This window comes from Prionailurus viverrinus, chromosome D3, assembly GCF_022837055.1.
Source record: "Prionailurus viverrinus isolate Anna chromosome D3, UM_Priviv_1.0, whole genome shotgun sequence".
NCBI classification, from domain to species: Eukaryota; Metazoa; Chordata; class Mammalia; order Carnivora; family Felidae; genus Prionailurus; species Prionailurus viverrinus.
The window spans coordinates 21,819,512-21,891,600 of record NC_062572.1 but is presented as its reverse complement, the minus strand read 5'-3'; the positions used below and the strand labels follow the sequence as shown (position 1 = coordinate 21,891,600).

The window sequence follows — 72,089 nt, the reverse complement described above, 5'->3', positions numbered from 1 at the left end:
GCACAGGATGATATTACCAAGGTCACCTGGACCGGGAAGTTCCCATCAAAGAACTCACATATGAGTGGTAGAGAGGTGGAGATAAGGGGGACTGTGTCCCTGAGGTCACAAGCCTTGTAGTTCTGGATTGGAATAAAAAAGTTCACTGTAAAGGTTCCCCCTCCCTGCCTGAGGGTGTCACTAAGGGAGTGACAGCCCAGCCCTGAGAGCAGAGGGAGATTATATGTCACATTCTTATGGGCCTTGGCCTTGTGAGAGCAGCACTGAGACTGCTTTCCCAGAATCAATGTACCAAACAGTATCAGCTGCAGATTGGAGCCCAGAGACGGTTGGGGACTGTGCTGCCCGCGGGGACAGAGACTCAACCTGGGATGCTTGGTCATTGGCCTTGTTCCAGGAGAGCCCTCCTGCCCCCACACCACAGCCATCCCACAGTCCCCTGTGTCCCCAGGTGTCCACTGTGATGACTTTCAGTGGAAAAGGCTAAAGCCTGGAACATAAGCGACAAGAGGAGAATGTTTCTCTGGAGGATCTACTGTCCAGATAGTTCTTGGGAAACAGATTCTGGGCCATAAGAAAAATGATTCTATATTCTGAAGTTTGCAGGAAGTCTCTGGAAGAGAATCACACCTCCTGAGAGGCTGAGGGAGCCCTGCTGTCATCTAGTTTTTAATAGATCACCTTTTATCACAACCAATTTTTTGTGACAATTACGACAACCAAGGTGTCAAGGTGACCAGGCAGGAGGCAGGGTGGGAGAGATAGCACCCCCTCCTGTCCAGGGTGAAGGTGAGTGGGAGGGTTTTTGGAATAGGAAAGAAACTGCATTTTCTCTTTCCCTTTCCTTGCTGATTTCTTCACTTCCTTATACCCCTTGTCCCTCCTCACTTACATCAAGTCATGGGTCACCATTATCACCGTGCTCCATCCCTCATCACCCACCAAGGATGAGTCTCCTCACCTCACCAGCCCCCTCCCCACGCCCATGGAATCCACCAGGATGCTTCTTCTCCCCCTCAATCTGCCAGCTGACTGTGGCTGCAGGTGCACATGGCCATGCTGACGGCTCCCACCATGGATTTATGAAACTCCCTCCGGGGTGTCCCTAGTTCAGACACTCCATGACCTTTCATTTCTCACATTCCTTTCTGTAATCCATTGTTATGTCTTGCCCCGTCTTCAATACATAGTCAGCTTGCCCTCAACTTCCTTGAAGTTAGAAAGTATCTTCTATCCAGACTCCAAACTAAAACATAGAAGACAGAAATGAGATCACCAGCTAAAAAGGTTAACATGTTTATGGTTAGTTTCTTATTGAAGACAAAAGTAAACATTCGCCAGTTTTTTCAAATGTGCTTTCATATACTTCAAGGAATTTTAAAATTTCCTTTAAAATACAAATTGCACACATCTCAACATGTTTACTCAGCACTTTTACTTTTTTTGGTAATCTTATTAGGACGATTTTCATTATTTTTAACTTATGAAAAACTAAATGAATATAGAAAAAAAATAGTACACATAAAAAAGAGAACAGAAGAATTAACTTAAAAGAAGTCCAAATGTAAACAGTAATTGCTTAAATAATTAAAGACATGAGTAAAAAAAAAATGAGGATTTAAAAAAGTAAAACTCTTATTTAAAATTTTATTAAAATAATACGCTTTATTTTACATACTTCTGATGATTTTACTGAATTGTTTTTTTCAGTAAAATATTTTTAAATTTAAATGCCCTGAGCCTTTTATATAACATATTTCATTTCTCAAATAAAAACCTGATTCTTTCTTATTACACTTTACTTCTGTTTTTAGTTACATTCTTTTTGTATTCGTAAGAAGTTGAAGAGAAATATGAAGTGTATTGGTCGTAGCACTTAGCTCTGATAACTTTTCCTTTTATGTCAATGTTAGATATTAGATAAAGTATGAAATAAAATAATTTATTTTTTACATCTGCATCAACCATTTTAGGAGGTATTCTTTTGTAATTATTTTTTATATTAAAAATATGGAAAATTCTGGTGCTCAGGTAATATCCAACAAAGAAATTGGAAATACCCATGACAGCTGTTGAAAACACACCAACAATTAAGAAGACAGAGGAAACTACACAAAATTCACACCTTCCGTAAAGCATGAGCTGGACCAAGTTGCAACTTCGCACAACCCGGAAGTGAAAATCAGCAAAGAAATAAGCGCTCAGACTGGAAACCCTGGCGGCTTCACTCCCGTGCGCACACTACAAGTCAGGAGCATCAGTGGGAAGAAAAGTGAGTTCCAGAAACAGCTGTAGGAGACAGAAGGGGAAGGCGACTAGTGGCCTGAACCAGCATGAGAGGAGAAAGTCCCTTGAATGTGAAGACACAGGCCAGCATGTGGGGAGACTTGAGCCCTGACCACGGGGCATGCATCCAGGAAGAGCAAGAGGGAGACGGGAGGTCTCAGTTGCAGAGCTGTGGGCACAGGGGGTGAGAAAGTCAGGAAGGGACTCTGGAAATACCTCAGTCAGGGGAAATGAGGGGCAAGAACATTTGGCATCCGCCAGGCACGAGGGAATAGGAACCAGGGAAAGGAGACACAGCCTGCATCCTCTCCAAGGGTAAAGCAAAAATGCATGAGACCAAAACCAGAAAAACAGTCTCATTAACACACAGTATTACTTTTCATAACAGAATAAAGCAACTACTGGCTAAATTGTTGAACAAAAAGAAGTATGTACAAATATAGAACATAAATCATGGAAGGGGTGAATTGATATTGGAAGATAAAAACTGAAAAAGAATGATATCCTTAATTATTGTATAAACCACTAAGGAAAAGTAAGTGATTACTGTTGTGACAGCCGATGCCATTAAAACTGGAACCATACAGATAGATCGGCATGGTCGGTGCACAAGGGTGACAAGCAACCAAGTGAAGCAATCCATGTATTTACAGATGGTGGTGTTGATGTTCCCGCAACAATGCACACATTCTTATCGCCAGCGAATGAAGTGCTTACAGTGGCACCTGTTCTGTGATTCAGCACCTGTGAAATGTGTGCAAGAGGGAAGTCACTGCAGACAGGAAGGAACCGGTGGTGACGAAGGGGTGAGTGCAGAGAGGGGCAATGGCGTGACTGCTAGTGGATCAGCGCTTTTTCTGCAGGTGATGGAAATGTCGATTCGATCATGATGATGTTTGCACAACTCCGTAAATATACTACAGACTGCTGGGTTGTATACTTGAAATGAGTGAACTCGGTGACATGCAAATTATCTTACTAGATTTGTTTTATTTTTAGGAAAAAGAACTTGAGGTGAGAGGCAGGGTGAGTTAAGCCCGGGTGGTGGTGTGTGTAAAGGCTGGAGGAAACACCTGAACATGTGGAATCCCAATGCCAAGCAGCCAGGTCCAAATCCAGATCTACTGACGTCAGGTACCCTAAAGGTGCCCATCCTGCCATTCACCACCTGACCACCCTGCCTGCCCTCCAGGCCCCTCTCCATCTTGTGCAGCAGCTCCCCGGGGGAATCCAGCTTTCTCCCCAGTGCACCCCCATCCTGCACCATAACCAGGGCATCCGGGAGGCCAACCCCTAGGTCCCTACCTACTCCCTACCCAACATCTGTCCTGGCATTCCTCCTGTGAATCCCTTGGCACCTGGCATGGAAAACAGATGGAAAAGAAGACATGGAAGAAAATGAAGAAAGGTCTTATAGATATACAAATACAACAAGCATGGTAAGCATTCCTCCTCCACCTCCTCCTCCTCCTCCTTCTCTTCTGACCGAGTACAGGGCCTGGACCCTTCCCTCAAGCCTTTCTGGTTCTGCTCTCCCACCAAGCTTTAGATGCGAACTTATACTGGAGAAAATAAGCCCCGTCCCTTCCCCCTTCACCCCCAATCTGAGCCTTACTCTGCTATGCAGCCCTACTGGCCGGGAAAATTGGATTAGAATGACCATGGGCCAGCAAAGACTGTCTTCTCACTACATGGATGGACGTTTCAGCCGATGAGTTTAGTAGAACTATTTTTGGTAGATGATGAGACTTTGGAGCTAAATACTGAAGACGAGTATAAGATCTGTCAAATGCGATTTTTTAAAACATTTTTTGTAATATTTGTGGTGTCATGGGAGGTGTTGTGGAGATTTAATTATAGAAAAGAGAAACTCTACCATTGTAGTGATGGTTGGCAAACGTTGGTGATTTACTGGCAAATACATTTCCCAGCAGGCCTTTATTGAGCCTACTAACTGGAAGGCTGCTGGGAGGTGGAGTCCATTGGGTTGATAAGCTCTGCCTGCCCTTTTGGAACCTAATCTCACTGGAGTCTTGGGCCCTTCTCTTTCACCAGCTCTCATTTAATCCAAATAAAGCTCTTTATCCAAGGAAGAAAGGAAGGGAGGAAAGAAGGAAAGAGGAAAGGGAGAGAGATAGAGAAAGAGAGAGAAGAAAAGAAAGAAAGAAAGAAAGAAAGAAAGAAAGGGAGACAAGAAAGGAAGAAAAAACAAATGAGAGGCAACTACTCCCACTGACCCTTTAAATTTCCTCTGTGCTCAGAGTCAGACCCTCAGACCCTCCAAGGTCTCCAAGGCCTCCCTGTCTGTCCCTCACCGGCAGTCCTGGGGGTGACAGAGACAGCTTTCTGTCTCAGGTCCCCATGGGCCTGCAGCAGTAAGTCAGAACTGATGCTTCTGCCCCATGTTGCACTAACAATATGGCTCATCCTCAGGCTGCAGGCCTGAGAAGATCGTAGAGGCCTTGTTCCCAGAGTGGGAGCCAGAGAACCGAGCTGAGATCTCCGAGGGCCCATTTGTTCTGAGCACCACAGTTGTGGTAACGCTGAGAGAAATCTCTTGGAAGCAGCCCACATAATTTGCTCCAACACTGTTGCTAATTCCCGTACAGGTGAGGGTCACCTTCTGCCCCTGAAACCCTGACAGGGAGGCCTCCTGTGTCGGGGCACACTGTGCCCATGACCCTGCAACAGAGCAGTGGAGACACGGACAGGCAGGTCCTGAGGGAATGCCTCCACCTTGTTCTTCAAAAGATGGGAAGAAGGAGGCCAGCACACCCCAGCCCATAATCACTCGCCTTGCTTTCCACAGCCAGTCACCTAAGCGGAGAACGAGGGGGGTGAGGAGGAGAGGGGTCCAGGTCAAGGTGGGGACAGCCCAGGCTGTGCCCCTGACGGAGCCCACCAGTGAGAGAATTGCACAAAGCGTCTCTCATCCCCTCCCCACTTTGGAGAGCAGAGAGGAATCCTTCATGCAAATCACTCCCCTCCTGGGTCCTGAAACCTACTCACTGAATATGGTGACAGCTGAGTGTGGGGTGGGGCTGGGGAGCCAATCGTGGGCCCCAATGAGCATAGAGCAGAGGGTACAAGGCAGGGTTCCAGGACTGGGTGCCCAGCTGAGCCACCCCCCAGCCATCCCTGCACCTCCCCCAATGCACAGGGACAGACCTTCAGCGCCCCCTGCTGTCTCAGAGTTCAGACTCACTTAGGACTGGGAGAAGGAACTGGAGTTGAGCAGAGAGAGGGACCCTCTGGACTTGAGCCTGCCTGGCACCCCACCCACCCGTACACAGGGGCGGGGGCTTCTAATCCCCCAAGTGCTACCTCCTGTGTGGCAGGCACCACCACACCTCAGTCCTTACTTCAGAGCTGTGGCTTCCTCAGCATGAATCACTCTGTGCGCCCCCACCACTTAGATAGTTGTGTTGTTGGGATGTCAGGTGAGTGACCCCCTCAGGCAAGTTGTGTCCTGCACTGAGGGATAAGAAGGGCAGAGGGCAGGCTCACCACCCCACAGGCTGTATCAGGAAGGCCTGAGGACATCCCATCTCTTTGTCATGTCAGGTCACTTCCCACCCAGGCAAGCCAGTCCCCATAATCCTCTGCACCTGCCCCCATCCTCACACTTCATGGGGCAGGGTCCGTTAACAAAAATGCACATGAGATTCCTCAAGGACAGACTGTAATTAGAAACAAGGGGCATGTGCCTCTCACGTTGCCTTTTCCCAAGAGCACTCATAGGCGATGGTCAACAACACAGTCATCCCTAGATGCAGCCAGGGAGACCCAGCGGTGAGGAGAGACACTGGAGGTGACTGGGTCACCTGAACCAGATGGGGCCCCCATCCAGACGGGTTTGCCCATTTGGGAACCTGCTGAAGCTTGGGAATTTTAAGGACAGAGCTCATCCCATGACCCAGAAGATCCTGGTGCTCTAAACCCTCCTTTCTCATTGTGCAATGTATTATAATTACTCACACCAGATCCCTTTCTAGTCCTTCTCTGTGTCACACAAGGTTCTACTCCTACTTTAAATATTCACACAGTTATTTTCCCCAGTGGTTTATCTAATCCATCTCTGCACTGTTCATGACAATACATCTAGGATATATCTCCTGGGATTTATATCACATATATATATATGTATATATATACATATATATATATATACACACACATATATATGTATACATATATATACATATATATATATACACACACATATATATGTATACATATATATAAATATATATATGTATATATATATAACACAAACTACGTATAAATAATACGTAAGATACAGTTATACACACACACACTTCTAGTCATCGACTCTCGGTTAACATAGAACCGTGTGCTCTAGTCCTATGAATATTTAATGCTTCCCATTGAATACCTCCCATGAAACATCTCCTCCTTGTCTGTCATAGTGAGTCAGATGAAAACCCAACAGGCTCCATGACCTTGACAGTTTTGTTTGTCCTTTCAGCACTGAGTGTCTGCAGCGTACCGGTACTTAGCTGGTGCCCAGGAAAGGTTTTTGAATTAAAAAGAATACATCAGTGAATAAAAAAAGAAAAAATGCACATATCCACATTCTTTACCTTATTGCCAAAACTAGTATCTCTCCTTTCATTTGAATCATCATAATCCATCCACATTTTTAAGCACAGAGATGGAGGTCATCTTAGACAAGCACGTAGACCTCACACACAGCCTCCAGGTAATTCCTAAATCCAGGGATCTCCCAATAAATATAACGCTAAAATGTCCACACTACCCAAAGCACTCTGTAAATTCAATGCAATCCCCATAAAAAAATCCAATGATGTTTTGCACAGAAATAAAAAAAAACCCAAATTTTGTATAGAACCAGAAAAGACCCCAAATTGCCAAAGCAATCTTGAGAAGGAACAAACCTCGAGACACCATACTTCGCACTTTCAAATTATATTACAAAGCTGTAGTCATGAAAACCAACGTGGTATTGTTCTCGAGACACACATAGGCTGATGCCATAGAATAAAAAGACCAGAAAGTCATTCCAGTTCCTCTTGACCACCAGGGAAGACATAGGCTGAAAACGGTCCTTTGCAAGGTCTCCAGAACAGAGCTACCATGGATTTGGGAAGGGTTTCAGAAAGAATGTACGTGAATCCTAGAGAAGATGCCCCAAATGGGATCCTTAGGATCTCACTGATATTTCCTGATGCACTTTGGGAGAGAAAACTGGAATCACTCAGACGTCTGACAATGAGCACATTGACATAGATGCCGGGACAGAGTGTGAATCAACACAATCCATCTGGGTAAGAAGCACATCTAAGAACGATCTCACCAGGGTCAGGTCCCATCTGCCAAAGTTCCCCATGGGAGCTGCCCTCTGCTCTCTGCTGCTTCCTGCATTGGCACGGGTGCCTGGAGCCCTGTCTCCGCTGTTGTATCCAGTTAACTCCTTCCTCTATTGGTACACATTTACTGTTAGAGGAATGTGTGTAGAGACACCTCCTCAGGCCTGACCCATTAAGAGTCAAGGGAGCCATGGACAGGCTCACCCCCAGGAGTCTGAGTAGAACAGAGAGTCTGCCCTGAGGTGATGGTGGCCACGTGAGGAGACCTTGTCTAAAGCTTAGGCAGAGGAGAGTGGCTAGAGCAGTGGGGAGGCAGAAGTGGCCTCTGATGGGCTCTGCTCACTTCATAAACTGGCATGTCTGTGTCTGGACGCTAGGGGGCACTCAAGGCCTGTTTCTGAGGGGTCACGGTAGATCAGAGCTGTGAATTGCCACCTGCCACTGCTCAGGCCTCACATCTGTGACCTCGCCACCCCTGCCCTGAAGTTGCCCCTACCCTGCCCATCCCCTGACATCCTCAGACAGAGGCACCTAAAGAAGTCAGTGAGGAGTCAGAAAACAGGGGGGTCGCATTTGCATGGTTGGGCCCTCCCCCTCTCAACACATCAAGAGGTGAAGGGAGAGGTGAAGGGAGGCTCTGCTCAGCTGTGAGGCAACAGAAGGCAGGATCGGTGCTGACCTCCGCCATGGCCTGGTCCCCTCTCCTCCTCACCCTCCTCGCTCACTGCACAGGTGACTTGATGTGGGGACACGGGAAGGGGTCCTGGAAGCACAAGTGTGGGCCTGATTCCTCCTCTTGTCTCTAGACCCCAGGAATATCCTCTCTGTTGTTTCTCTTTCCAGGGATTTGGGCTCAGTCGGGGCCGAATCAACCATCCTCGGTGTCTGGGGCCCTGGGCCAGAGGGTCACTATCTCCTGCACTGGAGTTGGTAGTTACGTGTACTGGTACCAACAAATCCCAGGAATGGCCCCCAAAACCATCATCTATGATAATAGCTACCGACCCTCCGGGGTCCCTGATCGATTCTCCGGCTCCAAGTCTGGCAGCACAGGCACCCTGACCATCACTGGGCTCCAGGCCGAGGACGAGGCTGATTATTACTGCTCATCAAGGTACAGCAGTGGCAGTGCTTACACAGTGGTCCAGGCCTGTGGGGAAGTGAGACAAAAACCTAGTTACTCATCTGTAAAGAGGGAAACACATCAGCAGTTCCCTTTTCAGCTCAGCCTGTGATTCTGCTCATTCCGTGGCTGATGACCTGGACGCAGGTCCATGCAAGGGCACCTCCCGTGAGTGAGGTTCCTCCTGTCCTTTCTGTCCTCAAAGTCATGCTCAGAAAACCTTTCCGACACAGAGTCTCAATGGAAGACAAATCTCTTGTTTTATCAGCTGAGGTATTTTACTTCTAGGCCAGATCATATCAATTTTTCCTTCTGATATAAAAATAAATGAAGCATTTTTATTTTTCCTATGAACTCTACCCATGTGGTGCCTGAAGAATAAGTCAGCCTTATTTGCATCTGGTACTATTATCTCCATGGCACTGGCTAATCTCTTCTTCTTATCTATTATTTGTGAAAAAATGCCAATTTAAAATTATAAAATTATGAGGATAAGTTTCATAAATTTTGTCCATAGGAAAAACCCTGCACTTCAATGTTTATAACAACTGATTCCTAATCACTAAAGCCTGAAAGCACCCTAAACTTGGCACATGGATATTTATTCTAGGTTTAAAATAATCACCCAAACCAGGAACCAACTAAGAGGTCACCCAGGAGGTGCCACTTTTATAAATAATTTGATAATTATATCCAACATTGGAAGAAGCAAAACTCTGCAAACATCTGAAGGTCGCGGGGGTGCTAAACGCTGAAAAAGAATGAATCATGTGAACAGAGGAAAACACTCTGAGCCACAGAATTATTCTATATGATACTAATGGCCCTTAAATGACACTCTGTCATTGTCTGTCATTGTCTCCCAAACAAACGCAAGCAAATCAGCGCACAATCATCACACATACCCGTGTGCGCACACACACAAGGACAGGGTTTGTCTAGGAGCTCATGAGCCAACTTAAAGGGCCCCCATGAGGCAAAACTAGAAAGATTTCAACCACAGGAACATAAAAGGATTGGGTTGTAACTCAGTGTCTACACATATGTTTGCCATCCATATTGTTAACTGATGGTATAAATATATGGAATCACATGAGACACACTCCCGTGCAGAGATTTCATGGAACAGGTGTAAACCCTTGGCTTGAATGACGTCAAGCATAACCCCCACTCAGTAAGTATGCACAAAGGCACCAACAAGAGGGACAGTCTGGAGAAGTGTCACAGTAAGAGAAGCTTAAGGACAATTCACAACTCAATGTCGCAAAGAATCATAAACTGGATCTTACAACAGAAAAGGACATTAGGGAAAAACTAAGAAAATCTGAATAAACTGTGGATATTAATTGTTACGTGTTGAATTGTGTCGCCAACAATTCATGTGATTAAAAGTTCTAAAAACTCCCATATTTCGGGATGAGACCTTATTTGGAAATGAGACTGTTGCAGATGTAATTACCAGGGTGAGACCAGTAAAGTGTAACTGCATGTGTTCTAGGCTTTCTCTGTCTTTGTTTTTCCTCTGACTCAGCCTGCAATGATGCTGAAAGGAATCTCACTATTTTAGATAAAAAAGCCTATGAACCCATCCTACCTTGTCCAGAGAACCCTGGTATTACCGGAAAAAATCTAGACATTTTGTTGTCTTTTCATTGTTAACCTATGGAACCTTTACCAAATAAAGATAATAGAGTTGAATGTGAGTGGGATTCCCTTTCCTGAATTCCCCTTAATGGATTAGCCAAGAACAAATTTCTAAGAAGATAGATTCCCTTGTACTGTATAATGGTTTATATCAATGTTCATCCTGAGAACACTTACAAAACTGGACCGATAGAGAGGCAAACAGGTCATGAGTATACCAGAGAAGAAAATAAATTCCAGACTAAGTATAAAGGCCTGGTCAAAACCCAGATTGGTAATTAAGTACAGTGGATACCTCTCTGCGGAGAACAGGTAGTGTTTTGACAAACAGAGACTTCAGATGCCCCAGAGCCTGTACCATGGAGGTGATGGGATATAACAGGAGATTCTCATAATACAGCAACAAGAGCAAAAAGTATTCAAAGTTCAAGGATAATCCCCATGGACTTTTTATCACATATGAACCGGGAGTGAACCTGGGAAATACGAGGCCTTGAAATTGGTTTCGATTGGAGACTGGTAGGGGTGACTGGATGGCTCAGTCGGTTAAGCTTCACACTTTGGCTCAGGTCATGATCTCGTGGTTCGTGAGCCAAAGCCCTGCCTGGGTCTCTGTGCCACAGAATCAGAGCCTGGAGCTTGCTTTTGATTCTGCATCTCCCGCTCTCTCTCTGTACCTCCCTGCTCTCTCTCTCTCTCTCTCTCTCTCTGTCTCCCTTGTTTCTTTCTCTCTGTCCTCTCTCTCTCTTAAAAAAAAATAAACATTAAAACAAATTTAGATCGGAGATTGGTAGTGATGCCAGGCCCCTGCAGCAAGCAAACCCAATGTCAGGGAACACTAATATGTCCAGGAACATAAACATTGTAAAATAAGCCCTATGTTGACCAGCCTGGACATTGTTAGTGACCTGAAGAAAATTAATGTCTCCATCCCAAGCACCCGGAAGAGGATCTACTCATGCTCCTTTCCTGAGTAGTGAAAGCTCAAATATCCATCTGCAAAGGTCAGAGTGTCCTCTAGGGATGCTGTGTGTTGTCAGAGCAGCTGGGTGACCAGGACCGGGGTCAGCGGTGGCCTGTTTCACTGGCACGGAGAGGACTGGGCTGTGAGGCAGGCCAGCAGGAAAATACCCAAACAGGTATTTTCCCGAAGAGCTTACTACCCGACAGAGCTCAGTCCATAACCCAGAAGTTCCTGGTGCTCTAAGCCCTCCTTTCTCAGTGTGCAAGTTATTATAATTACTCACACCAGATCCTTCTCTAGTCCTTCTCTGTGTCACACAAGGGTCTCCTCATATGTAAATATTCACACAATTATATTTCCCAGTGGTTTATCTAATCCATCTCTGCACTATTCATGACAATACAACTAGGATATATCTCCTGGAATTTGTATCATATATATATATATATATATACACACACACATATATATATATGTATATATATACATATATATGTATATATATAAATGTATGAAACACAAACTACATATATATAAAACATAAGATACAGTTATATACACACATACACACTTCTAGTCATCGACTCTTGTTTAACATAGAACCATGTGTCTAGCGTGTAAATATTTAATCCTTCCCATTGAATACCTCACAAGAAACATCTCCTCCTTGTCTGTCATAGTGAGTCACATGAAAACCCAACATGCCCCATGACCTTGACAGTTTGTTTGTCCTTGCAACACTGAGTGTCTGCAGCTTACCGATACTTCGCTGGTGCTCAGGAAAGGTTTTTGATTTTTAAAGAATACATCAGTGAAAAAGAGGAAAAATGCACATATCCACATTCTTTACCTTATTGCCAAAACTAGTATCTCTTCTATCATTTGAATCATGATAATCCATCCACATTTTTAAGCACAGAGATGGAGGTCATCTTAGACAAACACGTAGACCTCACACACAGCCTCCAGGTAATTCCTAAACCCAGGGATCTCCACAATAAATATAATGCTAAAATGTCCACACTACCCAAAGCACTCTATAAATTCAATGCAATCCCATCGGAGGTCGCAAGATGGCGGCACAGGAGGACGCTGGGCTCACCGCGTGTCCTGCTGATCACTTAGATTCCACCTACACCTGCCTAAATAACCCAGAAAACCGCCAGAGGATTAGCAGAAAGGAGTCTCCGGAGCCAAGTGCAGACGAGAGGCCCACGGAAGAGGGTAGGAAGGGTGGGGAGGCGGTGCTTGCTCCACGGACTGGCGGGAGGGAGCCGGGGCAGAGGGGCAGCCTGCCAGCCAAGCAGAGCCCCTGAGTCTGGCTGGCAAAAGAGGGGGGGCCGGAAAGACTGTGTTCCGACAGCAAGCGCGACTTAGCGTCTGGGAGGTCATAAGTTAACAGCTCTGCTTGGAAAGCGGGAAGGCTGGAGGACAAAGGGAGGGAGAGCTGCTGAGTCCCCGGACGACAGAGCTCAGTTTGGTGGGGGAACAAAGGCGCTCGCCAGCGCCATCTCCCTCACCCATCCCCCAGCCAAAATCCCAAAGGGAACCAGTTCCTGCCAGGCAACTTGCTCGCTCCGTGCAAACACCCAACTCTGTGCTTCTGCGGAGTCAAACCTCCGGTAGTGGATCTGACTCCCTCCTGCTGCCACAGGGCCCCTCCTGAAGTGGATCACCTAAGGAGAAGCGAGCTAAGCCTGCCTCTCCTGCCCCCGTGCACCTTGCCTACCCACCCCGGCTAATACGCCAGATCCACAGCATCACAAGCCTGGCAGTGTGCAAGTAGCTCAGACGGGCCACGCCACCCCACAGTGAATCCCGCCCCTAGGAGAGGGGAAGAGAAGGCACACACCAGTCTGATTGTGGCCCCAGTGGTGGGCTGGAGGCAGACATCAGGTCTGACTGCGGCCCCGTCCACCAACTCCGTTTATACACCACAGCACAGGGGAAGTGCCCTGCAGGTCCTCACCACGCCAGGGACTATCCAAAATGACCAAACGGAAGAATTCCCCTCAGAAGAATCTCCAGGAAATAACAACAGCTAATGAGCTGATCAAAAAGGATTTAAATAATATAACAGAAAGTGAATTTAGAATAATAGTCATAAAATTAATCGCTGGGCTTGAAAACAGTATAGAGGACAGCAGAGAATCTCTTGCTACAGAGATCAAGGGACTAAGGAACAGTCACGAGGAGCTGAAAAACGCTTTAAACGAAATGCAAAACAAAATGGAAACCACCACGGCTCGGATTGAAGAGGCAGAGGAGAGAATAGGTGAACTAGAAGATAAAGTTATGGAAAAAGAGGAAGCTGAGAAAAAGAGAGATAAAAAAATCCAGGAGTATGAGGGGAAAATTAGAGAACTAAGTGATACACTAAAAAGAAATAATATACACATAATTGGTATCCCAGAGGAGGAAGAGAGAGGGAAAGGTGCTGAAGGGGTACTTGAAGAAATCATAGCTGAGAACTTCCCTGAACTGGGGAAGGAAAAAGGCATTGAAATCCAAGAGGCACAGAGAACTCCCTTCAGACGTAACTTGAATCGATCTTCTGCACGACATATCATAGTGAAACTGGCAAAATACAAGGATAAAGAGAAAATTCTGAAAGCAGCAAGGGGTAAACGTGCCCTCACATATAAAGGGAGACCTATAAGACTCGTGACTGATCTCTCTTTTGAAACTTAGCAGGCCAGAAAGGATTGGCACGAGATTTTCAGGGTGCTAGACAGAAAAAATATGCAGCCGAGAATCCTTTATCCAGCAAGTCTGTCATTTAGAATAGAAGGAGAGATAAAGGTCTTCCCAAACAAACAAAAACTGAAGGAATTTGTCACCATTAAACCAGCCCTACAAGAGATCCTAAGGGGGACCCTGTGAGACAAAGTCCCAGAGACATCACTACAAGCATAAAACATACAGACATCACAATGACTCTAAACCCGTATCTTTCTATAATAATACTGAATGTAAATGGATTAAATGCACCAACCAAAAGACATAGGGTATCAGGATGGATAAAAAAACAAGACCCATCTATTTGCTGTCTACAAGAGACTGATTTTAGATCTGAGGACACCTTTAGATTGAGAGTGAGGGGATGGAGAACTATTTATCATGCTACTGGAGGCCAAAAGAAAGCTGGAGTAGCCATAGTTATATCAGAGAAACTAGACTTTAAATTAAAAGCTGTAACAAGAGATGAAGAAGGACATTATATAATAGTTACAGGGTCTATCCACCAGGAAGAGCTAACAATTATAAATGTCTATGCGCCAAATGCCGGAGCCCCCAAATATATAAAACAATTACTCATAAACATAAGCAACCTAATTGATAAGAATGTGGTCATTGCAGGGGACTTTAACACTCCACTTACACAAATGGATAGATCATCTAGACACATGGTCAATAAAGAAACCAGGGCCCTGAAAGATACATTGGATCAGATGGACTTGACAGATATATTTAGAACTCTGCATCCCAAAGCAACAGAATATACTTTCTTCTCGAGTGCACGTGGAACATTCTCCAAGGTAGATCATATGCTGGATCACAAAACAGCCCTTCATAAGTTTACAAGAATTGAAATTATACCATGCATACTTTCAGACCACAGTGCCATGAAGCTTGAAATCAACCACAGGAGAAAGTCTGGAAAACCTCAAAAAACATGGAGGTTAAAGAATACCTTACTAAAGAATGAGTGGGTCAACCAGGCAATTAGAGAAGAAATTAAAAAATACATGGAAACAAACGAAAATGAAAATACAACAATCCAGACGCTTTGGGATGCAGCAAAGGCAGTCCTGAGAGGAAAATACATCACAATCCAGGCCTATCTCAAGAAACAAGAAAAATCCCAAATACAAAATCTAACAGCACACCTAAAGGAACTAGAAGCAGAACAGCAAAGGCAGCCTAAACCCAGAAGAAGAAGAGAAATAATAAAGATCAGAGCAGAAATAAACAATATAGAATCTAAAAAAACTGTAGAGCAGATCAACGAAACCAAAAGTTGGTTTTTTGAAAAAATAAACAAAATTGACAAACCTCTAGCCACGCTTCACAAAAAGAAAAGGGAGATGACCCAAATAGATAAAATCATGAATCTAAATGGAATTATTACAACCAATCCCTCAGAGATACAAACAATTATCAGGGAATACTATGAAAAATTATATGCCAACAAATTGGACAACCTGGAAGAAATGGACAAATTCCTAAACACCCACACACTTCCAAAACTCAATCAGGAGGAAATAGAAAGCTTGAACAGACCCAAAACCAGCGAAGAAATTGAATCGGTTATCAAAAATCTCCCAACAAATAAGAGTCCAGGACCAGATGGCTTCCCAGGGGAGTTCTACCAGACGTTTAAAGCAGAAATAATACCTATCCTTCTCAAGCTATTCCAAGAAATAGAAAGGGAAGGAAAACTTCCAGACTCATTCTATGAAGCCAGCATTACTTTGATTCCCAAACCCGACAGAGATCCAATAAAAAAAGAGAACTACAGGCCAATATCCCTGATGAATATGGATGCAAAAATTCTCAATAATATACTAGCAAATCGAATTCAACGGCATATAAAAAGAATTCTTCACCATGATCAAGTGGGATTCATTCCTGGGATGCAGGGCTGGTTCAACATTCGCAAATCAATCAATGTGATACATCACATTAATAAAAAAAAAGAGAAGAACCATATGATCCTGTCAATCGATGCAGAAAAGGCCTTTGAAAAAATCCAGCACCCTTCCTTAATAAAAACCCTTGAGAAAGTCGGGATAGAAGGAACATACTTACACATCATAAAAGCCATTTATGAAAAGCCCACAGCTAACATCATCCTCAATGGGGAAAAACTGAGAGCTTTTTCCCTGAGATCAGGAACACGACAGGAATGCCCACTCTCACCGCTGTTGTTTAACATAGTGCTGGAAGTTCTAGCATCAGCAATCAGGCAACAAAAGGAAATCAAAGGCATCAAAATTGACAAAGATGAAGTCAAGCTTTCGCTTTTTGCAGATGACATGATATTATACATGGAAAATCCGATAGACTCCACCAAAAGTCTGCTAGAACTGATACATGAATTCAGCAAAGTTGCAGGATACAAAATCAATGTACAGAAATCAGTTGCATTCTTATACACTAACAATGAAGCAACAGAAAGACAAATAAAGAAACGGATCCCATTCACAATTGCACCAAGAAGCATAAAATACCTGGGAATAAATCTAACCAAAGATGTGAAAGATCTGTATGCTGAAAACTATAGAAAGATTATGAAGGTAGTTGAAGAAGATATAAAGAAATGGAAAGACATTCCCTGCTCATGGATTGGAAGAATAAATATTGTCAAAATGTCAATACTACCCAAAGCTATCTACACATTCAATGCAATCCCAATCAAAATTGCACCAGCATTCTTCTCGAAACTAGAACAAGCAATCCTAAAATTCATATGGAACCACAAAAGGCACCAAATAGCCAAAGTAATTTTGAAGAAGAAGACCAAAGCAGGAGGCATCACAATCCCAGACTTTAGCCTCTACTACAAAGCTGTCATCATCAAGACAGCATGGTATTGGCACAAAAACAGACACATAGACCAATGGAATAGAATAGAAACCCCAGATCTAGACCCACAAACGTATGGCCAACTCATCTTTGACAAAGCAGGAAAGAACATCCAATGGAAAAAAGACAGTCTCTTTAACAAATGGTGCTGGGAGAACTGGACAGTAACATGCAGAAGGTTGAAAGTAGACCACTTTCTCACACCATTCACAAAAATAAATTCAAAATGGATAAAGGACCTGAATGTGAGACAGGAAACCATCAAAACCCTAGAGGAGAAAGCAGGAAAAGACCTCTCTGACCTCAGCTGTAGCAATCTCTTACTAGACACATCCACAAAGGCAAGAGAATTAAAAGCAAAAATGAATTACTGGGACCTTATGAAGATAAAAAGCTTATGCACAGTAAAGGAAACAACCAACAAAACGAAAAGGCAACCAACGGAATGGGAAAAGGTATTTGCAAATGATATATCGGACAAAGGGCTAGTATCCAAAATCTATAAAGAGCTCACCAAACTCCACACCCAAAAAACAAATAACCCAGTGAAGAAATGGGCACAAAACATGAATAGACACTTCTCTAAAGAAGACATCCAGATGGCCAACAGGCACATGAAAAGATGTTCAACGTCGCTCCTTATCAGGGAAATACAAATCAAAACCACACTCAGATATCACCTCACGCCAGTCAGAGTGGCCAAAATGAACAAATCAGGAGACTATAGATGCTGGAGAGGATGTGGAGAAACGGGAACCCTCTTGCACTATTGGTGGGAATGCAAATTGGTGCAGCCGCTCTGGAAAACAGTGTGGAGGTTCCTCAGAAAATTAAAAATAGACCTACCCTATGACCCAGCAATAGCACTGCTAGGAATTTACCTAAGGGATACAGGAGTACTGATGCATAGGGGCACTTGTACCCCAATGTTTATAGCAGCACTCTCAGCAATAGCCAAATTGTGGAAAGAGCCTAAATGTCCATCAACTGATGAATGGATACAGAAATTGTGGTTTATATACACAATGGAATACTACGTGGCAATGAGAAAGAATGAAATATGGCCCTTTGTAGCAACGTGGATGGAACTGGAAAGTGTGATGCTAAGTGAAATAAGCCATACAGAGAAAGACAGATACCATATGGTTTCACTCTTATGTGATCTTGAGAAACTTAACAGAAACCCATGGGGGAGGGGAAGGGAAAAAAAAAGAGGTTAGAGTGGGAGAGAGCCAAAGCATAAGAGACTGTTAAAAACTGAGAACAAACTGAGGGTTGATGGGGGGTGGGAGGGAGGGGAGGGTGGGTAATGGGTATTGAGGAGGGCACCTTTTGGGACGAGCACTGGGTGTTGTATGGAAACCAATTTGACAATAAATTTCATATATTGAAAAAAAAAAAAATAAATAAATTCAATGCAATCCCCATAAAAATTCCAATGAAGTTTTGCACAGAGATAAAAAAAAACAACACCTGAATTTTGTATAGAACCAGTAAAGACCCCAAATTGCCAAAGCAATCTTGAGAAGGAACAAACTTCGAGACACCATACTTCGCACTTTCAAATTATATTACAAAGCTGTAGTCATGAAAACCAATGTGGTATTGTTCTCAGGAGACACATAGATTCATGCCATAGAATAAAAAGACCAGAAAGTCATTCCAGTTCCTCTTGACCACCAGGGAAGACATAGGCTGAAAACGGTCCTTTGCAAGGTCTCCGGAACAGAGCTACCATGGATTTGGGAAGGATTTCAGAAAGAATATACATGAATCCTAGAGAAGATGCCCCAAATGGGATCCTTAGGATCTCACTGATATTTCCTGATGCACTTTGGGAGAGAAAACTGGAATCACTCAGACGTCTGGCAATGAGCACATTGACATAGAGGCCGGGATAGAGTGTGAATCAACACACTCCATCTGAGTAAGGAGCACATGTAAAGAACGATCTCATGAGGGTCAGTTCCCATCTGCCAAAATTCCCCATGGGAGCTGCCCTCTGCTCTCTGCTGCTTCCTGCATTGGCATGGGTGCCTGGAGCCCTGCGTCCGCTGTCATATCCAGTTAACTCCTTCCCCTATGGGTACACATTTACTATTAGAGGAATGTGTGTAGACACCTCCTCAGGCCTGACCCGTAAACAGTCAAGGGAGCCATGGACAGGCTCACCCCCAGGATTTTGAGTAGAACAGAGAGTCTGCCCTGAGGTGATGGGGGGCAACATTAGGAGACCTTGTCTAAAGCTTAGGTAGGGGAGAGTGGCTAGAGCAGTGGGAGGCAGAAGTGGTCTCTGATAGGCTCTGCTCACGTCATACAATAGCATGTCTGTGTCTGGACGCTAAGGAGCACTCAAGGCCTGTTTCTGAGGGGTCACGGTAGATCAGAGATGAGAACTGCCCCCTCCACTGCCTGTGCCTTCTGCTCAGGGCTCACATCTGTGACCTTACCACCCCTGCCCTGAAATTGCCCCCACCCTGTCCATCCCCCTGACATCCTCAGACAGAGGCACCTAAAGAAGTCAGTGAGGAGTCAGAAAACATGGGGGTCGCATTTGCATGGTTGGGCCCTCCCCCTCTCAACACATCAAGAGGTGAAGGGAGAAGTGAAGGGAGGCTCTGCTCAGCTGTGAGGCAACAGAAGGCAGGATCGGTGCTGACCTCCGCCATGGCCTGGTCCCCTCTCCTCCTCACCCTCCTCGCTCACTGCACAGGTGACTTGATGTGGGGACACGGGAAGGGGTCCTGGAAGCACAAGTTTGGGCCTGATTCCTCCTCTTGTCTCTAGACCCCAGGAATAGCCTCTCTGTTGTTTCTCTTTCCAGGGATTTGGGCTCAGTCGGGGCCGAATCAACCATCCTCGGTGTCTGGGGCCCTGGGCCAGAGGGTCACTATCTCCTGCACTGGAGTTGGTAGTTACGTGTACTGGTACCAACAAATCCCAGGAATGGCCCCCAAGACCATCATCTATAATAATAACAACCGACCTTCAGGGGTCCCTGATCGATTCTCCGGCTCCAAGTCCGGCAGCACAGACAGGCACCCTGACCATCACTGGGCTCCAGGCCGAAGATGAGGCTGATTATTACTGCTCATCGTGGTACAGCAGTGGCAGTGCTTACACAGTGCTCCAGGCCTGTGGGGAAGTGAGACAAAAAACTAGTTACTCATCTGTAAAGAGGGAAGCACATCAGCAGTTCCCTCTTCAGCTCAGCCTGTGATTCTGCTCATTCCGTGGCTGATGACTTGGGCACAGGTCCATGCAAGGGCACCTCCCGTGAGTGAGGTTCCTCCTGTCCTTTCTGTCCTCAAAGTCATGCTCAGAAAACCCTTCCGACACAAAGAGTCTTCATGAAAGTGAAATCTCTTGTTTTATCAGCTGAGGTATTTTACTTCTAGGCCAGATCATATCAATTTTTCCTCCTGATATTAAAATAAATGAAGCATTTTCATTTTTCCTCTGAACTCTAACCATGTGGTGCCTGGAGAATAAGTCAGCCTTATTTGCATCTGGTACTATTATTTCCATGACAGTGGCCAGTCTCTTCTTCTTGTCTATGATTTGTGAAAAAAGGCCAATTTCAAATTATAAAATTATGAAGATAAGTTTCATAAATTTCGTCCATAGGAAAAACCCTGCATTTCAATGTTTATAACAACTTATTCCTAATCACTAAAGCCTGAAGGCAACCTAAACGTGGCACATGGTTATTTATTCTAGGTTTAAACTAATCACCCAAACCAGGAACCAACTAAGAGGTCACCAAGGAGGTGCCACTTTTATAAATAATTTGATAATTACATCCAGCATTGGAAGAAGCAAAACTCTGCAAACATCTGTAGGTCACGGGGTTGCTAAACGCTGAAAAAGAATTAATCATGTGAACAGAGGAAAACATTCTGAGCCACAGAATTATTGTATATGATACTAATGACACTTAAATGACACTCTGTCAATCTGTCATTGTCTCCCAAACACACGCAAGCAAATCAGCCCCCAACCACCACACATACCCGTGTGAGCACACACAAATGGACAGGGTGTGTCTAGGGGCTCACGAGCCAACCGAAAGGGCCCCCATGAGGCACAACTAGAAAGATTTCAACCACAGGAACATAAAAGGATTGGGTTGTAACTCAGTGTCTACACATATGTCTGCCGTCCATATTGTTTACTGATGGTATCAATAAATGGAATCAGATGAGACACATTTCCGTGCAGAGATTTCATGGAACAGGTGTAAACCCTTGGCTTGGATGACGTCAGGCATAACCCCCACTCAGTAAGTATGCACAAAGGCACCAAAAGAGGGACATTCTGGAGAAGTGTCACAGTAAGAGAAGCTTAAGGACAATTCACAACTCAGTGTCGCAAAGAATCTTAACTGGATCTTACTACAGAAAAAGGACATTAGGTAAAAACTAAGAAAATCTGAATACACTGTGGATATTAATTGTTACGCGTTGAACTGTGTCTCCAACAATTCATGTGATTAAAAGTTCTAAAAACTCCCATATTTCAGGATGAGACCCTATTTGGAAATGAGACTGTTGCAGATGTAATTACCAGGGTGAGACAAGTAGAGTGTAACCTCATGAGTCCTAGGCTTTCTGTGTCTTTGTTTTTCCTCTGACTCGGTCTGGAATGATGCTGAACGGAATCTCACTATTTTTGAGAAAAAAAGCCTATGAACCCATCCTACCTTGTCCAGAGAACCCTGGTGTTACTGGAAGAAAGCTAGACATTTTGTTGTCTTTTCACTCTTAACCCATGGAACATTTACCAAATAAAATAACAGGGTTGAATGTGAGTGTGGTTCTCTTCCCTGAATGCCCCTTAATGGATGAGATCCATTCTAAGATCGATTCCCTTGTACTGTATAATGATTTATATCATGTTCATCCTGAGAACACTTACAAAACTGGACCAATAGAGAGGCAAATGGGTCATGAGTATACCAGAGAAGAAAATTAAATTCTAGACTAAGTATAAAGGCCTGGTCAAAACCCAGATTGGGAATTAAGTACAGTGGATAACTCTCTGTGGAGAGCCGGTAGTCTTTTGACAAACAGAGACTTCAAATGCCCCAGAGCCTGTACCATGGAGGTGGTGGGATAACAGGAGATTCTCATAATACAGCAACAACAGCAAAAAGTATTCAACGTTCAAGGATAACCCACAAGGACTTTTTATCACATACAAACCGGGAGTGAACCTGGGAAATATGAGGCCTTGAAATTGGTTTCGATTGGAGACTGGTAGGGGTGCCTGGGTGGCTCAGTCTGTTAAGCTTAGGACTTTGGCTCAGGTCATGATCTCGTGGTTCGTGAGGTGAAGCTCTGCCTTGGGCTGTGTGCCACTAACTCAGAGCCTGGAACTTGCTTTTGATCTGCGTCTCCCGCTCTCTCTCTGTACCTCCCTGCTCTCTCTCTCTCTCTCTCTCTCTCTGTGTCTCTCTTTTTCTCCCTCTCTCTCTCTCTTAAAAAAAAATACACATTAAAACAAATTCAGATTGGAGACTGGTAGTGATGCCAGGGCCCTGCAGCAAGAAAACCCAATGTCAGGGAACACTAATATGTCCAGGAACATAAACACTGTAAACTAATCCCATGGTGAGCAGCCTGGACGCTCTTAGGGACCTGAAGAAAATTAACGTCTCCATCCCAAGCACCCAGGAGAGGATGCACTCATGCTCTTTCCCTGGGCACTGAAAGCTCAAGTATCCATCTGCAAAGGTCAGAGTGTCCTCTAGGGATGCTTTGTATTGTCAGAGCAGCTGGGTGACCAGGACCGGGGTCAGCGGTAGCCTGTTCACACTGGCACTGAGAGGACTGGGCTGTGAGGCAGGCCAGCAGGAAAATACCCGAACAGGTATTTTTCAAACAGAGCTTACTACCCGACACAGCTCAGGCCCATGTCCCTGTTCCTGGTGCTCTAAGCCCTCCTTTCTCAGTGTGCAATGTATTATAATTACTCACACCAGATCCCTCTCCAGTCCTTCTCTGTGTCACACAAGGTTCTACTCCTCCTGTAAATATTCACACAATTATTTTCCCCAGTGGTTTATCTAATCTCTCTCTGCACTGTTCATGACAATACATCTAGGATATATCTCCTGGGATTTTTACTATATATATATATATATATATATACATACATACATATATATACACATATATATACACATATATACATATACATATATATATATGAAACACAAACTACGTATAAATAAAATATAAGATATAGTTATACACACACACACACACACTTCTAGTCGTCAACTCTCGGTTAACATGGAACCGTGTGCTCCAGTCCTATAAATATTTAATGATTTAATGCTTCCCACTGAATACCTCCCATGAAACATCTCCTCCTTGTCTGTCATAGTGAGTCACATGAACACAACATGCTCCACGACCTTGAGAGTTTTGTTTGTCCTTGCAGCACTGAGTGTCTGCAGCTTACCGGTTAGCTGTTGCTCAGGAAAGGTTTTTGATATTTAAAGAAGACATCAGTGAAAAAAAGGAAAAATGCACATATCCACATTCTTTACCTTATTGCCAAAACTAGTATCTCTTCTTTTGTTTGAATCATCATAATCCATCCACATTTTTAAGCACGGAGAGGGAGGTCATCTTAGACAAACCCTTAGACCTCACACACAGCTTCCAGGTAATTCCTAAATCCAAGGATCTCCACAATAAATATAATGCTAAAATGTCCACGCTACTCAAAGCACTCTACAAATTCAATGCAAACCCCGTAAAAATTCCAATGAAGTTTTGCGCAGAAATAAAAAAAAAAAACCTGAATTTTGCATAGAACCCGAAAAGAGCCCAAATTGCCAAAGCAATCTTGAGAAGGAACAAACCTCGAGACACCATACTTTGCACTTTCAAATTATATTACAAAGCTATAGTCATGAAAACCAATGTGGTATTGTTCTCAAGAGACACATAGATTGACACCATAGAATAAAAAGACCAGAAAGTCATTCAAGTTCCTCTTGACCACCAGGGAAGACATAAGCTGAAAACGGTCCTTTGCTAGGTCTCCGGTACAGAGCTACCATGGATTTGGGAAGGATTTCAGAAAGAGTATACGTGAATCCTAGAGAAGATGCCCCAAATGGGATCCTTAGGATCACTGATATTTCCTGATGCACTTTGGAAGAGAAAACTGGAATGACTCAGATGTCTGACAATGAGCACATTGACATAGATGCCAGGATAGAGTGTGAATCAAGACACTCCATCAGGGTAAGATGCACATGTAAAGAACAATCTCACCAGGGTCAGGTCCCATCTGCCAAAGGCCCCCATGGGAGCTGCCCTCTGCTCTCTGCTGCTTCCTGCATTGGCACGGTTGCCTGGAGCCCTGCCTCCACTGTCATATCCAATTAACTCCTCCCCCTTTTGATACACCTTTACTGTTAGAGGAATGTGTGTAGAGACAACTGTTCAGGCCTGACCCTTGAACAGTCAAGGGAGCCATGGACAGGCTCACGCCCAGGAGTCTGAGTAGAACAGAGAGTTTGCCTTGAGGTGATAGGGGGCCACATGTGGGGACACCTGGTCTAGCCCTGAGGCAGGGGAGAGAGGCTAGAGCAGTGGGGAGGCAGAAGTGGTCTCTGATGGGCTGTGCTCACCTCATACAATGGCATGTCTGTGTCTGGACGCTAAGGAGCACTCAAGGCCTGTTTTGAGGGGTCACGGTAGATCAGAGCTGATAAGTGCCACCTGCAACTGTCTGTGCCCTTCCTCAGGGCTCAAATCTGTGTCCTCCCCACCCGCTTCCCTGAAATTGCCCCTCCCTTGCCCATCCCCCTGACAATCTCAGTCAGAGGCACCTTTAGAAGTCAGTGAGGAGTCAGAAAACAGGGAGATGGCATTTGCATTGTTGGGCCCTCCCCTTCTCAACAGTTGAAGAGGTGAAGGGAGAGGTTAAGGGATGCTCTGCTCAGCTGAGAGGCAACAGAAGGCAGGATCGGTGCTGACCTCCGCCATGGCCCGGTCCACTCTCCTCCTCACCCTCCTCGCTCACTGCACAGGTGACTTGATGTGGGGACACGGGAAGGGGTCCTGGAAGCACAAGTGTGGGCCTGATTCCTCCTCTTGTCTCTAGACCCCAGGAATAGCCTCTCTGTTGTTTCTCTTTCCAGGGATTTGGGCTCAGTCGGGGCCGAATCAACCATCCTCGGTGTCTGGGGCCCTGGGCCAGAGGGTCACTATCTCCTGCACTGGAGTTGGTAGTTGGGTGGGCTGGTACCAACAAATCCCAGGAATGGCCCCCAAAACCATCATCTATGATAATAGCAACCGACCCTCCGGGGTCCCTGATCGATTCTCCGGCTCCAAGTCTGGCAGCACAGGCACTCTGACCATCACTGGGCTCCAGACCGAGGACGAGGCTGATTATTACTGCTCATCGTGGTACAGCAGTGGCAGTGCTTACACAGTGGTCCAGGCCTGTGGGGAAGTGAGACAAAAACCTAGTTACTCATCTGTAAAGAGGGAAACACATCAGCAGTTCCCTCTTCAGCTCAGCCTGTGATTCTGCTCATTCCGTGGCTGATGACTTGGACGCAGGTCCATGCAAGGGGAGTGAGTGAGGTTCCTCCTGTTCTTTCTGTCCTCAAAGTCACGCTCAGAAAACCCTTCCGACATCAATAGTGTTCATGAAATAGAAATCTCTTCTTTTATCAGCTGAGGTATTTTACTTCTAGGCCAGATCATATCAATTTTTCCTCCTGATATTAAAATAAATGAAGCATTTTCATTTTTCCTCTGAACTCTACCCATGTGGTGTCTGAAAAATAAGTCAGCCTTATCCGCATCTGGTACTATTATCTCCATGGCAGTGGCTAGTTTCTTCTTAGTATCTATGATTTCTGAAAAAAATGCCAATTTAAAAGTATAAAATTATGAAGATTAGTTTCAAAACCTTTGTCCATAGGAAAAACCCTGCACTTAATTGTTTATAACAACTGATTCTTAATCACGAAAGCCTGAAAGCAACCTAAACTTGGCACATGGTTATTTATTCTAGATTTAAATGTAAATACCCAAACTAGGAACCAACTAAGAGGTCACCCAGGAGGTGCCACTTTTATAAATAATTTGAAACTTATAGCAAACATTGGAAGAAGCAAAACTCTGCAAACATCTGTAGGTCGCGGGGGTGCCAAACGCTGAAAAAGAATTAATCGTGTGAACAGAGGAAAACATTCTGAGCCACAGAATCATTCTATATGCTATTAATGGCCCTTAAATGACACTCTGTCATTGTCTGTCATTGTCTCCCAAACAAACGCAAGCAAATCAGCGCACAACCACCACACATACCCGTGTGAGTACACACACAAGGACAGGGTGTGTCTAGGAGCTCACGAGCCAACCTATAGGGTCCCCATGAGGCAAAACTAGAAAGATTTCAACCACAGGAACATAAAAGGACTGGGTTGTAACTCAGTGTCTACATATATGTCTGCCATCCATATTGTTAACTGATGGTATAAATATATGGCATCACATGAGACACATTCCTGTGCAGAGGTTTCATGGAACAGGTGTAAACCCTTGGCTTGAATGACATCAGGCATAGCCCCCACTCAGGAAGTATGGACAAAGGCACCAACAAGAGGGACAGTCTGAAGAAGTGTCACAGTAAGAGAAGCTTAAGGACAATTCACAACTCAGTGTCGCAAAGAATCTTTCTGGATCTTACTACAGAAAAAGGACATTAGGTAAAAACTAAGAAAATCTGAATACACTGTGGATATTAATTGTTACGCGTTGAACTGTGTCTCCAACAATTCATGTGATTAAAAGTTCTAAAAACTCCCATATTTCAGGATGAGACCTTATTTGGAAATGAGACTGATGCAGATGTAATTACCAGGGTGAGACAAGTAGAGTGTAACTGCATGTGTTCTAAGCTTTCTGTGTCTTTGTTTTTCCTCTGACTCGGTCTGGAATGAAGCTGAAAGGAATCTCACTATTTTGGAGAAAAGGCCTATGAACCCATCCTACGTTGTCCAGAGAACCCTGGTATCACCAGAAAAAATATAGACATTTTGTTGTGTTTTCACTCTTAACCAATGGAACATTTACCAAATAAAGATAATAGTGTTGAATGTGAATGGGATTCCCTTCCCTGAATGTCCCTTAATGGATGAGCAGAGAACGAATTTCTAAGAAGATCGATTCCCTTGTACTGTATAGTGGTTTACATCATGTTCATCCTGAAAACACTTACAAAACTGAACTATTAGAGAGGCAAATGAGTCATAAGTATACCAGAGAAGAAAACTAAATTCCAGACTGAGTATAAAGGCCCGGTCAAAACCCAGAGTGAGAATTAAGTACAGTGGATACTTCTCTGCGGAGAACAGGTAGTCTTTTGACAAACAGAGACTTCAAATGCCCAACAGCCTGTACCATGGAGGTGATGGGATACAACAGGAGATTCTCATAATACAGCAGCAACAGCAAAAAGTATTCAAAGTTCAGGGATAACCCCCATGGACTTTTTATCACATAGGAAGCGGGAGTGATCCTGGGAAATATGAGGCCTTGAAATTGATTTCGATTGGAGACTGGTAGGGGTGCCTGGGTGGCTCAGTCAGTTAAGCTTCAGACTTCAGCTCAGGTCATGATGTCATAGTTCGTGAGCCGAAGCCCTGCCTTGGGCTCTGTGCCACTAACTCAGAGCCTGGAACCTGCTTCTGATTCTGCGTCTCCCACTCTCTCTCTGTACCTCCCTGCCCTCTCTCCCTCTCTCTCTCTCTCTGCCTCTCTTCTCTCTCTCTCTCTCTCTCTCTCTCTCTCTCTCTCTCTCTCTTTCTCTCTCTGTCCTCTCTCTCCTAAAAAGAAATAAACATTAAAACAAATTCAGATTGGAGACTGGTAGTGATGCCAGGGCCCTTCAGCAAGTAAACCCAATGTCAGGGAACACTAATATGTCCAGGAACATAAACACTGTAAAATAAGCCCTGTGGTGAGCAGCCTGGACGCTGTTAGGGACCTGAAGAAAATTAATGTCTCCATCCCAAGCACCCAGGAGAGGATGCACTCATGCTCCTTCCCTAAGAACTGAAAGCTCAAATATCCGTCTCCAAAGGTCACAGCGTCCTCTAGGGATGCTGTGTGTTGTCAGAGAAGCTGGGTGACCAGGACTGGGGTCAACGGTGGGCTGCTCAGACTGCACTGAGACGACTGGGCTCTGGGCCAGGCCAGCAGGAAAATACTCGAATGGCTCTCATATACTAAGGCAAACAGGGTCCACATTGCAGTGTGACTGTCCCTCACCTGGGCCTCAGGGGCCCCGGGAGTGCTCAGCTCTGACTCACTCCCGTACATCACCTTTCTCCCTCCAACCCCATGGCACCCTTCCCCAGGCCTGAGGCCAGGCACAGACGTCTGGGCCATCGCACAGAACAAAAACGTTTGCAGGAAGAATCTTGAGCGGGACCACAGTCAGGGAGGTGACTACTAGAAAACTGGGGAAGAGGGGTCTTGTTTTATTCTTCTGGTCTTTTTATTCTGTCGCATCAATCCATGGGTTTCTTTCTAGGCCAATGCCGTACTGGTTTTCATTACTATAACTTTGTAATATAACTCAAAAGCAGGGAGTCTGGTGCCTCCAGCTTTGTTCTTCTCTCTCAATATTGTTTGGCAATTTGGGGTCTTTCTGGTTGTGTATAAAAGTCAGGAGATTTTTTCCATTTCTGTGAAAAATGTCTCTGGAACTTTCATGGGAATTGCATGGAGTCTATAGATTGCTTTGGGCAGCGTGTACATTGTAACATGGCCTTTGGTGTGGAAAACGCTGGATTTAGGAATTACCTGGAGGCTGTGTGTGAGGTCGAGGGTGTGTTCAAGATGACACCCGTGTCTGTGGTTCACAATTTGAATGGATGATGGTAGCCCAAAAGAAAGAGCCATTGCCTGTTTTAGCCATAAGGTAAAGAATGTGGAGACTGGTATTTTTTCCTTTGTTAATTCACTGATGTATTCTTTTTCATTCAAAACCATTTCCTGAGCACCAAGGACGTAGCAGTAAGCTGCAGACACTTAGTGCTACAAAGGACAAACTAAACTCTCAAGGTCATAGAGCCTGTTGGGTCATCACCTGACTCACTATGAAAGACAAGGATTAGATGTTTTACGTGAAGTATTCATATAATTGTGGCCCTTGAATATATGTACATTCACACGCATGCACAACGAGTCAAACCAGATTTCAGGGTTAAGGAAGGTATATTTCTCTTCCTAGGTTTGCCTTTTGATTCCATTTGGAGATGCTGGATTCAGGTGGTCAGTTGGCCTACCTCGTAGACCTCCAGTGGATGTCCACTAGAGTCATCAACAAGCAGCCACCCCTCTTTCTTGGGCCTTGACACATGCCCTGACCTCTGACCCAGGGCTTCTCCTCTCAGGGACATCCCTTGGCTCACCCTAAAGTTCCCCCCTTACGTACCGCAGCTCTGTAAAGACCTCTTTGTCCCAGCTCCCCTGCACACCGCACATGCACACAAGCCGCGTCCCCATATGTGTGTCCCAGCGAAACCCCTTCGCTGTCCTTACATTTACCACGTGCAGCATCTGTGAACAGGAGACACAGAGCAGTTCTGGGGATACTGTTGGCAGAGATGGACATTTCGAACCAAATCACAAGCTTCCACTGAGATACTTTTCCAAACGTGAGAGTGTCATGGTTCCAATAAAGGACCCAGAAAGGCCCTTTCGTACTCCACTCCCATGGGTCACAACATCAGTACGACTGCTGTCCAAATGAACATTCTGCTTGGTGTGCAGAGGGTATACAGCAGCTAGAGGACATGGTGCCTAGGGCAGCAGGGGAGCAGAGCGAACAGGGGCCTGCAGAGTGAGGGTCAGCAGCCAAGCTGCCTGGGGGGCAGTAGGCACACTGGAGCCTCAGGGCTGTGTGACCTGCCTCCACCTGAGAGCATCCATTGCCCTGTGAGCCCCTGCATCTGGCTGCGTCACCACATTGCTTCCAACATGGATCACTTCTTCCTTTTTCCTTTGGCGTCTGGAGAATTGCAGGCTCATACACAAGGAATAAACAGAGCGCATTTCCCAGGAGGAAGTGGGCTCTCAGGACCTGGCCAGAGGATAAGGCAGCTTGTGGGCAGAATGCCTTCAATGGAACCTCAGGGAACAGAGCTCTGTGTGGTGTCCACCATGTCCTGGAGCGTCTCCTTCAGTCCTTTATACAGGGAGCCTTTGCCAGATTTTACAGAAAGCAGTCCCTGAGGTCACACAGGACATGCTCTCTCCTCAGGTCATCAAGGAGCAGGGGCAGCGACACCAGACTCACAACCCGTCTCCTAGTAAACTGGTCACTTGAGCCAAGGTCCCCACTGGAACCCTCTGCAATATGTACTATTCTGGGTGTGGGACAGATGCCCCATCAATGTGAAGATTGACATCGTATAGGATGCAGCCAGAGTGGGAGGAAATAATCACTTCAGATCCGGGATCACTGCCCCACACCTTGCACAGGGCTCTTCACCCGCTCACGTGGGACAAGACCTCTTCTCTGCTGCGTTTGTTTCACCCATCATATCTCTGGTACCAAGTGTCACCAGTAACTCACCAACACTGAGACTAATCACTCACTAAGATCTCTGCTGTCACTGCTGCCACAGCACGGCTCTATCTAAGGCCATGACATCCATCTGGGACTTCAAGAGTGACCACTTTCCTTTCCCATCCATGCAAAGTAGTAACCATTGATTTTGGCTTTTTAGTTACATTGTCTAACACATGAGGAATAATGTTGCAAAATAATGCACGTGAAGATTCCCTTTGCAAGTTCTTGATCCTTGTGGAACTGGTCTCCTCGCTACTCTATGAACAAGGATGCCGGCCTCAGGACCACATCATAAGTGTGTGAGAGTGTGTGTTTTACCATGTTATAAATGGATCTATTTTTGTTTCTTTGTGGCTCTTATTAGGATTTCGTGTTAAATTTGGCTAAAGGCTCTTTTGAGACCAATTAGGGCAATATGGTCATATCTCTTAATGTAATAATATGGTCTGTAAGGTAATATTCTTTATTTAATGTAACAACCAAATCATTGGAATAAATCACACTTAATAATTGTGTATCAATTTATTAATATTGCATTGAGGTCTCTTTATTAGTATTTTATACACAATATTTCTATCAATATATAATAATCATGGTCTGTAATTTTCCTTTTTGTGCAATGTTTTTTGAAATTATACTTATGAGTTTCATAATTCCTTTACAAGAACTAAGGAATATTACATACCTTTTAATACTATGGAAAAATATGAAGCAAATAAAATGAAAGCATCTAAATTCTGAAGTTTTATTAGTTGTCCCCTGTGAAAACATCTGTATCTTATGCATTCTTGTGGAGAATAACATTTTCCATTTTTCTATTAAGATTGCTCTATACACTCAGTATATTTTTAGTATAGCCAAATTGTAACTGTTTTAGAAAGTATGCATTTAATGTATTCCTAATAAGAGGTATGTCTCACAAGTTGTTTCTATTCATTTTTCATGTTTCAACACGAATTTAATAGGATGTGCTTGCAACAGCCCTGTGGTCCCTACAGTGCTGGTCAGTGACGACCAATCACCCAAAGGAGCCCAACCTGGAGGCTTTGAGCTGTCTCAGCACGTGCTTGTTCCAGAGCTCTCCCCGGGGGATGAGTCCTACCTCCACCCTCCTCAGTGTGTGGTGTGGGCTGGGCTACAGCACCAGGGCTCAGGGAGGGGCTGGACTGTCACTGAATGGGACCCATGTGCATGGACAGCCCCTCCTGTGTCAGGGGTGGAGGGGAAATGAGAGCCTGGGGCAGCCCAGCCCAGTGTGGGGACCAGAGGCTGTGCCACCATGGCTTGGACCCCTGTCTTCCTAAAGCTCCTCCCGCACTGCACAGGTAGGGACAGGCCTTGTGGACACAGGGTGGGCTCCAAATCACTCTTTCCGTCCTCAGTGACCTGAGAGATGCTTTTTCTTTTTCCTTTCTAGCCCCATCCCCCCTGAGTGTCTGTGTTTGCAGGTTTCTCTCCCAGCCTGTGCTGACCCAGGCACCCCCTCTCTATGCATCTCCAGGAACAACAGCCAGACTCACCTGCACCATGAACAGTGGATTCCGTGTTTGCAGCTACTACATAGACAGGTTCCAGAGAAGCCAGGGAGCCCTCCCTGGTGTCTTCTTTGGTTCTCTTCACACTCAAGTAAGCACCAGGGTCCGGGGTCCCCAGTTGCTTCTCTGAATCCAAAGATGCATGGGCCAATGCAGGAATTCTGCTCATGTCTGATGAGCAGCCTAAGCACGAAGCTTCTCTTGTGCTACAGATCCTGGCAGTGGGAGCAGCTTTCCTTACAGTGTCTCAGACAAGGAGGGAGTGACACAAAAACACTTGGGGCTGAAAGCCATAACTCTGAGCATCCTGTACTGAGACACTTGTGTGGACGCTCAGTAGGAGGGAGCCCTCTGAGGGGTCACGTGTCCTTGAGGAAGAAGGAATAACACACAGATCATGCTGTTGCCTGAGACAGCACAGGTGTCCCAGGAGCGCACACAGGTGAGGGAATAGAGCCCGATGGCACAGGCCTATGGGGTCTGGAGAATAAATACTTTTACAGCATGAACCTCAGTCTCTCTCTCTCTTGTTGTCTCTCCTTTACTAGTCTCAGAATAATTCACTTTACACACTCCTGGTCATTGATTATATGTTTGTGTGTTTATGTGTTTTCCCACAACAAGGAACTCTCTGGGACATGTGGAGAGTGTCCTCAAATTTACCTGAATTTCACACCGAGGTTTATCTGCCAGGAAACGGTGACATGTGCACAGGTGAAGGGCTCAGCACCAGGAGGCTGCTCCCCATTTTGATGCCAACAGCAGCTAGTAGCTCACCTGTACCCTCTGTCCAACATGCGACAAATTGGAGGTTCCCATAACTCCCTCCATGCGTTCCATTTATTCGCCTGAGGGGCTCACAGAACTCAGGGAAACACTGACTCCTTTAGTCAGTTCATTAAAGATATGATGAAGGGGACAGGGGAACAAGTAATGAAGAGCCACTTAGTGTCAGGTCTAGGATTGTCCCCAGCACCGGAGCATCAGTCCCTGGGGAGTTGAGGTGCATCTGTTCTGGGAGTGGATGTGTTCGCCAAACCAGAAGCTCTTCAAACACTGTACTTTGTGATTTTATTGAGGATTCGGGGAGACAGGATCAGACATTAACTACACTGTCAGCTTTTTTCCTGTCTCTCAAGTATGAGGGGTGAAGATTCCCAGCCTCTGACCAAGCCTTGGTCTTTCTGGGGACCAGCCCCCCACCCAGGAGGCTTCAGGGAGCCCACCCAGAGTCACATCATTAGAACTAGGATGTTTCTAGTGTTCTTTTCACTTAGAAAATGACAAGATTTTCAGAAACTCAGTGTCAGCATCTAGGGGCAGAGACACGTGTACAGTTTCTAAGGTCACACAGTACTGTTGTCTGGAACTGAAAATGGTGACAGAGGTACTCACGTTCATCCACATATCTCAAGCCGTAAAGTGTGTCTTGTGTTACTGATGACACAACCATATCTGACATGTTAATAAGCACCTTGGTCAGAGACAATTTCCTCTTTCACCCATCTGACTAAAAGTGAGTCCCAAAGTCTTCAGACTCTCCTCACTGCACCCTCCCCCACACACACTCTGCTCGTCTCCCCCCTTCTCCTGCTTCCCTCAGGCCTTCCGTCTCTCTCTATGGCTCTTCAGGCCCGAAAACCATCTCTATGTTAGGATTTCAGAGAAAACTATAATCTTGCAAGAGTTTCCACTCTCCAGGGTCCATCTCTACAGAGACGTTGCAGAAATTGGACCAGCAGGAAATCACTTCCTCATGTGATTCCTGCTCTCATCTCTGATTGTAGTTTTCATGCCCCACCAACCTCATCAATCTCTGTAATACGACAACATGATTATTGTATTTCCGTGAGATGAATGTTCACCCAGCCTTTGAGTATTTGCACAGAGAAGCGATTCATGCAATTACTTCCTCCTTCAGAATGACTGAGGCTGCACACAGGGTAACTTTTGCCATAGTGAACGAAGGAAGGATTGGCTGCATATTTCAATACATGACAGCTTTTCTTGGTCTTGAGAATATTGGTTTGTAAGACCATCAGGACACTCACTCAGCCACACACTTTTGCACCAAGCAATGCAGTGTCAAGCATTAACCCTTTTGCAAAATAACAGCAGACACTATCTCACGGTCACCCCAATGGAGGTATCAGGGGATACGAGAGGCACAGTGGGGGAGGGCTGTGATGTGAAGGGCATGAAGAAGGGGCTGTGTGATCAGCCTCTATCTTGTGCTTCCTAAGACCTGAAGACCCCACAGCTATGAGAAGTGTGTCTACAGGAATGAGAATGGATAGAAGGCCCATCCACAAGGCCTGACATTCTGATTCAGTGAATTTCCTATTTGAACTAATTCAGACCATATTACTCTCCTTGTGTAAGTTTCATACTCATGCCAGAGAAGTGGCCTTCCAGACATTGGCCTTCTTGAGTTCCAAGCTCCAGAACGCTGGACGGTCATACAGAGAGCCAGCCCCAGGGATGGGTTTGCATGGGGACCAACACAACACTCAGCAAATGCAGAGAGGACATAAGGGGACAGGGATACACTTGTCTTCATGTGTGGCCTCTGAAGGAAAGGTTTTCCATTCTCTCTCTCTTTCTCTCCCTCTCTCTCTCTCTCTCTCTCTCTCTCACACACACACACACACACACACACAGGCACACACACACACACACACACACACACACACACAAACACGGATCTCTCCTCTATCTGAGTATATGGTGTTCTGGATTTTGTAGCTTCCTGGTTTCTCTTTCTCCCCAAAACTCATGGTCAACCTGTGCTCATCCAGCCAACCTCAGGGTCACAAGCCCAGAGGAAGCATCCTCATCATCAGGAAACTCCAGCAACATCCAGTGTGACCAGGGTCCTGTCACTGAGCAGCCAGGACTTGCCCTGATCACCTTCTCTCCTAAGACAAGTTGATGCTCAGGAATCCGAGGGTGAGTCTCTATCGCTGTGGGCAGCTCAGCCTCTGAGTCTCTCGGGCTCCAGTCAGCACTTGAGGCTGATCAGTACATTGGTTCTGGAATAGCAGCTTCAGGTTTGCGCCCACACAGCTCAAAGCCCAGGGAGATGTATCGCACTCTCCCTGTGCTCTTAATGCTGGACTGTTATTCCCTCAGTCCCCCCAGTGACACCCCCAGCCAGCTTGGAGCTCTGATGAAAATTCTTCTGTCTCAAACTGGGACCACAATGCCTGTGACCTCAGGGACATAGTCCCCCTCATCTCCACCTCTCCACCACTCACATGTGGGATCTTTGACCTAAGATTCATGTAGCCTTGGTGAATAGAAATTCACTCCTCTAGTCATGGTGGCTGGATGAACTATTGCTGTCTCCTGAATATGCTGGACACAAAGAACGCAGGTGGAGCTGTGCTCAGCCCAGAGACAGGTCTGACCCCAAATCGCTCGCTCCTAGAAGCTCTGTGTGTGCTTAGTAATTGAATCACTGAGATGGCTGCGGTTCACAGGAACAGACTTCCCCTGGGCTTTCATTGGACATCATGCCACACTCACCTACTTATAGAACAACTCCACCATAGTAAGCTGGTGGCAAAGAAAACATGACTTTGCAAAAAGTTTATAGCAGGCATCCTTTTTGCATTGTTTTTCCATCCATGTTTTTAACCACAATTTCATGTGTTCTCTGTAAGAAATACAGAACTGAGAGAACCATCCTAGTGATTGTACCTGCATTTTCATAATAACGATGTCATTGACTGAAATAAATCTTACTGAGAGAAATTTTGTGTAAAGGAGCACACACCCATTCAAAGAGCACACTGGGCTAAGTGCTGACTAACACATAAACTGTGTCACTGGATCCTTGTCAGAGCACCTGCTGCTGTTGCTCCTTCCCTCCTAGAATGGCCTGCAAGTTTGTCCTTTGGGCGCTGAGGTCAGTGTCACACTCAAGGCTCCCGCAGACTTGGGTCTCTTTGCTGGGAGAGCACATCCTGGAAGGAATCACTGCACATAGTATGAGGAGAGCTAATGTTTTCAACAAGCAGACATAGTGACAGATGACAAAGATTTTTTTGTGTAACGCCCCGAGGAATACATACAACTGTTTCTCCCCACAGCCTGAACAGAAGCTCTCCCTCTCTCCTCAGTGCTGCGGGAAAGTTAGAAGAAGGTGAGCTCTGGAAATCCGGGAGAAATCACGTAGCAGGAAAGGACACAGAATCCTACACAGAAGGGTCCACGTGTCCGGTGGTACTCATCATTGCACTGGGCATGATCTTGATCTAAGTGGACTTTTGGTAGAGACACCACCTCCTTCCTGACCCATGACCCATACAGGCGGCCATGGACTGACTCTCCCTGAGGAGTCTGAGTAGAGCATCCAGTCTGGCTTAGGTTATGGGAGGTTCCCTAGAGGGACACCTGGACTGACCCTTGTCGGGGTACAGTGGGCAGTGCAATGGGGGCACAGGAGCTCTCTTTGGTGGACTTGGCTACCAGTTCAAACAATGGCGGCTCTGAGTCCAAACACCAGGGGGCTCACAGGACCCATTGCTGTGGGTTCAGGGCTGATGAGAACTGAAACTTGCCACCTGTACTGTCAGTGCCCCCTGCACACGGCTCACAACTGTGTCCTCCTCACCCCTTGGCCTGAAACAGCCCCCCCTCGACCAGCCCCCTGACATCCTCAGGCAGAGGGAACTGACACAGGCCCAGGGAGGGGTCAGAGAGCTGGGGTCTCATTTGCATGGAGGGGGCCCTCCCTCCCTCAGAAGATGAAGAGGGGAAGGGAGAGGTTAGGGGAGGCTCTGCTCAGCCGTGAGGCACAGAAGACAGAATCGGTGATGACCACCACCATGGCCTGGTCTCCTTTCCTTCTCACTCTCCTCGCTCACTGCACAGGTGACTGGGTGAGGGCACACTGGAAGGGGATCTGGGAGGACATGTGGGTCCTGCTTCCACTCTCTTGTGTCCAGACCCCAGCATCACCCTGTCTGTGTTTCTACCCCTTCCAGGGTCCTGGGCCCAGTCAGTGTTGACTCAGCCGCCGTCCGTGTCGGGGTCCCTGGGCCAGAGGGTCACCATCTCCTGCACTGGAAGCAGCTCCAACATCGGGGGTGGTAATTATGTGAGCTGGTACCGACAAGTCCCAGGAACGGCCCCCAGTCTCCTGATTTATGAGAATAACAAACGACCCTCCGGGGTCTCCGATCGATTCTCTGGCTCCAAGTCTGGCAGCTCAGGCTCCCTGACCATCACTGGGCTGCAGGCTGACGACGAGGCTGATTATTATTGTGCATCATGGGACGATAGTCTCAGTGCTCACACAGAGCTCCAGGCCTGTGGGGAAGTGAGACAAAAACCTGCTGTCCCCACTGTGATGGTCTTTTCTTGTGTAGCTCCCACCTTCTGCTTCCCTCTTTGTTTGAAGCAACACAGCTGCTTCCCCCTTGACCTAATATTGAGGCCTGAAACAAAACCCAACGAACCTCCTCTAGTCTATGTCCTTTTCCTGTCAATTCTTTCCCCAAAACCTGTCCTTATAGGCACACATTTTCTGTTTCATACATGCTGAGCAGAAATTCCTGGATGCTGGGGCAGGTTTTCCACGGGACCAGTGTCCCTGAGGGTTGTGCCTGTCTGCTACGCCTACCATATGACGATACCACACACTGGATGCCTACACCAAAGATAGTGTATTTCTCTCAGTTTGGAGCCTAAATGTCCACGTTCAAGGGGGTGGCACGATTGATTTCCCCTGAGGTCACTCTCCTTGGCTTGCAAAAGGTTACATTCATCCTGGGTCCTCACGTGGCATTCCCATGTGTGCTCACCCATGCTGCCTCTACCTCTTCTGTGAAGACGCCAGCCCTGTTTATGGGGGCAACACCCTTTTAAACTCATTATCCACGATGACATCTTTTAATGCCTTTTCTCAAACAGTCACAATGTGGGTTCGGGTTTCCATACAGGGTTTTGAGGGACACAGATGAGTTCATATCATGATGTCAGGACTGACCCGGACACACAGTACAGCTGTGTCTGACTCAGGAAAGTCATTGTCCACATGATATGCATGAATGACATTTACTGAACCCTCACTACATGACCTCTGTTGGTTTAGGAGCTCAAGTCGCAGTGCAGAAGTGACGGGGAGTGTCCCCAGGCTCAGGGAGCCGGCATTGTCTGGGGAAGAAAGGGAACACACAAGCAATACATTGTGCCTCACCCTGACTTCTCACATGAGGACCGAATGTCTCTACAGGCTCTGGTCACACCCCCATGACACACCCTGTGCATGACACAGACTTGTTCTCCGTCTCCCACCGATCAGCAGCCTCAGATTTCATGTGACTCGATCACATCACCCCTCCATCTGCCCTGACGCTATTGGGAGACTAGGGAAGGGATTGTGGGATTGATTTGGTTAACACAGTGTGTGTCTTGTGGGAATTGAACTCAGACCCTGACTAACCACGTAGCTTGGAAGTTTGGGGTCCAGATCAGAGAGGCAGATGATAGAACTTTGAACAACCAGGTCCCCACCATATGCATCGTCTTCCCTCCATCCTCTTTGTAATTCAGGTTGGGACATGCTCTGTGAGCTCCGGCATCTGCAGAGGAGACACAGGCCAGGTGGTTCCCATCTCATAAAACTACACCTCGGGCCGCTGTCCATTCGGACGTCTGTACCTGGTCAGCTCAGGACAACACACACTCCCAGGCACAAGGTGCTGATGTGAAACAGAGGCAGGCCCAGGAGAGGTGAAGAGCATTAATAAAAGCACATGATTTGTTTTCTTAGAGACTTTAAAAAGAATTCAGAGTGTTCACTGTTTTTGATCCTAGGATAAAGATGTATACATTTCAAATGGCTCTGTAAGAAAACAGTCACTGAATTCAGGTAATAACATAAAAGGTAATTTGAATAAATTACCTGCCCCCCCTTGCTCACACTCTGTCTTTCTCTGTCTCTCAAAGAAGAATAAACTTCAAAAAGTTGTAAACTACAATAAAAGAAAAGAATGGTAAAGAAAAGTATATCTTGAAACAATGCAAGGACAGAAAGATATGGTTATATAAGTGTCACGTAAAGCGAAGGACTTGGCGGTTACAAGGGCTGAGTGCAGAGAGGGGGCAATGGCCTGACTGCTGGTGCGTCAGGTACCCTGAAGGTGCCCATCCTGCCATCCACCACCTGACCACCCTGCCTGCCCTCCAGGCCCCTCTCCATCCTGCAGCAGCTCCCCGGGGGAATCAGCTTTCTCCCCAGTGCACCCCCATCCTGCACCATAACCTGGGTATCTGGGAGGCCAACCCCTAGGTCTCTACCTGCTCCCTACCCACCACCTGCTCCTGGCATCCCTCCTGTGAATCCCTTGGCACCTGGCATGGTAAGACCAGGAATGCTGATGGAAAGAAGATGTGGAAGAAAATGAAGAAAGTTCTTACAGATATACAAAACCACAAGCATGGCAAGCATTCCTCCTCCTCCTCCTCCTTCTCCTTCACCTCCTCCTCTTCCTCCTCCTCCTCCTTCTCCTCCTTCTCCTCGTCCTCTTCTACAGCACTGTTTCTGACTGAGTACAGGGCCTGGACCCTTTCCTCAAGCCTTTCTGGTTCTGCTCTCCGACCAAGAATCGGATGCCATCTTTGTACTGGGGAAAATTAGCCCCATCCCCCTCCTCCTTCACCCTCTCTGAGCCTTACTCTGCTGTTCAGCCATGACTGGCCGGGGTAATTGGGTAAGAATGACCATGGGTTAGTAAAGACTGTCTTCTCACTACTTGGATGGACATTTCAGCTGATGAGTTTAGTAGAACTCTTTTTGGCAAATGATGAGACTTCGGAGCTAACTACTGAAGACGAGTATAAGAGGTGTCAGATGTGATTTTTTAGCCTTTTTTGCAATATTCGTGGTGTTGTGGGAGTGATATGGAGTTTTAATTATGGAAAAGAGAAACTCTACCACTGTAGTGATGGGGGGCAAACGTTGGTCGTTTACTGGCAAATACACATCCCAGCAGGACTTTACTGACCCTACTAACTGGAAGGTTGCTGGGAAATGGAGTCCATTGGGTTGATAAGCTCGGCCTGCCCTTTTGGAACCTAATCTCACTGGCGTCTCTGGCCCTTCGCTTTCTCCAGCTCTCATTTAATCCAAATAAAGCTCTTTATCCAAGGAAGAAAGGAAGGGAGGAAGGAAGGAAAGAGGAAAGGGAGAAAGATAGGGAGAGAAAGAGAGAGAAAGGAAAGAAAAGAAGAAAGAAAGGAAGAAAGAAAGAAAGAAAGAAAGAGAAAGAAAGAAAGAAAGGAAGGAAGGGAGACAAGAAAGGGAGACAGGAAAGGAAGAAAAAACAAATGAGAGGCAACTACTCCCACTGACCCTTTAAATTTCCTCTGTGCTCAGAGTCAGACCCTCAGACCCTCCAGGGTCTCCAAGGCCTCCCTGTCTGTTTCTCACCGGCAGTCCTGGGGGTGACAGAGACAGCTTTCTGTCTCAGGTCCCCATGGGCCTGCAGCAGTAAGTCAGAACTGATGCTTCTGCCCCATGTTGAGCACTAACAATATGGCTCATCCTCAGGCTGCAGGCTGAGAAGGTCCTAGAGACCTTGTTCCCAGAGTGGGAGCCAGAGAACGGAGCTGAGATCTTCGAGGGCCCATTCGTTCTGAGCACCACAGTTGTGGTAACGCTGAGAGAAATCTCTTGGAAGCAGCCCACATAATTTGCTCCAACACTGTTGCTAACTCCCGTACAGGTGAGGGTCACCTTCTGCCCCTGAAACCCTGACAGGGAGGCCTCCTGTGTCGGGGCACACTGTGCACAGGACCCTGCAACAGAACAGTGGAGACACGGACAGGCAGGTCCTGAGGGAATGCCTCCAGCTTGTTCTTCAAAAGAGGGGAAGAAGGAGGCCAGCACACCCCAGCCCATAATCACTCGCCTTGCTTTCCACAGCCAGTCACCTAAGCGGAGAACGAGGGGGGTGAGGAGGAGAGGGGTCCAGGTCAAGGTGGGGACAGCCCAGGCTGTGCCCCTGACGGAGCCCACCCACCAGTGAGAGAACTGCACAAAGCCTCTCTCATCCCCTCCCTACTTTGGAGAGCAGAGAGGAATCCTTCATGCAAATCACTCCCCTCCTGGGTCCCTAAACCTACTCACTGAATATGGTGACAGCTGAGTGTGGGGTGGGGCTGGGGAGCCAATCGTGGTCCCCGGTGAGCATAGAGCAGAGGGTACAAGGCAGGGTTCCAGGACTGGGTGCCCAGCTGAGACACCCCTCAGCCATCCCTGCACCTCCCCCAATGCACAGGGACAGACCTCCAGCGCCCCCTGCTGTCTCAGAGTTCAGACTCACTTAGGACTGGGAGAAGGAACTGGAGTTGAGCAGAGAGAGGGACCCTCTGGACTTGAGCCTGCCTGGCACCCCACCCATCCCTACACAGGGGCGGGGGCTTCTGATCCCCCAAATGCGACCTCCTGTGTGGCAGGCATCACCACACCTCAGTCCTTACTTCAGAGCTGTGGCTTCCTCAGCATGAATCACTCTGTGCCCCCCCCCCCCCCCACCACTTAGATAGTTGTGTTGTTGGGATGTCAGGTGAGTGACCCCCTCAGGCAAGTTGTGTCCTGCACTGAGGGATAAGAAGGGCAGAGGGCAGGCTCACCACTCCACGGGCTGTATCAGGAAGGCCTGAGGAGACATCCCATCTCTTTGTCATGTCAGGTCACTTCCCACCCAGGCAAGCCAGTCCCCATAATCCTCTGCACCTGAGCCCATCCTCACACTTGTTGGGGCAGGCTCCATTAACAAGAATGCACATGAGATTCTTCAAGGACAGACCGTAATTAGAAACAAGGGGCATGTGCCTCTCACGTTGCCTTTTCCCAAGAGCACCCATAGGCGATAGTCAGCAGCACAGTCATCCCAGGATGCAGCCATAAAGCCCCAGTGGTGAGGGAGACACTGGAGGTGACTGGGTCTCCGGCACCAGACGGGTTTCCCTTCCAGACGGGACTGCATATTTGGGAAAACACAGAAGCTTGGGAATTGTAAGGACAGAGCTCATCCCATGACTCAGAAGTTCCTGGTGCTCTAAGCCCTCCTTTCTCAGTGTGCAATGTATTATAATTACTCACACCAGATCCTTCGCTAGTCCTTCTGTGTGTCACACAAGGTTCTACTCCTCCTGTAAATATTCACACAATTGTTTTCCCCAGTACTCATCTAATCCATCTCTGCACTATTCATGACAATACATCTAGGATATATCTTCTGGGATTTATATCATATATATATGTATACATATATATATGAAACACAAACTACGTATATATAAACATGAGATATTGTTATGCACACACACACACACTTCTAGTCATAGACTCTCGATTAACATAGAACCGTGTGCTCTAGTCCTATAAATATATAATGCTTCCCATTGAATACCTCCCATGAAACATCTCCTCCTTGTCTGTCATGGTGAGTCAGATGAAAACCCAACAGGCTCCACGACCTTGACAGTTTTGTTTGTCCTTGCAGCACTGAGTGTCTGCAGCCTACCGGTACTTAACTGGTGCCCAGGAAAGGTTTTTGAATTAAAAAGAATACATCATTGTATAAAAAAAGAAAATATACACATATCCACATTCTTTACCTTATTTCCAAAACTAGTACCTCTTCTTTCGTTTGAATCATCATAATCCATCCACATTTTTAAGCACAGAGATGGAGGTCATCTTATACAAACACCTAGACCTCACACACATCCTCCAGGTAATTCCTAAATCCAGGGATCTCCACAATAAATATAATGCTAACATGTCCACACTACCCAAAGCACTCTATAAATTCAATGCAATCCCCATAAAAACTCCAATGACGTTTTGCACAGAAATAAAAAAAAAACCCAAATTTTGTATAGAACCAGAAAAGACCCCAAATTGCCAAAGCAATCTTGAGAAGGAACAAACCTCGAGACACCATACTTTGCACTTTCAAATTATATTACAAAGCTGTAGTCATGAACACCAACGTGGTATTGTTCTCGAGAGACACATAGGTTGATGCCATAGAATAAAAAGACCAGAAAGTCATTCCAGTTCCTCTTGACCACCAGGGAAGACATAGGCTGAAAACGGTCCTTTGCAAGGTCTCCGGAACAGAGCTACCATGGATTTGGGAGGGAATTCAGAACGAATATACATGGATCCTAGAGCAGATGCACCAGATGGGATGCTTAGGATCTCACTGCTATTTCCTGATGCACTTTGGGAGAGAAAACTGGAATGACTCAGACATGTGACAATGAGCACATTGACATAGAGGCCGGGATAGAGTGTGAATCAACACACTCCATCTGGGTAAGAAGCACGTGTAAAGAATAATCTCATCAGGGTCAGGTCCCATCTGCCAACGTTCCCCATGGGAGCTGCCCTCTGCTCTCTGCTGCTTCCTGCATTGGCACGGGTGCCTGGAGCCCTGTCTCCGCTGTTGTATCCAGTTAACTCCTTCCTCTATTGGTACACATTTACTGTTAGAGGAATGTGTGTAGAGACAACTCTTCAGGCCTGACCCATTAAGTGTCAAGGGAGCCATGGACAGGCTTACCCCCAGGAGTCTGAGTAGAACAGAGAGTCTGCCCTGAGGTGATGGGGGGCCACGTGAGGAGACCTGGTCTAACACGTAGGCAGAGGAGAGTGGCTAGAGCAGTGGGAGGCAGAAGTGGTCTCTGATGGGCTCTGCTCACGTCATACAATGGCATGTCTGTGTCTGGACGCTAAGGGGCACTCAAGGCCTGTTTCTGAGGGGTCACGGTAGATCGGAGATGAGAACTGCCACCTGCCACTGCCTGTGCCCTCTGCTCAGGCCTCACATCTGTGACCTCCCCACCCCTGCCCTGAAATTGCCCCCACCCTGCCCATCCCCCTGACATCCTCAGACAGAGGCACCTAAAGAAGTCAGTGAGGAGTCAGAAAACAGGGGGGTCGCATTTGCATGGTTGGGCCCTCCCCCTCTCAACAGATCAAGAGGTGAAGGGAGAGGTGAAGGGAGGCTCTGCTCAGCTGTGAGGCAACAGAAGGCAGGATCGGTGCTGACCTCCGCCATGGCCTGGTCCCCTCTCCTCCTCACCCTCCTCGCTCACTGCACAGGTGACTTGATGTGGGGACACAGGAAGGGGTTCTGGAAGCACAAGTGTGGGCCTGATTCCTCTTCTTGCTCTAGACCCCAGGAATATCCTCTCTGTTGTTTCTCTTTCCAGGGATTTGGGCTCAGTCGGGGCCGAATCAACCATCCTCAGTGTCTGGGGCCCTGGGCCAGAGGGTCACTATCTCCTGCACTGGAGTTGATAGTTACGTTGGTTGGTACCAACAAATCCCAGGAATGGCCCCCAAAACCATCATCTATAATAATAACAACCGACCCTCCGGGGTCCCTGACCGATTCTCCGGCTCCAAGTCTGGCAGCACAGGCACCCTGACCATCACGGGGCTCCAAGCCGAGGACGAGGCTGATTATTACTGCGTATCGTGGTACAGCAGTGCCAGAGCTTACACAGTGGTCCAGGCCTGTGGGGAAGTGAGTCAAAAACCTAGTTACTCATCTGTAAGGAGGGAAACACATCAGCAGTTGCCTCCTCAGCTTAGCCTGTGATTCTGCTCATTTTGTGACTGATGACTTGGACGCAGGTCCATGCAAGGGCACCTCCCATGAGTGAGGTTCCTCCTGTCCTTTCTGTCCTCAAAGTCACTCTCAGAAAACCTTCTCAGAGTCTTGATGGAAGAGAAATCTCTTGTTTTCTCAGCTGAGGTATTTTACTTCTAGGCCAGATCATATCAATTTTTCCTTCTGATATAAAAATAAATGAACCATTTTTGTTTTTCCTCTGAACTCTACCCATGTGGTACCTGGAAAATAAGTCAGCCTTATTTGCATATGGTACTATTATCTCCATGGCAGTGGCAAATACACATCCCAGCAGGACTTTACTGACCCTACTAACTGGAAGGCTGCTGGGAAATGGAGTCCATTGGGTTGATAAGCTCGGCCTGCCCTTTTGGAACCTAATCTCACTGGCGTCTCTGGCCCTTGGCTTTCTCCAGCTCTCATTTAATCCAAATAAAGCTCTTTATCCAAGGAAGAAAGGAAGGGAGGAAGGAAGGAAAGAGGAAAGGGAGAAAGATAGGGAGAGAAAGAGAGAGAAAGGAAAGAAAAGAAGAAAGAAAGGAAGAAAGAAAGAAAGAAAGAAAGAAAAAGAAAGAAAGAAAGGAAGGAAGGGAGACAAGAAAGGGAGACAGGAAAGGAAGAAAAAACAAATGAGAGGCAACTACTCCCACTGACCCTTTAAATTTCCTCTGTGCTCAGAGTCAGACCCTCAGACCCTCCAGGGTCTCCAAGGCCTCCCTGTCTGTTTCTCACCGGCAGTCCTGGGGGTGACAGAGACAGCTTTCTGTCTCAGGTCCCCATGGGCCTGCAGCAGTAAGTCAGAACTGATGCTTCTGCCCCATGTTGAGCACTAACAATATGGCTCATCCTCAGGCTGCAGGCTGAGAAGGTCCTAGAGACCTTGTTCCCAGAGTGGGAGCCAGAGAACGGAGCTGAGATCTTCGAGGGCCCATTCGTTCTGAGCACCACAGTTGTGGTAACGCTGAGAGAAATCTCTTGGAAGCAGCCCACATAATTTGCTCCAACACTGTTGCTAACTCCCGTACAGGTGAGGGTCACCTTCTGCCCCTGAAACCCTGACAGGGAGGCCTCCTGTGTCGGGGCACACTGTGCCCAGGACCCTGCAACAGAACAGTGGAGACACGGACAGGCAGGTCCTGAGGGAATGCCTCCAGCTTGTTCTTCAAAAGAGGGGAAGAAGGAGGCCAGCACACCCCAGCCCATAATCACTCGCCTTGCTTTCCACAGCCAGTCACCTAAGCGGAGAACGAGGGGGGTGAGGAGGAGAGGGGTCCAGGTCAAGGTGGAGACAGCCCAGGCTGTGCCCCTGACAGAGCCCACCAGTGAGAGAACTGCACAAAGCCTCTCTCATCCCCTCCCTACTTTGGAGAGCAGAGAGGAATCCTTCATGCAAATCACTCCCCTCCTGGGTCCCTAAACCTACTCACTGAATATGGTGACAGCTGAGTGTGGGGTGGGGCTGGGGAGCCAATCGTGGTCCCCGGTGAGCATAGAGCAGAGGGTACAAGGCAGGGTTCCAGGACTGGGTGCCCAGCTGAGACACCCCTCAGCCATCCCTGCACCTCCCCCAATGCACAGGGACAGACCTCCAGCGCCCCCTGCTGTCTCAGAGTTCAGACTCACTTAGGACTGGGAGAAGGAACTGGAGTTGAGCAGAGAGAGGGACCCTCTGGACTTGAGCCTGCCTGGCACCCCACCCATCCCTACACAGGGGCGGGGGCTTCTGATCCCCCAAATGCGACCTCCTGTGTGGCAGGCATCACCACACCTCAGTCCTTACTTCAGAGCTGTGGCTTCCTCAGCATGAATCACTCTGTGCCCCCCCCCCCCCCACCACTTAGATAGTTGTGTTGTTGGGATGTCAGGTGAGTGACCCCCTCAGGCAAGTTGTGTCCTGCACTGAGGGATAAGAAGGGCAGAGGGCAGGCTCACCACTCCACGGGCTGTATCAGGAAGGCCTGAGGAGACATCCCATCTCTTTGTCATGTCAGGTCACTTCCCACCCAGGCAAGCCAGTCCCCATAATCCTCTGCACCTGAGCCCATCCTCACACTTGTTGGGGCAGGCTCCATTAACAAGAATGCACATGAGATTCTTCAAGGACAGACCGTAATTAGAAACAAGGGGCATGTGCCTCTCACGTTGCCTTTTCCCAAGAGCACCCATAGGCGATAGTCAGCAGCACAGTCATCCCAGGATGCAGCCATAAAGCCCCAGTGGTGAGGGAGACACTGGAGGTGACTGGGTCTCCGGCACCAGACGGGTTTCCCTTCCAGACGGGACTGCATATTTGGGAAAACACAGAAGCTTGGGAATTGTAAGGACAGAGCTCATCCCATGACTCAGAAGTTCCTGGTGCTCTAAGCCCTCCTTTCTCAGTGTGCAATGTATTATAATTACTCACACCAGATCCTTCGCTAGTCCTTCTGTGTGTCACACAAGGTTCTACTCCTCCTGTAAATATTCACACAATTGTTTTCCCCAGTACTCATCTAATCCATCTCTGCACTATTCATGACAATACATCTAGGATATATCTTCTGGGATTTATATCATATATATATGTATACATATATATATGAAACACAAACTACGTATATATAAACATGAGATATTGTTATGCACACACACACACACTTCTAGTCATAGACTCTCGATTAACATAGAACCGTGTGCTCTAGTCCTATAAATATATAATGCTTCCCATTGAATACCTCCCATGAAACATCTCCTCCTTGTCTGTCATGGTGAGTCAGATGAAAACCCAACAGGCTCCACGACCTTGACAGTTTTGTTTGTCCTTGCAGCACTGAGTGTCTGCAGCCTACCGGTACTTAACTGGTGCCCAGGAAAGGTTTTTGAATTAAAAAGAATACATCATTGTATAAAAAAAGAAAATATACACATATCCACATTCTTTACCTTATTTCCAAAACTAGTACCTCTTCTTTCGTTTGAATCATCATAATCCATCCACATTTTTAAGCACAGAGATGGAGGTCATCTTATACAAACACCTAGACCTCACACACATCCTCCAGGTAATTCCTAAATCCAGGGATCTCCACAATAAATATAATGCTAACATGTCCACACTACCCAAAGCACTCTATAAATTCAATGCAATCCCCATAAAAACTCCAATGACGTTTTGCACAGAAATAAAAAAAAAACCCAAATTTTGTATAGAACCAGAAAAGACCCCAAATTGCCAAAGCAATCTTGAGAAGGAACAAACCTCGAGACACCATACTTTGCACTTTCAAATTATATTACAAAGCTGTAGTCATGAACACCAACGTGGTATTGTTCTCGAGAGACACATAGGTTGATGCCATAGAATAAAAAGACCAGAAAGTCATTCCAGTTCCTCTTGACCACCAGGGAAGACATAGGCTGAAAACGGTCCTTTGCAAGGTCTCCGGAACAGAGCTACCATGGATTTGGGAGGGAATTCAGAACGAATATACATGGATCCTAGAGCAGATGCACCAGATGGGATGCTTAGGATCTCACTGCTATTTCCTGATGCACTTTGGGAGAGAAAACTGGAATGACTCAGACATGTGACAATGAGCACATTGACATAGAGGCCGGGATAGAGTGTGAATCAACACACTCCATCTGGGTAAGAAGCACGTGTAAAGAATAATCTCATCAGGGTCAGGTCCCATCTGCCAACGTTCCCCATGGGAGCTGCCCTCTGCTCTCTGCTGCTTCCTGCATTGGCACGGGTGCCTGGAGCCCTGTCTCCGCTGTTGTATCCAGTTAACTCCTTCCTCTATTGGTACACATTTACTGTTAGAGGAATGTGTGTAGAGACAACTCTTCAGGCCTGACCCATTAAGTGTCAAGGGAGCCATGGACAGGCTTACCCCCAGGAGTCTGAGTAGAACAGAGAGTCTGCCCTGAGGTGATGGGGGGCCACGTGAGGAGACCTGGTCTAACACTTAGGCAGAGGAGAGTGGCTAGAGCAGTGGGAGGCAGAAGTGGTCTCTGATGGGCTCTGCTCACGTCATACAATGGCATGTCTGTGTCTGGACGCTAAGGGGCACTCAAGGCCTGTTTCTGAGGGGTCACGGTAGATCGGAGATGAGAACTGCCACCTGCCACTGCCTGTGCCCTCTGCTCAGGCCTCACATCTGTGACCTCCCCACCCCTGCCCTGAAATTGCCCCCACCCTGCCCATCCCCCTGACATCCTCAGACAGAGGCACCTAAAGAAGTCAGTGAGGAGTCAGAAAACAGGGGGGTCGCATTTGCATGGTTGGGCCCTCCCCCTCTCAACAGATCAAGAGGTGAAGGGAGAGGTGAAGGGAGGCTCTGCTCAGCTGTGAGGCAACAGAAGGCAGGATCGGTGCTGACCTCCGCCATGGCCTGGTCCCCTCTCCTCCTCACCCTCCTCGCTCACTGCACAGGTGACTTGATGTGGGGACACAGGAAGGGGTTCTGGAAGCACAAGTGTGGGCCTGATTCCTCCTCTTGCTCTAGACCCCAGGAATATCCTCTCTGTTGTTTCTCTTTCCAGGGATTTGGGCTCAGTCGGGGCCGAATCAACCATCCTCAGTGTCTGGGGCCCTGGGCCAGAGGGTCACTATCTCCTGCACTGGAGTTGATAGTTACGTTGGTTGGTACCAACAAATCCCAGGAATGGCCCCCAAAACCATCATCTATAATAATAACAACCGACCCTCCGGGGTCCCTGACCGATTCTCCGGCTCCAAGTCTGGCAGCACAGGCACCCTGACCATCACGGGGCTCCAAGCCGAGGACGAGGCTGATTATTACTGCCAATCGTGGTACAGCAGTGGCACAGCTTACACAGTGGTCCAGGCCTGTGGGGAAGTGAGTCAAAAACCTAGTTACTCATCTGTAAGGAGGGAAACACATCAGCAGTTGCCTCCTCAGCTTAGCCTGTGATTCTGCTCATTTTGTGACTGATGACTTGGACGCAGGTCCATGCAAGGGCACCTCCCATGAGTGAGGTTCCTCCTGTCCTTTCTGCCCTCAAAGTCACTCTCAGAAAACCCTCTCAGAGTCTTGATGGAAGAGAAATCTCTTGTTTTCTCAGCTGAGGTATTTTACTTCTAGGCCAGAGCATATCAATTTTTCCTTCTGATATAAAAATAAATGAACCATTTTTGTTTTTCCTCTGAACTCTACCCATGTGGTGCCTGGAAAATAAGTCAGCCTTATTTGCATATGGTACTATTATCTCCATGGCAGTGGCTAGTCTCTTTTTATCTATTATTTGTGGAAAAATGCCAATTTAAAATTATAAAATTATGAGGATAAGTTTCAAAAATTTCGTCCATAGGAAAAACCCTGTACTTCAATGTTTATAACAACTTATTCCTAATCACGAAAGCCTGAAAGCACCTTAAACTTGGCACATGGATATTTATTCTAGGTTTAAAATAATCACCCAAACCAGTAACCAACTAAGAGGTCACCAAGGAGGTGCCACTTTTATAATAATTTGATAATTACATCCAACATTGGAAGAAGCAAAACTCTGCAAACATCTGAAGGTCGCGGGGGTGCTAAACGCTGAAAAAGAATGAATCATGTGAACAGAGGAAAACACTCTGAGCCACAGATTATTCCATATGATACTAATGACACTTAAATGACACTCTGTCATTGTCTGTCATTGTCTCCCAAACAAACACAAACAAATCAGTGCACAACCACCACACATACCCATGTGTGCACACACACAAGGACAGGGTGTGTCTAGGAGCTCACGAGCCAACCTAAAGGGCCCCCATGAGGCAAAACTAGAAAGATTTCAACCACAGGAACATAAAAGGTTTGGGTTGCAACTCAGTGTCTACACATATGTCTGCCGTCCATATTGTTAACTGATGGTATAAATAAATGGAATCAGATGAGACACATTCCCATCCAGAGATTTCATGCAACAGGTGTAAACCCTTGGCTTGAATGACGTCAGGCATAACCCCCACTCAGTAAGTATGCACAAAGGCACCAACAAGAGGGACAGTCTGAAGAAGTGTCACAGTAAGAGAAGCTTAAGGACAATTCACAACTCAATGTCACAAAGAATCATAAACTGGATCATACAACAGAAAAGGGACATTAGGTAAAAAGTAAGAAAATCTGAATAAACTGTGGATATTAATTGTTACGTGTTGAACTGTGTCTCCACCAATTCATGTGATTAAAAGTTCTAAAAACTCCCATATTTCAGGATGAGACCTTATTTGGAAATGAGACTGTTGCTGATGTAATTACCAGGATGAGACCAGTAAAGTGTAAGAGCATGTGTCCTAGTCTTTCTCTGTCTGTTTTTCCTCTGATTCAGTCTGCAATGATGCTGAAAGGAATCTCACTATTTTAGAGAAAAAGGCCTATGAACCCATCCTACATTGTCCAGAGAACCCTGATATTACCGGGAAAAATCTAGACATTTTGTTGTCTTTTCACTGTTAACCCATGGAACATTACCAAATAAATATAATAGGGATGAATGTGAGTGGGATTCCCTTTCCTGAATGCCCCTTAATGGATGAGCTGAGAACGAATTTCTAAGAAGATAGAGGTCCCTTGTGCTGTATAATGTTTAATATCAATGTTCATCCTGAGAACACTTACAAAACTGGACTAATAGAGAGGAAAATGAGTCATAAGTACACCAGAGAAGAAAATTAAATTCCAGACTGAGTACAAAGGCCCGGTCAAAACCCAGATTGGGAAGTAAATACAGTGGATACCTCTCTGCGGAGAGCTGGTAGTCTTTTGACAAACAGAGAGTTCAAAGAAAAGAGTAATAAAGGAATTTAAATTGTTTAAATCTAAATCTAGATTTAAGAAGAGAACAAAATAACAAAAATGATATTAAACCTAATATATTACATAATGATGTTGAATTATATTGCATTTAAATGGACACATTGTTCCAGTTACAGACATGGATTGACATAACAGAGCATAATGGTTAAAATTTAAAAAAAAGTATACCCTGCAACCATGAAAGTACAAAAAGATGTGGTTATATAAGTGTCACGCCAAAGACTAAGGGAAGAAATTTTCTAGAAAACCAGTGACACATTTAATAGTGATAAAATAATCTATTCAAGAAAAAAAATAAGCTCAAATATAATAGCATACCTTTGCAAAACTATCTGAAGAATAAATTATAGAAGCAAAGAGAGGAATAACTAGTCCACAATTACAGTTGCAGGTGTTAACACAATGGTCTTAGTAACTGAATGAATACAGAAAAAAAAACAGTACACATAAAAAAGAGAACAGAAGAATTAAAAGGAGTACAAATCTGAATGGTAATTGCTTAAGTAATTACATAAAGACAGGAGTAAAAAAAAACTGAGGGATTTCCTGATTTACTTCTAATGGATTTTTATGCTTTATCTTGGTTCTGTGAACAGGGGTGGCTCCCTGCGTTTCCTTCTTATTCCTTTTTTTCATCTTCCCACCTCTCTTATCTTCTCCTTTCCTTACCACTCACCCAGAGCTAGTGCACAGCAGGAAGGGATGCTCCGGCCACTGCACTGGGAGGACGGACTTGGCATATCTCACGTTCCTGTTCCCATGTAGTTCCCACATGCCCACCTTTACACATGTGACACAAACCCCTTTAACTGTCCTCAACCTTATTTTTCCCTCTCATGTCCTTCCCGACAGTGCACACAGCTGGAGCCCTCAACCTCACCATCATCCTTTCCCTCACCCTCAGTCCACGGCCACTGTCACCTCTCCATGCTCTTCCTTGTGGGCCCTACTTGCTCATCTTCCTCCTCCAGATTCCCTGTATACTCAGCCCTCAGGCCCTCCGGACACGGCCTTGCTTGCTCTGTTGTAGTCAGGCACATTGTTGAAACTGACACCACAATGTCTGTCTAAAGTGTAAGTTTCTTAGTTAATAATACTGTACTGTAGATTTGAAATTTGCAGACAGGATAGATCTTAAGGGTTCTCATGAAAGAAAGAAGGAAAGAAAGAAAGAAGGAAAGAAAGAAAGAAAGAGAAAGAAAGAAGAAAAGAGAGAGTGAAGGAAGGAAGGGAGGGAGGAAGAAAAATAGAAAACTGGCATGTATACGAAGTGATAAATGTATTGATTAGCTTGATTGTTTCACCTCACAGTTTTAATGTATATCCAATCTCCATTCTGTGCCTTAAGTGCATACAATGTTTGATTTTTTATTATACTTGGAAAAGCTGAAAAGTTAAACAGAATTAATAATAAAAACAGTATGTTGCATTTCAACAATATTTCTCCCGTTTTCAATCTCTAAGAAATACAAATAAAATAAAAGCCAAGCACCTCACTCTGACATAGAAGTACTTTTACATTTAGGCGTCAAATGTCCTCACCCCTTTTGCACTTACATTCCATTTGCTCATAGCTGCTGTCAAATGACGTAGTTTCCGTCCCCTCAACACATCATATCTGATGGCCCACCCACCTCCAATTCCTTCTTTCTTCTGGGAAGGTAGTGTGTTTTATTTGTCCTGCTGTAGAAACTCTGGTCCCAACTCTCCACCCAGAGAACCAGTCTCCTCCCTCACGTGGCCCACCTGAGACAGCAGCTCAGGTGTGTGCTTCCAGAAACTGCCTTCTCAACCCACTGTGGCCCCATTCATGGTGCTTGGTGGTGATTCACCACATTTCTTTCTCTGACAAACACAGAAATTCTCCTTGGGAAGGCTGCTTGTTCATATTAGTTACCTTGGGCACTAGGGCATATGGCATGTGGATGCTTGTGGTCTGACAGTGGCCAGGCTGTCAGGTCAGTGCCCCTGACATCCTTTCCAGGGACAGGCTGAAGCTTGACCTGTGGGCAGCAGGGGGCACTGTCGGCCTCCCCAGGAAGAGCACACTGGGGGCCCCCTGCTGTGTACCCTACAACCCCCTTAGGGCGCCCACACTTTGCCTATGTGTGCTAGTGGGGACTCAGCAGCTGTGTCCCCTCTGGCTGGGAGGGGTCTGCTGCTCACAGGTCTGTGGAAGGTTCCGGCAGCTGCTTCTTCCCTGGTCCCTCCCAGGAGACAAATTCTGAGTCTCTGTGGAAATCAGCCCCCTCTTTCTAAGGGACTAAGCTGACACTTCAGCTAGTAGGCAGGACGGAAATCTGTGTGAACAGCCGGTCCCCATGAGTCCATGGAGAAGACAAAAGAAACCGCTACATGCCCGCCCTGATCTGGGGCTGCAGGAGGAGCATCCATCATGGCCTGGACCCTTCTCCTTGTGCTCCTGGTGCTCCTGGCTCACTGCACAGGTAGGGACATCTCCAGATCCATGGCAGCTCTTGAGTGGGTGTCACCCTCACTGTCACAGACCACCAAGCAGCTTAACCTTTTCCGCTGCCCCGTTTCCCATGAGGGTCTGTGTTTACAGGTTCCCTGTGCCAGCAGGGGATGACCCAGATACCCTCCTTCTAAAGACTTCCACTGTGCTCCAGATCTATGGGGAAGTGAAACAAAAACCTGGCCTGCACCCTCCTGACCTGGTGTGCCCCTCACAACAGGGGCTCTACCACGCCTGGGTTAGGGGGTCAATAGCGTTGTCATTTCTTCTGTCAGCACCTGAGTTTCCTCAGTCCACTTGATCTGATAGTATCACATACTTTTCTTCAGATCAAAATTTGGATTAATCCATTGATAATATAGTCTCGCCCTGTTAATGTTGCACTGGAAGTAATCCCATGCTCACAGATTAATAGCTCTTAATGAAGAAATTGGATAAGAATGAAAAGGCTGATTCCGGCCATGCTCTCTGGAGAGTGTAGAGTGACTCAGATATGCTTCTGGTCTGAGTGTTTCCATTTGGGGTTGTGATGCAACCCCCACATGCACGTGGGAATTGTATTATCTATTCTAGCATCAACCTCCAAAAAGGAAAATTAGAAATAATATCATCTACAATAGCATCAAAAATATGAAACATATAAGGAAAGATCTGAAAGAATTTGAGAATTTTATGCACTAAAAATTATAAACCATTCAAAGGGAGATTAAAGGTTTAAATACATGTACAGATCTATCGGGCTTATGGGTCTAAATATTCAACTTGGTAAAGATGTCAATCCTCCCAGAATTGACCAATACAATCATTGTAATAGCTTTGGTAAAATGTCCTTGAAATGGTGGGGAATTTTAGAAAAGAAAAAAAGAAAAGAAAGTAGAAACACTAAGAAAACATGTGACTAGAATATAGCCCTGGGAGAATCCTGCCCTGTGTCCTCAGGCCAGCTTGTCTCTGAGGAGGATAAGGCCCAGGAAGTAGGTCTGAAGTCAGAAGAAACAAGTCAGGGTGAGAGCACAGACATGCAGTGTCAACCAAGGACACGGACCGGGTAGAGGACCCTCTGTCCGAAGGCCGAAGCACAGAGTGTGAGTGCAACAGGTCTGTTGCTGGGGACCCCTGGCGACGAGTCTATATAGTGCCCCCCACAGTGTGCATCTGGGGCGATGGTTTCTGTTCATCACTTCAACCTGGCGAAGGACCCTGTGACTTGTAACTTGTTGGAGAATTGGGGCCAGAAGACAGGTACATGAAGAGGGCAGCATGTGATCTCAGAAACTCTGTATTTTCAAGGGTTACAAGTGAAACTTGCATCCATAATTCCCGGGAAGACAGTCTGAGGAAACTGATCAAAAAGAGGTCACCTCCAATGGCTGCCTTGGCCTCTCTTGGAAGGCATGTGGGTGTATCCCTACCCCACATGGGATGTTGTTTGCCTGGTCTTATGGAGGCATATGTAGTGGGAAGTCATGCCTACTGGAGAAGTCTTGTGTGCTCAAGTTCTTGACTGCAACTTAAGGATGAATTTGAACCCCCCTGACCAGCACAATGAAAGCCCCCATGTCCCAGGCCTAGGAGGAAATGAGATTCTAGCTCCTTGAGCACTCACGCCCAATTTCATCTGCCTACAATGACAGTTTTCATGGATTCTTTCTACTAACTTGTCAATGTAAGGCAAGATCTACATGATCTTGTAAGGAATGATCTGATCTGTGAGGAAATTTAAAATGAGTGTGTATCTTAGCAAATGTGTATCAAGTCTCCTGCACCGATGTAGCAGAGGAACGCCCAGGGTTTCCTTCTCAATTTGTATTCAGATTTATTTTCTCCTTTCTGCCATTTCCTCCCCATTCTCTAACCTTGCTGGCATCCCAAGCTTTGTGCTCCGAATCCCCAAAGTGAGTTAGGCTTTGGACCAAGTAATAAGGAACTCCAAATATCCCTGCCCCCTATATTTTCTGTAATTTAGGTTCCTGTTTCCAGGATCTACAGACTCATCCATCCATGAGGTTGGGGTCAGATATCAAGAACAAAATCATCTGTAGCAGAAAAAGCAGCAACATGAGATGAAATTGTGGCCTGGCACAAAACACATATGTGGAAGCCATAGAAATATGGACTGGGGAGATCTTGTCTCATTGTTATCTGAGATGAAACCTCTGGCTTCAGGTCTGCCAAGGCATGATTTCTTAGGTCCTGTCCTAAGACAAGTCTGACCACTGGGTCCAGACATGGGGCCATCTGGACAAACACTGTTCCAGATCAGTGAAGAATCAAGATGCAGCCTCCCTCCTCCTCTTGTGGGCCCTTCACTCTCTGGACACTTATTGCATCTGACTGTACATAATTTACAATCTGTCCTCATCCTCTCAAACTATGTCCCCAAATCTAGTCCTTGGCAACACATATTATGATACCGTCTCGCATTGAGCAGAAATCCCTTGATGCAATGGTCAGCTTTCCCTGGGAGCCAGGTCCATGAAGTGTCAGGTTAGAACCAGAGACACAGGAGTCCAACTGCATTTGACTTAGGACAGTTGACTCACCAAGAGTTCCTTCGTCCCACACTATTTACTAAAACATACTTGGTGCCACACTTGGTCTAGAGGCTCAGGATACAGTGTAGGCAAGACAGGGATTGTCCCTGTCCTCAGGGAGCTGACGCTATCTGGGAAAGGGAAAACAAACCAGGAAAAGCATAAACACATGTAAAATGTTACCGTGGAAGGAGGGGAGTTGAGTATTGTAGGTGGATACAGGAGCCACTGGAGCATTTGACAAAAAGACACAGGATCTAATTCAAGCTTATGAAGAAAAGTCCAGATGTTTCAGTGAACACGAATGAGGAGGAGGGAGGAAGGAAGCCAGTGGGAACATCGGTAGCTGTTAGAGGATAATGGGCAGATTCAGCAAGTTTGGGGAGGAAGGAGGCACCGAAGAAGGGGGTGTGGCTTCGAGCTAACCCTTAGGAGCTGGATGGCATGTGAGTGAGCTCCTAGGGAGAACATTCTTGATCAGGGGTATGGAGATGAGGCCCCAAGTTCACCCCCATGATGGAAGTGTCAACAACCTCCCTGCCTTGTTCAGTGGCAACATGGGGATATTTCGGGGTGTCTGGGTGGTTGGGTCGCTTAAGCGTCTGACTCTTGATTTCAGCTCAGGCCATGATCTCACGGTTTGTGAGTTCCAGCCCCGTGTCAGGCAGCTTTGCATTGGCAGTGTGGAGCCTGCTTGGGATTCTCTTTCGCTCTCTCTCTCTGCCCCTCCCCTACTCATTTTCTCTTCTCTCTCTCTCTCTCTCTTTCTCTCAAAATAAATAAATAAATAAAACTTAAGAAAATAAAACACAGGCATATTTCCTCTCCAGATAACAAGTGGGAAATCCTTCAGGACTCACTCTTCTTTCTCTGATAGTTATCTGAGATGACCCTTCTCCATGACCCCCATGTCCCCAGGCTGATTTTCCACATAGGAACAAAATGCCTCTGCATTCCCATGTATCGCATCCACACAACAAGCCATCCAGAATGAGAGATCCTCGTCATCCTGGACCCATTGATCAGGAATCCCAGCCTTCAGGACTGGACCAGATCTCTTACACCATCTTCCCTGCCATCAACATGGTACCAGAAAGAAATTCGTCTGATTTCTCCCAGAAACAGAAGTTCATCCCAGCATTTGGGGCCGGGATCAATCACATTCTGACAGCATGACTGGAAGATGTGGGTCTGGATAGGAGAGGAAAAGGTCAGACGGTTTGTGCAAGCATCCCCACCTTGTATATCACTCAGCTCTTTATTACCAGCTCTGCCCTCCACCCTCATAGCTGGTTCATGTTTGAGTCTTGTGTTGTGTACGTTAAGAGCTGAGCAGGGGACACAGACCATGGGGTTTCTGTCTCATACGGTTGTAATTCTGACTCCCAGAGCTTTCTAATGTCTTATAAAACATAAGACATCCCATGACCACCTGTGGTTTTCTCCTCCATCTGTCCCTTCCTCAGGAGAGGACCAGTTCCAGAGGCCCAGCACAAGATGCTCTGTACACATCCCAGGATGGTTCCCCATCTGTTCCAGTCCCCAGTAAGTGCCACTCCAGGTCACCTCAGGATCATTGCTGAGAGACTCCACCTCACAGGGAGGTCACAGAAGGCACTACCACATTTAACCTTTTCTGTGTTCTGGGAGTGGGATCAGAATTAGCCAGACTCAAAAAGCCAAATATCTGATTCTCATACAAATACAGAATGGACAAGTATAAAATATGCTATTAAACTCATCTATTAGTGAGAAGACCAGTAAAATGGTGAAGCTTGAATAAAGAGCAGATAAAAAATAAAAATACTTACAGTTCACCAGGAAAATGGACTTTGAAAAAATATTTTTGTGTGTTGGAGATACACTGCTAAATTTGTAACAAGCAAGGAATCATATAAGAGGAAAAAACATGTGTCTTGCACAGAAAGAGACACATCTTCATGGGGGTAGCACAGTGCTCTGGATTTGATCCTGACTGAAAAGGAATCTGAGCAGAGACACCACCTCGACCCTGACCCATGAACAGCCAAGGTAGCCATGGCCAGACCTTGAAGAGTCTGGGTAGAGTATACAGCTTTCCTTGAGGTAATGGGAGGCAACATAAGGGGATACCTGGCCCTAAAGCAGGGGATAGGGGACAAAGCAGTAGGATGTCAGGAGGTGTGCCTGACTGGCTCCAGTCACATGTCACACAATGCTGTGTCTGGGTCTGGACCACCAAGGGACACATACAGCCCATTTCAAGGGTTAAAAGGTGATCAGAGCTGGGACCTGCCACCTGGAACTGCCTGTGCCCTATGTTCAGGGCTCACAGTGGTGACATCCATACCCCCTGGCCCCACACAGCCCCTCCCATACCCATCCCCTTACCTCCTCAACAGAGAGACCTGACCCAGGACCAATGAAGTGTTAGACAGCTATGAGTCTCATTTGCATGGACAGATCCTCCCCCTCTTAGAGAATGAAAAGGAGAAGAGACCTATTAGGGGAGGTCTGCACACCGTGGGTTACAGAAGGTAGGAACAGTGATGACTTCCACCATGGCCTGGACCCCTCTTCTCCTCACCCTACTTGCTCACTGTACAGGTAACTGGATGTGAGGCCAAGGGAAGGGGCCCTTGGAGGACATGTGGGTCGTTCTTTTTCCTCTTGTCTCTAGACCCTGGCATCACGGTCTCTGTGTCTCTCATTTGCAGGGTCCTGGGCCCAGTCTGTGCTGACTCAGCCACCATCAGTGTCTGGGACCCTAGGCCAGAGGATCACCATCTCCTGCACCGGAAGCAGCTCCAACATCGGGGGTCGTAATGCTGTGAGCTGGTACCAACAGCTCCCAGGAATGGGCCCCAAAACCGTCATCTGTTGGGATAACAGCAAACCCTCGGGGGTCCCAGATAGATTCTCTGGCTCAAAGTCTGGCAGTTCAGGCACCCTGACCATCACTGGGCTGCAGGCTGAGGACGAGGCTGATTATTACTGCTCAGCATGGGATGATAGTCTCAGTGCTCACACAGTGCTCCAGTCCTGTGGGGAAGTGAGACGAAAACATGCTGTCCCTGCAGTGATGGGATTTCTTTTGCAGCCCCCATCTTCTGCCAAGACAGCTGGTTCCCCTTTTGTTTGACCTAAATCTGAGGTCTGAAACCCAACTCAGGGAACTTTCTCTAGGATATGTGTCCTTGTGCTCTCAATTCTGTCTCTGCAGCCTGTCCTTGCAGGTACACATTTTCTGTTTCATGCAAACTGAGCAGAAATTCCTGTACGCTGGGATATTGCCCTGGGGACAGAGTCCCTGAGGCTTGTGCCTGTCTCCTAGGGCTACTGTAACATAAAACCGTAGACTGTGTGGCTAATCCAAAAGATATTGATTTTCTCACAGTTCTGGATGCTAAATGTCCAAGTTCAAGGTGTTGCCAGGTTTGATTTCTCCTGAGGTCTCTCTCTTTGGCTTGCAGATGGTGGCGTTCTTCCTGGGTGCTCACATGGCCTTGTTTGTGTTTTCCCCTCTGGTGTCTCTACCTCTTCTTATAAAGACATCATCCCTATTTTTTAGGACACCACCCATATGACCTTATTTATCCATAATTACATGCTTCAATGCCTTATTTGCAAACATCACAATGTGGGTTAGGATTTCCACATAGGGTTTTGAGGGCACACAGTTCAGTCCTTATCAAGGGGTCAGGACAGAACCAGGACTCAGAGTCCAGCTGTGTCTGGCTTAGGATAGTCCACTCTTCCAATGGTATGCATTCACACCCTTTACTGAACCCTTGCTACATGGCAGACTTGGGTCTAAGGGGTCAGGACACAGCAAAGGAAACACATGGAGGGTACACCTGCTCAGGGAACTGACAGTGTCTGGAAGTAGAGAGAAGAAACAGAAGTAAAACATACTGTGTCTCAGGCTGACTTCCCAGATTGGGACAAATGTCCCTGCAGTCCCAGAATGAGGTCCATACAACACACCCTCTGGACGGGAGATTTGCCCTCCATGACCCACTGACCAGAAACTTCGGTTTTCAAGTTGCCTGGACCACATCACTCCACCATCTCCCCTGAAATCATCATGGTGACCAGGGAGGGGATTGTCCAAGTGGCTTGGGTAATACAGTGGCTATCTGGTTGGAACTGGGCTTAGTCACTGACTAATCATATGGCTGGGGATTTGGGGTTCAAATAGGAGAAGAAAATGATAAAATTTCACCAAATATGGCCGTGCCTACCACCTCTTCTTCCCTCTACCCTCTTTGTTATTCAAGTTGGGACATGGACTATGGACACTGGCATCTGGGCAGGGGACATGGGCCAGGTCGTTTCCATCTCATAAAATCATAGCTCAATCCCATGACCATTCTGATGTCCATGCACCTGATCAATTCCAGACCAACACACACTCACTCCCAGGCACGAGGTGTTGATATGAAATGTAGGCATTCACATGAGAGTTAGAAAGCAGAAAGTATAGGGTCACCTGGATGGCTCAGTTGGTTAGGCGACTGACTTCAGCTCAGGTCATGATCTCACAGATAGTGAGTTCAAGCACCATGTCAGGCTCTGTGCTGACAGCTCAGAGCCTGGAGCCTGCTTCGGATTCTGTGTCTCCCCCTCTCTCTACCCCTCCCCTGTTCACACTCTGTGTCTCTCTGTCTCTCAATAATAAATAAACGTTAAAAAAATTAAAAAAAGAAAGAAAGCAGAAAGTATATTACTCACATGATGACCTTCTCTTCCCAGAGGTAGAAAGAAGGTAAAGAGTTGCAAGAAACTTCAATGGTGGTCACTTCCCCACCACCTGACACCTGTGATCACCTTGTGATCACGATTTCGCATGGTCTTTGCAGGACCTAGAGCACAGACTTAGCATTGCCTGACCAGTTGTCTTGATCCCTCTGTAGAATTGAACCATGCAAAGGGCTAGAAAAAAACAAAGAACAAGACTGAGATTTGGATAAAGGACTGCACATGAGTTAGGGTTCTAAGAAAAAGAACCTATAAGATGCATGTGTATATGTATGTGTAATATAATGTATGTCTATGTGCATGTCTATGTGTGCATATCAGTCTATCTGAGATATTTATTTTAAGGACTCTTTAGCCATTGTTGTAGAGGTTGGCAAGTCCAAAATCCACAGTGTGGGCTGGAAGGCCACAGACCCAGGAGAGGAAGTGTAGATGTTGTAGTTTTGTTCTGAGGGCAATGTGTTCCCAGAATCCCTTCTTTCTGTGCAAGGTCAGTCTTTTCTACATCAAGGCCTTCAACTGATTGGATGAGGCCCATTCGCATTATGGATGGTAATTGGCTTTAATAAAAGTCTACTGACTTAATTCCATTTTTTAAAATTTATTCCTTTATTTGAGACAGAGAGAGAGAGAGAGAGAGCACGGGGGGGGGGGGGGGGCGGGAGGCAGTGAGAGAAGGGGAGAGAGAATCCCAATCAGGCTCCGTGCTTTCAGCTCATACCCTAATGCAGGGCTCAATCTTATGAACCGTGAGATCATGACCTGATCTGAAATCAAGAGTCAGTTGCTTAACTGACTGAGCCACCCAGGTGCCCCTACTCATTTACTTCTTAATATCATGTGAAATATATATTCGCAGAAACTACTAAAATCATGTTAGACCAAACATCTGGCTCTCATGGCCTACACAAGCTACACATAATTTAACCATCACAGACCCAGTTCCTCAGGGTGTGGAATGGACTAAGAAGTGTGAGACAGGTATGCCCTCATTGGCGATTTAAGGATCAAGGTGTCAGGTCGTGGCCACCACAGACTGGATGCCCTTAGTCCTCCCTGTTCTTATTTACCACCCAGATGAATGCTTCCTGAGCTCCAGCAGGGATCCTACCCTAGCTCTGCCCCACTCTCTGAAGTGTTGACCCTGCCCTGTGCTCACAGATCTCCACACCTCTCCCAGCTGATCCAGCCTCCACCAGGGACAGAGACCCCAGGACAGAAATGCACTCTCTACTGCCCCCCGAAGGAGCAACAGCAGTGGACAGAATGACATGATTTTGACACATCATTCCCGGGATATCTCCTCAAATCTCTGGACTCAACCAGAGATGAGCCAAATCATTGACTCAACCATGTACCCTGGGACCAAGGTTCCTTTTTTGTCTCCACATCATGCTACCTCATCAGCACTTGTTTCCAATCCAGAATGAAGCCAGACATCACTGACCAACACAACCCAAAGGTCCTAGTGCTCCTCCAGTGACCCAGGCTCAGGAACATGAGATCCAACCTTCTTGGGCCCCACAGTCAATCCACTCCATCCTGCAGTGCTAACTACAGGTTGACTACTTCTTCCACTTTGTCCTCTCCTTCTCCTTCTTCTTCTTCTGTTTTTTTCTTCTTCTTCCTTGAGACTCCCCTGTCTGTGTCTCCACTGCTCTGTTACAGGGTCCTGGGCACAGTCTCCACTGACATAGGGAGCATACATGTCAGGGTCTGTGGGACAGAAGGTCACCCTCACCTGCACTGGAAACAGTAACAATGTTGGAACAAATTATGTGGGCTGGTACCAACAGATTTCTCACGGTGGCCCCAAAACTGTGATGCTCAGGACAAGTAGGCTCTCACAGTTCCAGATCTCTGGCTCCCACTCTGGGAACACAGCCTCTCTGACCATATTGGGCCTACAGCTTAAGGACGAGGCTGACTATTACTGCTCAGTGTGGGATGAAAGCATCAATGCTGACACAGTGCTACAGGCCCATGGGGACCTAAGACAAAAACCTGCCCCTGCCCCTCGTGGTCACCCCCATTATTGCCTGTGACAAACAGGGAGACCATGGACACCCTAGAGGGTGTGAGGGTCTGCTCTGAGCACAGAATGACCTTAAAAGGTCGGTCACAGTTGCTCTCCCTCATACTGTTTTTTTCTAAAAACAAAGCAAAACAAAACTATTGAGATAATTTGCATGCCACAAAGTTCATTCATTTACAGTATACAATTCCATGGTCTTTAATATAGTTCCACAGTTGGACAACCTCTATCATGACTGAATTTACCACATTTCCATCACCTGCAGAGAAACCTTGGACCTACCAGCAGTGAAGTCACTGTCGCCACTGCGCTCAGCCCTTTGTAGCCACAAATTCCATTCTGTCTGCGGTGATTTCTTGTGGGTATTTTATGTGCACTGTAACACTGAACATGTGCCATTTTAAGTGCCCCATTCACCCACATTAGGTGCATGCACATTGCTGTGGGAACATCACCATCTGTAAATGTATGGAATGTTTCACTTAGTTGCATATCACCCTTGCGTGGAGCCCATGCTAATCTATCTGGAAGTTTCCAATTTTATTGCATAGGCTGTCAAAACAAACATGTGATGGCCTTCTGTTGCCGAATTCTTAGGTGTAATATGTTTTTGAGGTCCATCTAGTTATACCTGGCTCTGTAGTTCACTTTTTTAAATTGGTGACTAGTATTTCACTGTATGGATGCACCATATATTCATTATCTATTTATCAGCTGATGGACATTTGTGTCGTTGACACCTTCTGTCTATTTTGCATTGTGTCTATTGCTGCCATAAACACTCCTATACAAGCTGTTTGTGTGGACATATATGTTAGTTTCTTTTGGTTTTATACCTAATAGCTGAATGCCTGGGCCATATCATGACTTTATTATACACTTCTGAATAAAGTGCCAGACTGTTCTCCGATGCGGCTGCAAAGGATTGCATTCCCACTAGCATACGTGAGGTTTCAGATGACCATCTCCTCATAAAGCTGAAGTGGTATGTAAGTGGTTTTGCTCTGCATTTCCCTAATGAGTAGGGATGTTGGGCTCCTTTTCATGGTCTCTACTGTTTCTATCACATTACCAGCAGCCTAGGCTGTGAAACTCTCCAGGAAGCATTGGCTTTAAGGAGCTTTAGTCTGAGCTATTGTTGAAATTGTAGGCTCAGCCTGCTCACGTGAACACAGCAGAAAATCCTCGCTCAGGAAGATAATTCTCTCAGAGACACTGGAATGGGGAGACTGAGGGACAACCCTGCCACGTGAGGACCATAAGTTAGGAATGTCCTGTGGATTCTGCCTGTGCCAGGCACGGCACGCACAGGACTTCAGACCTGTTCTGGAACCTCTTCCTGACCATGCCGTTCACTAGTCAGCACAGGAGACAAACTTCAGGCTCAGCAAGTCTCCCCATGGCTCAGAAGAGAAGGTGCCCCTGGGAACCAAGGAACGGTGGCAGCCCCTTCTTCCCCGCCAACACACAGTGGCAACTTTATGAACCCACACATTCCACAGAGACTCCAGCCCATCCCTGACAAAAAATGCATAAACTCTAGGAAAAAATGAAAAATCCTTTCAAAAAGATAGAAAAGGACTTGCATAAATAGAAAGATAAACTTGTTGGTAGTTTGGCTTAATGATTTCTTTTTCCCTAATATTTATAAGGACAATTTTAAGGACAGAAATAGTCTAGAGCATTTTGCAAATGAATGGACAAAGAAGTAGGACATAAATTGTTGGATACTGAGACATTTGTGAAAGCTAAAATAATTTAACCAATGTGATACTGATACAAGAATAAAAAACAAGATACGTATTAGCATCCAAGAAAATAATCTATGCATGCAATGCACTTAAGAGTGATGTTTGAAGCACCATCCAGCAGGTAGACAAAATAACCTCACACATGAATAGTTTACTTTTGAATTCTAGAAAAGTGAGATTTTCCATGAGATCTATGAAAAACTAATTTTTATGTAAATTTAAAATGGTTCCGGCTACGATGGAAAAACCCAGGAAGGAGTCAACCACCTGAAATTCTGGTCACCAATTCCAGTGTGTGGTAAGGGATTTCCCCACACCAGCAAGCCATACTGGGACATCAGCTGGGTGCCCTACAATTCAACTCAATTCTGACACTCAGTACTGGAGATAACACAGATCCCACAGGGTAAGGGCTCAGTCCTGCAAGAATGCCCTCCATTTGGGGTGCCAATCACAAGTCTTGGGTGTTACCTGAGCTTTGGGCCCACTTGAAATGGGTTGCAGTCACCTCCTACAGGGATTTGATTAATTTGCTAGAGTGGTTCACACAATTCAAAGAAATGTCTTTTTTTTCTGACAAGATTACTGATTCATTATAAAAGGTTATGTATAACTGAGGAGCATCCAGATGGAAGAGATACACAGGCCCAGGTATGGGGGAAGGGCATGGAGCTTCCATGTCCACTGTGAGCCTGATATGGCTCCAAATCTCCACCTGTTCACCAATCTTGAAGCTCTATGAAGACCCTCCTTTAAAAAAAATTTTTTTTAGAAAGAAAGAACATGCAAGTGGGGGAGAGGGACGCAAAGAGAGAGAGAGAGAGAGAGAGAGAGAGAGAGAGATGGAGAATCTTAAGCAGGTTCCATGCTCAGCACCCAGCCTGATGCAGGGCTCAATCCCACGACCCTGGGATCATGACCTGAGCCAAAATCAAGAGTTGGATGCTCAACCAACTGAGTCACCCAGGTGCCCTTCCTATTGGGTTTTAGTGGAGACTTCATTACATACTCATGATTGGTTAAATCATCAGCCATTGGCAATAGATTCAAACTAATCCCTCCCCACCCAGGTCAGGAGGGGGTATTGATAGTTCCAACCCTCTACTCACAAATGTGAGTGCTGGCAACCAGCCCCCTATCTTTAGTTGCTTTGCAAAAGTCACTTTGCTAACTTAACCAAAGACACCTTTACCACTGGCATCGCTTGCAAGGTACATCTTTTTTGTTTGATCTGTAATTGAGGAGTGGTGGGCGTGAGAGTTTCCCCTACTGGTCTCCCAGCAACACTCTAAAGGAGATTTTTCTTTAATTTTGACGCTATATATACATGTTTACACTCCCATCGATCAGGGCTCCTTCTAAGAGTGAGAAAAAAGTATAATAATCATGTGCAGCACTACAGGATCATAGCATTTAGAAACCGGACCTGGATGTTTGAATAGACTGGGACCCGGTGAGCTACAGAAACAGCTGGTCTCTCAGGGCTTCGGGCCATGGTGAGGTGTGTGCCCTCGATCCTGAGCCATGAACAGCCAAGGAGCTATGCGCACACTCACCCTGAGGAGTGTGAGTAGAATGTAAAGTCTGTCCAGAAATGATGGGAGGCCACATAAGCGGAAACCTGGCCTGGCTGTAATGCAGGGCTCAGATCAACACAATGTCACCCAGTGTTGTGTCTGGGCCTGGAGACCAGGGTGCGCATGGGTTCCGTTTCTGAGGGGTCAGGGATGACAGAGCTGGGACCTGCCACCTGGCACTGCCTGTGCCGTGTGCTCAGAGCTCACAGCTGGGGCCTCCCCACTCCTGGCTCCACCCAGCCACTCCCCTACCACCCCCCTGACATCCTCAGATGGAAGGACCTGACCCAGGGCCAGTGAGAGGACAGAGAACTTGGGTCTGATTTGCATGGATGGGCCCTCCCTCTCCCAGAAGATGAAGAGGGGAAGGGAGAGATTAAGGGAGGCTCTGCTCATCTGGGTGGCCACAGAAAGCAGAAACAGTGACGGTCTGCCCCATGCCCTGCATCCCTCTCCTCCTTACCCTTCTTGCTCACTGCATAGGTAACCGGATTCAGGGACAGGGAAGTGGTCCAGGGAGGACTATTGGGCCCTTTATCCTCCTCTTGTGTCTAGACCCAGCATCATCCTTCCTTTGTCTCTCCCCCTTGCAGAGTCCTGGGCCCAGTCTGTGCTGACTCAGCCGCCCTCAGTGTCTGGGGCCCTGAGTCAGAGGTTCTCCATCTCCTGAACTGGAAACACTGACAACATTGGTTGTGTTTATTGCGTGTACTGGTACCAGCGGCTCCCATGAATATGCTCCTCAGACTTCTCTCATATGTTATGATAACAATTGACAACTGATACTCAGGAGTCCCTGATTGACTCTAGAGCTCAAGGTCTTACAGCCCAAGCTCCTTGACCATCACTGGCCTCATGCTGAGGCTGGGGCTGATTATTATTCCAGGCCTGTGAGAACCGTCTCAGTGCTGACATAGTGTTCCAGGTCTGCGGGGAGGTGAGACAAAAACTTACTGTCCTCATAATGATGGGGATCCCTGTGCAGCCCCGACCCCTCTGTCACAATAGTTGCTTCCTTTGTTTGTTTTGTCAAAAGCTAGGGTCTGGGATCCATCCACCGGGAACTTGCTACAAAGAACGGGAACCATCCTCTCAAATTCTGTCCCCAAGCTTGCAGTTGGCCACCATACATTGTCCGTTTTTACTCTAATTGAGCATAAATCTCTGGATTCTGGGACAGGTTGTCCTGGGGAAAGAGTCCACGGAGAGATGTGTCAGTCTGCTTGGGCTGCCATTATGTAATAACACAGGCTGTGTGGCTTAACCAACAGAAGCACATTTTCTCAGTGTGGAGACTGGAGGTCTCCAGTCCAAGGTCTTCGTAGGTTTGTTTTCCTGAGATCTTTCTTATAGATGGCTGCATTCTTGTGGATCCTCACTGTGGCCTATTTTCTGTGTGTGCTCAACTCTGTTTTTTCTTCCTCTTTTTATGAAGAGACCATTTGATTAGGCCATCACCCTTATTTACGTCTTCATTTACCTTAATTACTTCCTTCAGTGACTTATATCCAAATACATACCATTGAGGGTTGGAATTTCAACGTAGGGTTTTGAGGGGGACACAGTTGAGTCCATATCAGGGAGTCAGGGGAGAGCCAGGGACACAGTGTCCAGGTGTGTCGACTCTGAATAATTGACTGTGAAGATCCACACCATTTGGAGAATACCTACTATGTGAGAAACCTGAGTCTAGAGACGCGGACCACATGCGGACACCATAGGAAAGGTCCCCATGCTCAGGGCATTGACAGTGTTTGGGGGAAGAGAGAGGACACAGAAGCTAAACATGTATAGGAAAGCTATGTCCTGGGAGCATGAGGATGGGATCAGGGGGGTGGAACCAGAGTATTGGAGCGGTTGACAGGTACTCCAGAATCTGATGCGTTGTGATGAGGTCCCAGCGCTATGCAGACAAGGAAGGAGCAGGAGGGGAGCATGAAGGTGGGGACCAGGCAGGACCGTGGATGGTGCCCAAGTCACCCGGTCCTGGACAAGGGTTGGCCAGTGGGGTGGAGAAGGAGGGCCAGGACCCCTGTGACGTGGAGGATTTAGGGAATAAGGAGGGGGATGGGTATGAGAAAAAGGAAGTGGGAGGTGTGGCACCATTGCAGGGAGGGGGCTCCACCAGCTGGGACAGCATGAGGACCCATTTCTGATGCAGGGTGACTTCCACCTCCCGATTCCGGGAAAGATCAGCCCCTGACCCAGGCGACTTGTTCATAGTTCTAGGAATGCACATATCTGCTTACTCTCATCTCACAATGTGCCTGTTGAAAGAGCAAAGAATTGTTACAAGAACACCATGCGAGGCTGAGCTCAGTTCCCTTGTTCTCATTGCTACCCATGTGTTATAAACGTTCCCCTTTAGGGAAGCACAGAAAATCACAATTTCCTTTAGATAAGCTAACATGAACTTCAAGAACTGGGGTTCTGTAGTTGGTTTGGATTTAAATGTTTCCAGAGCATTCTTTTATACAATAAAGATTGTTAATGACTACTTGGCTACCCTTCTCACTTTCTTGCTGAGAAAAAGGGATCAACAGGACATGGCGGATAAGGAGGCTGAAGCTGAGCTCCATACGGGACCCCAGCCTCGGAGCAGGGGGTCAGCAGTCCCTCAGGCAGGATCAAGGCAGATGGGTCCACACCCTGACCCTGTCATCCCCTGGTTGGGGCTTGCAAAGATGTGCTGGCAAGCAGTGTTAGGACAGGCTCATTATGTGCCAGGGCACACTGTCTAGAAGAAATAAGGAAACTACTAGAAATCCAATGGGAAGGCACCTAAAGAAGACAAAGCCTACACTGCAGTGATCAGAGGAAGAAGGGTTGAGGCCATGCTTTACAGAAGAATCAGAGAAAACTCTGAGATTATTTCTTAAGGAAAGAATTTCATGTTGTCACTAGTTTATAAATCCATTAAAGGAAACATAACTTTCCACAAGTTCACCTGCCCCTTTATTTACGACACACGTGGGCTAATGTGATGGAAAGTGCACTGAGCCAGGCACAGCGTCCCCATCAAGCAAGAGAGAAGCTTAAGCTGCAGGGTCTCCCAGCCAGGTGTCTTACAGTCTTTGATCTGGACAGTCTCCCAGAGGAAGAACGCACAAAGGGATCCCTTGGTCCTGCTTCAGCACCATTACATCCAGGGTGACTACAGAGCTTGGGTGAAGATGGCAGGCAGCTGAATGATGACGTTTCAGAAGAAATCACTGTCAGCAGGGTCGCTGGGCACCACTGAGTCTCTGTGATGCCCTCGCTCTTCCTGAAGCCCAGCCCCTCCAGCTGCAGCCCAGCTCCAGAATATTCTGATATTCCTGCCACAGAGCATTTCCGGGCCAGGCCAGGCTCACGCTCACCCACGAGGTTTGATCGGGAATTTAGGTAGTCTCACGTGACTTAGAAATCAGAAAATAAATTCCTCATGATGGAATTTCTCTGACCCCTGGCACCTTGCTCACACCCAGAGCTGGCCACATGGCTGGTCAGGGGTTCTTTCTCCCCAGACTCAAATCAGTTCAGAGACTGATGCGTGGAATTCCAGAATTTCTCTTTTTTTTAATGTTTTTTTAATTATTTTTTAATGTCTATTCATTTTTGAGAGAGACAGAGACAGAGGGAGAGGATGGGAGGAGCAGAGACAGAGGGAGACACAGAATCCAAAGCAGGCTCCAGGCTCCGAGCTGTCAGCACAGAGCCCGATGTGGGACTTAAACTCACGAACCACCAGATCATGACCTGAGCTGAAGTCGGACGCCCACCTGACTGAGCCACCCAGGGGCCCCCTAGGATTTTCCTAATTTAAAAGCATCTGTTTATTTTGGCAAACGGGATCAATGTTTCATCTGTTCATTTTTGGTTGAAGTCTATGTTTCTGGCAAGATCATGATGAAAAGTGGATATATTTTCAGATGCAAGCACACAAATTGCTGTCATTTTTCTTTAGCTCCCACAGCACTCATTCTTTAATATGGACTATATTTTTCTCAAACTTTACGTTTGAAATGTTGATCTTAAACATTTGGTCACCACCAAAGTCCTGCTCTTCTGGAACACATCCTGCTCAAGGGATTTAGAGTTTTAAGTAAAATGCTACAGAGAATATCATTTGTCACAGCTCCCTGCAGACTTGTGTCCTGTGCTTGCAGACAGGATTCCTAGGAGTGACTCACTGTGTTAAAAATCTATATGAATGACAGTAGTCCCAAGTGTGTGGGAACGTTGACAGACAAGGAAGATTTGCCTGGAATAACCCACTAGCAATGTCTTCCAGGTCCCTTCCTGTGGCCTCCCATCCCTCCAGAAAGGCTGTCTCTCCCCTCGGTGCTATGGGGAGTTGACAGGGAAGGGGAGCCATGGTCACCAGTAGGTCACATCAGAGGAAAGAACACAGCGTCCTGCACAGAAGGGGCCATGTGTCCCTGGTGACGGGATCATGCCCTCACATTTTACACCTTATATATAGACTATTTATTTGTTAATTATACCTCAAAGCATGTTGGTGAGAAAATCATTGGAAATTGAATTTTAAAGCCCAGATCTTTCTCTCAAAAAATTATCAGATTTGGTAAATTCCTTTCTCACCATCTCTATATGTCATCCACTGCTTCGTTGTATGAGGTAAGCCTCTGTACTTAGTGACCTCTCTCTGTGAACTTGTGAGCAATTTCTCTGTCGTTGTGTGTGTGAAGGGCTGCCTGTTACTGAGAAATTCAGAAAGACATACCATGCTATTTCCACAGTGTATCTCTGTTGTGAATATGTAGAGTTAAAAAAAATGAATGTATACACACCCACATAATTATTCTGCTAATAGTGTCTTTCAGATCATCTAAACCATCTAAGATTAAACATGTATTCTGATTAACAAATCAACACCCAATGAAACACATTCTATGAACAGTTCATTTCACCTCGAACAGGAAAGAAGGTGACTACACACAGCACTCATGGAACAAGTGAAAATTTGGGGACAAAAGTGAGACGGCTGCCCCATTTACAAAAGAGTCAGCATCATTCATGGTGTGAAATGCTACAGGACACATGCCCATCACAGCTGATTCAGCCCACATGTCTTTGTGTGTGTGCGAGAGCGGGGGCGGGGAGTAGAAATCATTATGCCTTTCTGAATGTTTTCCGTAAAAAGGGTGCTGGGGACAGTCAGAGGCAGCTGAACAGGTCTCCAGCCTTCTCCAACAGCACCTCTTCAGAACAGCTCATCACCAAAGAACCTTCCAATCTACTGGATGGTCCCTGTCACCTTCTGACAGGAGGGTCCCCACAGGCCAGAGGACAGTCTGAAATCCTCTTTTTCTGTCACTAGCCTCAGCTCAAGCACTCAAAATTAGTTTGGGGGACTCCTGGGAGCCTCATCCTTCACC

The 72,089-nt window shown here is 46.4% G+C and overlaps 1 long non-coding RNA gene, 1 other non-coding gene, 1 pseudogene and 4 gene segments (V, D, J or C); 6 read left to right on the top strand and 1 right to left on the bottom strand.

The window, feature by feature from the left end:
* The first annotated feature begins 8,213 nt into the window (after nucleotides 1–8,213).
* LOC125148946 (immunoglobulin lambda variable 1-40-like) lies at nucleotides 8,214–8,887 on the top strand. The segment is given in 2 exon segments: nucleotides 8,214–8,369; nucleotides 8,481–8,887. Coding segments are annotated over 2 exon segments (438 nt in total).
* A 10,629-nt stretch (nucleotides 8,888–19,516) lies between these two features.
* Nucleotides 19,517–20,177, top strand: LOC125149390 (immunoglobulin lambda variable 1-40-like; annotated as a pseudogene).
* A 4,713-nt stretch (nucleotides 20,178–24,890) lies between these two features.
* LOC125148954 (probable non-functional immunoglobulin lambda variable 1-50) lies at nucleotides 24,891–32,479 on the top strand. The segment is given in 3 exon segments: nucleotides 24,891–25,010; nucleotides 25,122–25,406; nucleotides 32,433–32,479. Coding segments are annotated over 3 exon segments (408 nt in total).
* Nucleotides 32,480–36,924: 4,445 nt separating this feature from the next.
* On the top strand, nucleotides 36,925–44,485 carry LOC125148970 (uncharacterized). Its single transcript, XR_007145746.1, has 2 exons — nucleotides 36,925–36,993; nucleotides 44,356–44,485. It is a non-coding gene; the product is annotated as an uncharacterized LOC125148970 (long non-coding RNA).
* A 4,555-nt stretch (nucleotides 44,486–49,040) lies between these two features.
* LOC125149389 (immunoglobulin lambda variable 1-40-like) lies at nucleotides 49,041–53,710 on the top strand. The segment is given in 3 exon segments: nucleotides 49,041–49,197; nucleotides 49,308–49,624; nucleotides 53,612–53,710. Coding segments are annotated over 3 exon segments (462 nt in total).
* Nucleotides 53,711–59,076: 5,366 nt separating this feature from the next.
* Nucleotides 59,077–63,390, top strand: LOC125149388 (probable non-functional immunoglobulin lambda variable 1-50). The segment is given in 3 exon segments: nucleotides 59,077–59,191; nucleotides 59,302–59,636; nucleotides 63,256–63,390. Coding segments are annotated over 3 exon segments (528 nt in total).
* Nucleotides 63,391–63,842: 452 nt separating this feature from the next.
* LOC125149731 (U6 spliceosomal RNA) lies at nucleotides 63,843–63,946 on the bottom strand. Its single transcript, XR_007146033.1, has one exon. It is a non-coding gene; the product is annotated as a U6 spliceosomal RNA (small nuclear RNA).
* Between the last annotated feature and the right edge of the window lie 8,143 nt (nucleotides 63,947–72,089).